This window comes from Nipponia nippon, unplaced genomic scaffold (assembly GCF_047370975.1).
Source record: "Nipponia nippon isolate SJK-2023a ecotype South Korea unplaced genomic scaffold, ASM4737097v1 scaffold_13, whole genome shotgun sequence".
Taxonomy (NCBI): Eukaryota; Metazoa; Chordata; class Aves; order Pelecaniformes; family Threskiornithidae; genus Nipponia; species Nipponia nippon.
Genome location: NW_028262324.1, coordinates 10935300 through 11007388, shown reverse-complemented (window position 1 = coordinate 11007388; position 72089 = coordinate 10935300). Strand labels below are relative to the sequence as shown.

At 41.6% G+C, this 72089-nt stretch overlaps 1 long non-coding RNA gene across 2 annotated transcripts; it reads right to left on the bottom strand.

Moving 5' to 3' along the window:
* Positions 1-42968: 42968 nt before the first annotated feature.
* LOC148056544 (uncharacterized) lies at positions 42969-61721 on the bottom strand. 2 transcript variants are annotated; one of them, XR_015703103.1, is made up of 3 exons: positions 61597-61721; positions 51481-51685; positions 42969-43388 (listed from the first exon to the last, which is right to left on the bottom strand). It is a non-coding gene; the product is annotated as an uncharacterized LOC148056544 (long non-coding RNA). The 2 variants fall into 2 exon arrangements; XR_015703102.1 differs by lacking the exon at positions 61597-61721 and adding an exon at positions 53879-53957.
* Positions 61722-72089: the final 10368 nt, after the last annotated feature.

Sequence of the window (72089 nt, the reverse complement as noted above, 5' to 3'; positions counted from 1 at the left end):
CGGGCTGGTCCATTTTTCTCTCTCTTAGCCCAGCAGTTCCTGGCGCTGGGCTGACATTTGCCAGGGAGGCTGAGGTCGCCCTGAGGACTGCTTTAATTGGCATCTTTGCTTCAGTGGTCATAATGGGCTGTTTCCCAGGCACAAAACTGCCATGTCTTAAGAATGCTTTGGCTGCAAAGCGAGCATGCCTCAGCCTTGGGTCAGTCCCTGCCCTGGATGCTCCTGCGCAGGCAGTGCAGACCTGGTGAACCCTCATGCACTGAGTGGTGCAGAGAGCTCCTCCCAGTTTCCCCAGTCAGGGAAAGAGGGGGGTATTTCCCCTGCCAAGCAATCAATTTGCTGCTGGTTAAATAGGAACTGCATGCAAGATTTTGAGGGTAGATTATTTCCCTGCTGCTTACAATAATGTTACTGTAACATTTTCAACAACCGTGTTAAGGACTCAGCCAAGAGCACTGAAAACAATGGCAAGCATGCCCTTCCTTTCAATGGTTGCTGGAATTCTGCTGCATTTCTCCACAAAGGTCTATTTGTCTTTCCACCCTGGAAATAAAATGTATTGTTGCAGTATTGTTGCAGTATTGTTGCAAAACCTGGCAGCAAATCCTCCTGGGTAAGAATGTGGTTACCCACTATTGCATCAGGCTAACAGAAAGGAGAGATGACATTTTATGGGGTTTTACTCAGAAAACTTTTCATGAGAATATTATTTTCATTTTATAGGGCTCCACAACAGACTTTTCATGGGCAGTATTTTGATCATTTTCTGTTATGTTTTCAGCCTCGCTAATACTCTTTTCAGTCACATTCCGAAGCACAGCATCCACAAATATTCCCAAATATATCCTAAATTGCCCAGGAAGGAAACAATTTTCCTATCTGAAATTAGAACAAAATATGATTCTGAAATGTCAAATTTTAGCAAACCAAAATGCTACAGCAATTGGTTTGGATAAGTGAAAACAGTCCAGTTTGACTTTTAAAAATATTACTATCATTACTTTTCATATCAAGGTGAAAAGTCATATTGAAACTACTGTAATTCTTTCATTATTAAAGAGTGACAACTAACAGTCAAAGGAAACAGAAAAAAGCAGCAAAGTCTTAAGCACCATGCAATGCACCATTATTTTGTTCAATAATACGTAAGGAAGGAACAATTTTTAGTGAGTGAAAGGGTGAACTGAGGCCAGAAAGCGTGGGCTCTGTGCAAATAATATGCAACAACAGCATTGACCCAAAGAATTTCATATCGAAGCTGCCTTGCTTGTGGTACCTCTTTTCACTGCCCACGCAGTGCTCTTGATGGGCACCAAGATGTGCTTCTGTAACACAAACTGCCATGGATGGTTTCTCTGTTTTCTTAAAGATATACTGCCAGTAATTTTTATTTATGAAACCCAGAGCAAGTTGTACATCATACACTGTGCCTATGGTATCTGCAGGTGAAACTGCTTCACTGAGCCTGCTGGCCTGGACCTGCAGATCAGCCTCCCCCTCTATTTATTAAACAGGCGACAAAGTGTGGGGTTGCTTAAATTGGTGCCTCCTGGCATTGCTAGGTTCATAGCAGTGATGCAGGCACTAGACTTACTGTACTGGGCACAGCAGGTACTCAGACCCCAAGGCCTGTAATCCTTGCAGCGAGGCATTCCCCTTCCACATACCCCCTCACAAAACCAGACCCCTCTGAGCTACCGCACTTTCTTGCACCGGTTTCTGTACAACCAGACCCCCCAGAACTTATTCCAAATATTGCAAATCAAATTTTTATGCCTGTAATGCTTCAGCTCCTTTTTACAGTACATACATATTTCAGAGTTACCACTTAATACAATTATAGTTCATTTAGCCAGCAATTACAGTAATAGGAAGACTGGCAACCACTGTCATTCAGACTGTGGAAAATCAATGTTGCACAGAGGTACTTTTATTCATCCTATGGAGTGCCTCCTTTGTTAGATGCACGTACGCTGGAATCACAGGGAAAATTTAAGATCACTCTGTTTTTTAATGTTTTTTTTTTTTTTTTTTACATTCATCCATATACTATTTGGTTTCCAGACAGAAATATAGTGAACGACATCCTGAGGCCCCTACCAAAATGATTTAGTCTATGATTCTGTGAATTATTGGATCTGTTCTTTCAGCAGATCCATTTTCTATTGCATTTCACCTGACAGAGGACCTTTGACAATCCATTTCTTAGAGGCAACTCAAAATATGGTTGTCCGTGGGCAGTGAAATAGAAACTTTTGAGTTTTTCTTAAACCTTTTGTACAAGGTTTGTTTTTAGTCCAGATTTCATAAACTTATGTCCAGGAAGGCATTTAAATAGGTGTTTCAGTTAATCCTTATTTTAACAGAGTTCTGAAGAATCCACGTAAACATATGGCTACGGTTAAGCAAATGTGCAGTAGACAGGAATGAAGTGCTGAATTACAGATGTAGTGCTTCCAAAAGAAAGCTAAGACTATAACCACGTCTCCTGAGTTTTAAATCCTCTTTCTCAGTCACTTAACCATGCTGCAGCAAACCTACTTCGGACTGATGGTTTAACTAGCTGTTATATTTGCATTTCATTATGTGAATGGCCTTAAAAATTAAGACTTGCATAGGGCAAAAAAGATCTGTAATTGTACCTGGAATATTTAGTTCCAAAAAGGGGGTGGCTAGCAAGGGGAGGCTCCCTTTGTTGTTCAAAAAAGAAAAACCTTAAATCACCACCATTACTGCAAGGAGTTGTTTCAGCAAGGAGAATAATGATATTTTTGCAGGTTGCCAAACTTTTGCTGCAGAAGAGCCTCTTGGCAGCAGCTCCACTTGATTCGATGAGCATTACTGAATTTCCTCGTTGATCTGTTTGTCTCTGCATGGTGCCATCTTTTGACGGTGTTACATTATAGCCCCTTGTTCTTATGATAAATTATTTTAATCCATCATCAGAGCACACTCTTGCTCTAATGATGGATTAGTGTTATGCATCATCAAGGCGAGGAGCATCGATAATGTACCATAAGAACCCCCACTGACAGTAGAAAAATCTGCCAAAAGAATTAATTTGCTCTGCACCAAACTGAAACCAGAGATAAAGGTACGGTTACATACAACAGCAAAAATTCCATGCAGAAGAAGCAAGTCCAGCTCCAGTGGCAATCTGGGGGAGGAATAAAGACGGAGATGTGGTCACCTAGGCATTTGGCAGTGCAGGGCCTGTGCCTTTGCACTGGAGAGTTGTGCACCCAGGATCAATGTGCACAAAGGTGTAGGTGTGTTGTGCGGGTTCAGGGCTGCAGCAATGTCCCTTCATGGTATCAGAGCAACTCTGGTGCACAGAGCATGAAGAGGTCTGAATTCATTAGGGGGTTGCATAGGGAGCTTGAAACTATGCTGCTTGGCTCAGAGGTAGGTGCAAAGCTTTGGTGCAGATAGCCCTCGTGCTCCTTTCTTGTAGAGTCAAACTGCAGGTCTCTTCTGGATGCCCCAGCACCAGGGCTGGGTGCACGGGGAGCTAACCCAGGAGGAGCAGCCCTTAGGGATGGCATGTGATAGAGCCCCGCTTCTCAAATCCTGCACTAGGTTTTTCAGGATTTAGCTCTCTTTGAACAAAATCACAATACATATTGTGTACCTTCATTACATCTAGTAACTCCTGCAGTACTATGGGCACAACCAAACAACAAAGTGCACCAAAATGTAGGGTCAGAGCTAAATAACAATAAAAGTCTATGAAATTAGAAATCTACATTTTTTAACTTCTGAATCTTAAGAGCTTTATTTAGGCTCTGTCATGAGTTCCTTCAACTTCAGCTATGGAAATAAAAAAAAAAAAAAAAGTGGTTTCTTATTTACATTATTGTAAAGAAATGTAGCCCTTGGTATATTTTTCTTCAAATTCATGGTTATACCTATTCTACCATACCTTGTGTTACAACTGTGATCATAAGCATCAAGAAAATGTTGAATACCAAAGAAAACACACGGGAAATTGAACAGGCTATCATTCACCTTCAGGTAAATCCATAATAATACAGAACATTAAACAATATTGGCATCATCGGAGGCTGGGCTCAACTCATCCTGTAATTTCAGCGATAAAAGTGAACCAGTCTATTGGCACCTGAGCTCTCCAGGGACTGCTCTGCACTCCATGTCCTAACACGTCTGTAAGTGCCTGCAGATCTTTCTGAAACAGAAAATTTTCCACGCTTTGAGAGACAAGCCACAGAACCCAAATATGGAGCTTGAATTTGTGACCCCTGTATATAAGGCTGGTACTTTCGGATCCAGCCATCTGCCTCTCTGTCGAAACTGTCACACTTGCTCGTAATGCTAGCTCATCTATGTCAGCATTTTGCCTACCCAGTTTTTCCAAGGAAGGTGGAAGAAACTTTATAAACAAGCAATGATGGAGTAATCTGCTATGTTTTGACAGATTTGGGGACAGGGCTAATGTTTAAGAAAGAGTTTTGGCAGGGCAGGGCATGTCATGAAGAACAGGACATGTCCAAGTTAAAAGATAAATGACTAAACAAGTAGTTATGCATTAAAGCTAATGATTTGCTGTAGTTTTGGTGGAAGAAAAGCTTTCTTCCCATTAACCATCTTTGGCACATTGACTAGCCTGCCCACGGAGATTACTAAAGAAGGGAAGAGGTGTGTGTGGCGGGGGGGAAGCAGCTGCTTCCCCTATTGGTGCAAAACATGTCTGTCCCCACGTTGCTTGTCTCAAGCAGATGTTGCAGGATTTGGAGCCACTGATGACATTGAGACTTTTTTCATCAGCTTTGCTGAGCTTTTCATCAACTTATTGAACCAGTGGTGTGTGTTTATCCCATGTCATTTGTGGGTTGTGCAGAGAATGATCCCAGACAGCTATCAGGACTTGCCATTAATTATTCGTATAATGCATTAATGGACAGTTGGTCTAGGAACTAAACTTCCTGAAGTGTGTAATAATTATTATTTTTTTCTAGCGCAACCTCTGAAGAACAAGTCTGAGCACATCTGTCTGGCATTTCATCTGTAGTTACCTTCTCTGTAGCGTGGACCTCAGTGCTGCATTTGACCTGACACCTGGAGACGATCCTGGGTGAGATATGACCACAAAGGGGAGTATGACATGGAGCTACAGGTTCTTCTTGACTTCTGATTGAAACCTCTCTGCCAGCCATCCCAGGAATATACCCCAACAGCTGTGATTTATTGCTGTGTTATCATGCCTGTCTGCCTCATTACAGACTCTGAATTTTATCAGGCAACTTGTCCTCTAGTGTCTGGTAACCAATTACTGTGGTCTGCAAAGAAGCTTGAAGTACTTTGCCAAACACTGCTAATAAACTGGGAAAGAGCCTGAGCACAGCTTCAGGTTGCCTTAAGGAAATTCCAGTGAGCACTTTTCACTTTATTGTCTAGTTCACAGTATGAACTGGGAATTATCTCGAAAAGTCATTCTCTACACAGAGCTAAACTCCCCTTTAAAGATTGTGCCACACTGGATTACTGCACATGGACTTGCCTCCATCCAAAGGCTGCTGAACTCAGTAGGAGTCTTTCAAATGACAACAGTGAGAGCAGAACTCAGCCCACAGTCTGAAACCAGATACTTCAGAAGAAAATGAAAAAAATCCTGCATTCTTTTTTCTTTTACCATAGCTAAAGCTGGTAGGAAAAATCAGAATAGACAAGTGCCTGCACTACAAGGGTGACAGGTACCTGTTGCTCCACATTTGTGAAAAAAAAAATATATCTTAAAGGGTAAAATAATCAATAATGTTTTGTGCAAGCCCTCAGCAGAAAAGTGAATGTCACATGAATCTGTAGTATGTGCTTGGTTATACATTTAATACTTTCTTTTGAGACTGGCTTGCCCTAATGGTCCAAGGAGGAATGAGCTGGGATCTGTACTGCAGAAGTGACCACCTGCCACCTCCCTCAGCCAAAAATTTTCTCTTAATCCTGCCCATTTCTCTAGCACTTAAAAGAGCTTCACCTGTGGCCTTGCTGCTTCAGATGACACGGCTGGTATCAGTGTAAAAGGCAAGCAGATTGGGAGCCCTGCTCTTGGAGACAGCTGCTGGGAGCCTACAGAGCTGCCCTGTTCACATCCCCATGTACACATGCACACACACACTCTCTTGCTCTCTAATTTTTCCCGCAGGGCAGTCTTTTAAAAAGTTTTTTTCCAGGTTGTAAAAGACCAATTCCATAAAGGAACGGCTTAGTGCTACAATGACATGATTTGTGGCTTCCAGGCTCCAAAGCTGTAATTTATTCAGACAATTAGCAGCAGCCCTGTATTCTTGACAAATTCTTCACTTGTGTGCAGCTACTACACAACAAGGTGCTTTTAAGAACTGTGCCTTATGGATTAAAAGACTCCCCCCGGCTTTTCCCTCCTTATTTGACAAGTTCTTTTCACAGTCAATGGAAATTAATACAGCAGGTTAGAGAGGTGATATACAATAATCCAGCCAGCCAAGAAAGCATTGTCTGAAAAGAGCAAGTACAGAGCCTACAGGAATGTTCAATACACAAAAGGGAATGCTTCAGCATTTGCCTTTTGGTGAAGTTATTTCACCCTTCACTTCACATAATCCTCCAGAGTTACTGTACCAGATGTCACTGTGATGCCATTAATAAGTGTAAATGGTATTTAAGTGCAGGTTAGTTGTCCAAAAGCGCACATGTGAATATCTACCCCGGCAGTCAGGTGGCTTTGTCTGGACCGCAAACCAGCTGGAGCATCCACTGGCTGTGCACAATGTGCCTGTGCAGAGCCCCCCCACAATGCAATGCTGAGACTCACAGAGGTACAATATAAATCAGTCCAGATCTTTTTTTCACACACAAGCCTGAAGTTAAACCAGAGTTATAAAATCCAGATCCAGCTCTAAATCCTGCCCTCCTCCAGCACTGCTGAAGTTCAGCCTGGCTAGGTGCACAGGGCTGGGTCAAGGTGCAAATCCTGTTCAAACTGGGACCTTGTCTTTCAAGAGCAACAACCCTGCTGAAACTGTCTCTGCTTCCTGGCACGGTATGAACTATTTTTTTTCTGGGGATCTGTTAAAGCTACCACATTACTAGCATGATGAGCAGCCAGCCTCTGCTCCAGCCCATACTTACAGCAGCCTTTCTCAGCAAAATGAGGACAAAGGCAATCAAATAATTGTGGACTTGGGCAGAAACCACTTCTTTCTCTTCATTGCGGGGGCAAATCCTGAGCTGATGTTTGGACTAATTTTTGGGCTGAGATACTCTGGCTCATCTCACTCCATAAGAGTTTGGACCTGCAGTGAGCACTCTGCAGAGTGCCCTTCAGAGCCTTCCTTGTAGCACTTTGGTGCAGTGGCACAGGTGGGAAATTACATTAATGATCTATACTACCAACTTATGCTTTATAAACACCAACAACTTGGAAAAAAATGGGGTTTTTGGCCAGACTGAAATTTGTTAGCATGAAATTTTATGCAAACCGCAAGAAGATAATAGATTTTTTTTCACTAACTCTGGGCAGAGAAAAGGAGGTTTAACAGACAACATGTTCATAATAAATGATTCACCTGGAGCTCAGACGCTGGTGTGAATGGGTATCTTAGAAATACTTGGAGGGTTACAGAGGTGTCTGTAAAAACTGCAAGACTTGGCCCACTACTGCTTTTGCTCTGAGTCAGTTCAGTCCAGTAACAGCATGGTTTTACCTTGTAGCAAATGAAAATTCAAAGTATTTGGCTTCATGTGGCAAAAACAAAGTGTTTATTCAGTAGAACTAACTTAAGCAAATTCCTCTTAATTAATAAACAGAAGTATTTTCTTTAAACCAAAGCAAGATTGCTATTGAAATATAATGAAGATCTTTTTAAAAATCTTGTCTTGTTTAGGAATGGATTTTTTTTTTCACTATACCAAAAGGCGAAAAGATACAATAGAACAGTGATTGAATCAACACATCTGTTAATTGTAAATAATTTGTAATAGTGAATCAAAACACATTTTAGAAAATAACATTGATTAGTTAAGAGAACAAGTAAGTTAAAAAGAGAGACCTGTGGAAAGAAAAGCATGTTGGTGGAGTAGGGTCTGGTGCTTTCCCTGGCTTTAGCACATCACCCTTGGATGTGTCTGTTTTTCCTGGACCTGGATCTTGTGTAAGTGGATGTAGCTGACTTCAGGGGAGTCGTGCTGATTGATATGACTGGTGATATGACACCTCAGTGTGTAACCCTCAGACGTTAATGAGACTCACAAAGGAAGAACAAGCCATTTGCTTTGCAAAGTTGATTTATAAAGCCACCAGGATACAGGATTTCAAAGTGTTTGTCATTTATTTAGGAGCCTACCTTAGTAGGGTTCCTTTTTCTTTTTTTTCTTAAAGAACAAGTTTCTTCTCCACTCTCTCATTGTCTTCTTTTTCAGCTACCACCTTGTTTTGGGTTAATTTCCCTAAACAGAGACATAAATACCTTATCAGATTTTCTCTTTTTTGGCTGTGAGTCAGGCCTGCTGTGCTGTGAAAGCTTGTTGGAGTCGCAGAACTTGTATCTGCAACAGCAGCTGCACTTTTCATTTGAAAAAGGAGTCAAAAAAGAGCTACCTTTTTTTTTTCAAGCCTTCATTAATCATATAATTTAACCAGAGGGGAAGAAAAAAAAAAAAAAAAAAGGTAAAACAAACTGGAGGGGAAAACCCAAACCAAACCAAAAAGGGAGGGAAAGATGGGATGAGCACTTCTCATTTCTTCTAGCTTTCAACATGTCTTTATTCTCTCAGATGCAAAAGCCACCAAAGAAGACCAGGAATGTATGTACGTGTGAGAGAAAGAGAGAAAAACCTTAAAAGACTGCTGTGAAAAAAGTCTAGAGAAGATCTATTTGTTATCATTCCTGCAGGCAGGTAGCGTGACTACCAAGGAGTGGGACTCTGCCACTGCAAAATGGGGTTTGACTTGCTGGTACGACGTTTTGCTTTGCTGGCATGCATCAGTGCAAGCGGCAGGACCCTCTGGGCAGCTTTTGTCAGGAAATGGGGAAAGAGGATCTTATTCAGGAATATTTTAGGCATGCTTTATTAAAGCAGAGAACATTTCATCTGCCTCTGCTTAACCTTGCTCAGAGCCCCCCAAAAGGCAATAGAGCCCCTACAGTGAGGTCTGTTTATTTTCTGCTCAGTTGGAAAGCAAAGGTCCTATTACCGTTAAAGGAAGTTACAAGTATTCATCAAAGAAAGAAATGACCCATAAAGGCAGTTAAGTTAGTTTTATTCCCGCTGCATGTCAACCTCTTTTCTATATATAAAATGATGGGGTTAGAAAAGGATATTCATCAGGCTGTCCACTGATTTGATTGGCTGCACTTCCCCAAGTACTTCATAATTTGTAGTTATAAATAAATGTTTTTAATAATCAATTGGTATTTAAATAACATACAATAACTGTCTTATTAAATCCCACTTTTTAGAATGAATAAGCAGTTAGACATTAAAGACGCGGGTACCAAACAGCCACAGGATTTCAGACTATTTTCTTTTTTATATACAAGCCATAAATATCACTACGGAATTATTTGGTTAGCCAAGGCCCTGGATGAAGCCAACAGAAGACCCTGCTCTCTGATGTTGCCTTTAAGTGATCATATACTTTGCTGGTATGATGACTTTTTAAACAATAACCACACATTATTTTCTTTGGCCACCCCTTACAGTTCAAAAGGGGCAGCCTCAAACTCCAGAGTTGAAGTAAACTAATGTGTCCTCAAACCAGAGCCCAAAAAGCAAGGAGCATCTAATAGCAGGTTTGAGATTATTGGTCTCAGTCAGCTGGGTCCACACTATTTCCAGCACTTAAGTTCATGCATTGCCTCAGGAGGAGGAAAAAAAAAAAATCCCCAAGAATTAAAAAAAAAGACAGTATTCAGTCCTACATACACAAAGTAATTGGTTTTCTCTTTCTCGGATGGGGGCACATACACATAGACAAACACACTCTTTTCCCTTGATGTTGCTTTTATTTTAGAAAGAACAATTTTGTGCTGATCAGCCTCAAGTCCTGCTCCTCTGTCAAGGGCTTGTCTGAAATGGGAATGCAAAGCAAGGAGCAGGGGAAAGCAAACCTACCCTGAGTGTTGGGAGGGAGAGGGGATGGTTTGGTAATGTGGCACCTGGCTCTGGGTCAGCTGCAGCACCTGAGTCCATCAGTGCTGGTTCACCCTACGACGGGGAAGTCATTCACAGGGCAGGCGAGAAGCCAGCCTTGTCCCTGAAATACTGTGATTTTCCCTGGATCCCTGCTGGAGACAGACATCATCCTGCACAGTGCTGGGCTGCATGGGGCACCCCCTGGGAGGCAGCTCCCAGCATTGTGCTGATGAAGTCATTTCTGGGTTTCGGGCTGTATCTCAGCCTATCCCAGCTACCAAACATTGGCCTCTGGCCCTTCAAATCCCCTCACGTGCCACAGGACCAGGCTGAGGAAGGAAGAGAGGTCTGGGCGCAGGCTCTGCAGGTGCTAACTGGGGGAGAAATGCAGCATGTCTGCAAGGAACCCGTTCATAGCTTGACATCTCCTTGGTTAGAGAAAAGCACAGGGTCATTGGTATGAATTGGAACAGTATCCTCCTCGCATTCCCAAACTTCACCCCCTCTCCCTGCATTCAGTGGAGGATGCTGCTGGTCTCTCAGAGCAGGCTGGTGCCAGTACCTAAACCTCTGTTTCAAGGTGGACCTGAAGCTAGTTGGGAAGAGAGATGATTTTTGGTGGTTGCAAATGGACAGGTGTGGATGCAGTGGCAGGGAGTCCCTGGGGCAGATGTCCACACAGCTCAGGACATTACGTGAGTGCTGGATTTGCTCCTGCCCCTAACCTGCAGCCAGCGGCTCTTATACCTCCTGCCTCCAGCAGCACACCCAGCCCTTGTCCTCCTTTTCTTTTTTTTTTTTTTTTTTTTTTACCTTTTTTTTTTACCTTTTAACCCCCTGGCTGAGCTGAGATTTACTCCTCGGCACAGAGCCCCTCTAGAATTTATTGCCGCTCCACCCCTGCAGTAAATCGAGGTGCCAGGGCCGTGCCGCTGGCAGCCCATGCAGGACCATGTTCTGCTGGCTCCCGCAGTGCCTGCAGCACCGGCAGCCCCGCCACGCAGCCCATCAAACCCGCACAGCTCCCAGCCACCAGCCACCACGCTCTCCTTCCAGAGGACAAGAGCAAGTCACAGATAAAGTTTACCGGCATGCTTCTCCAATAACTTTTCCCATCACACTTTTTTTCCCCAGTTATTATTTTTTCAGCCCCCTCCCTCCCCCCCCCCCCCCTTATTTTATTTTAGGCGCCTCTGAGAGTTCAACTGTCGCCTGAGGCTTCAAACTAATTTTCTCTTCAGAAATGATTGCAGAAAGCCGCATGCATAATAAATCCCGTTATTGCTCTTGTTATTAAAATAGGTTGTTAGGGATGTGGACTTGGAGGCCTTTTTGTCTGATGACAGCAGTTCTTCTTAGCTAGGCGCTTATGGCTTATTGACTGAGGCTGCCAGGTTAAAAAAAAAAAAAAAAAAAAGAATAAGAAAAGAAAATCAAAAAGAGAAAGAGCTGTAGCTGCTGTTTAATAGTGAGAAAGTTGGGATGATTTGAGGCGGTTCTTTTAATCATGTCCATGGGCTGTGTTCGAAAAGACAGTGCATTTCCAGCAGCTCCAAGGATGTACCGAGGGCCCACAGAGACCATCTGTGGCAAGCTTTTTTCTGGAGCAATGATTAATTAATATTTCTTTGACAAGATTTATTTGAATGATTAATTAATATTCTGTGACAGCCGGGACTGCATACCCTTGCCGTACTGGGCACCCAGCAAACCCCAGTGAGAACCAGAGCCTCTGATGAAGGGTCTGAAGTCAGAAGAGATGAACAGGCTGAGGGACTGCAAGGGAAAATGAATAGGACCATTATCCTTGTTTTTACATGGGGAGCTGACACTCGTGGAGGCAAAGTGACTTGCTCAAGGCACCCAAAAACCCAGTGTCAGGGCTGGTCATTGAAGAAACACTTGTAAGTTCCTGCTTGGCATGTTGACCATTGGCTTACGTTTCCTCACCTTGTTCCAAAACCCCACACGCTTCATCCAGCAACCTGAAAGTTTTAGCAAACCAGAGCAGAGCCCCTTTAAAATGAAACGTGGTTAAAGCAACAAATCTCCTGTGAGAATGTATTCTTAAAACAATAAAAGTTTTTCAAGCAGGTTTGATGAAGGAAAGACCACTATCCAATCATTAAATGGAAACATTTTCTGGTTACCACATGAAAATATGCTTCAAAAATCACTGTTGTCCCGTGAAACAAAAATCTAATCATAGATGAGGCCAACTTAGCAAGTTTCTTATGCATGGAAACTATGAAGCAAAGTGTATTCCTACCCAGTGAAACCAAACACGTCACATCTATACAGGAGCCAGTGCCAGAACTGGCAGAAGTCTCATAGGGAAACGTCTTGCTGCAGGCACGTGGGCGAGGGCCATGCACACACCGCCTGCAAGGGACCGTGTTATTTCCAGGGCACTTTCAACACAGACCTGGAAAGCACAGAGCATTGCTCTGAGCCATCATCACTGGCACAAGATGAACTGAGAGATGTTCAACAGACTCCCTGACAATTTGATGTCCGCCTGCCTCTCGCTCCCAAAGCGAGGACACTGTTGTCAGTACTGACTCTGAAATCTCTTCTTTAATATACATGCAGATGATGATATGCAGTGGTTGACAATTAATGATTATTTTAGCATCAAAGAAATATGGGTTGTTTAAAGATTTTTTTTTGCCCAGGGTCAGGATGGATTTTATACTGTAGAATCCCAAAGAGGAACCTCTGGAGATACTGCTATGAAAACTGTAATATCATGGTACTCCAGTCCTTGCTCTCACTTTCAAGTACTGGGAGATATCCACACGATCAGTCAGCTCAACCTCTGCAGCACATAAGCTACCCAGCTAGCAGAGTAAGCAAGGTTGGGCACATGGTAGGTACTAGCTCACGTGTCAGATTTATCCTGGGAACAACTAGATCAGGTCCTTTGGCTCGGAGATGTTGAACCATATTGCAAGCTCAAGGAAATGAGGATGCACCATCTCATTCCTGGCGCCAGTGGGCTGAGGTTTTGCGGTTTTTTTGAGGTTTTTGACTTCAGTGGAGCTGGGACTTGACCTGCTCTGTTCAAGAACCATGTCACTGCCTAGGTTAGGGTAAAAATAGGTGCTATAAACTAATAAGACAACTGAATGTAACAAACAAGAGGAAAAAGAACTAAATCTAGGAAACACTATTACCCAAAGGAGAAATATGATCACTCAAAAGCTGTCAAGATTAGCTAAATGCGAAGATTCCTGTAGAAAATCTAAAAATACAGACCCAGTTGCATATTTAACAGGTTGAGAGCCCCAATTTGCAATTCTTGATCAATTAATTTAAGGTATCCATTTGACTATGGAAGCTGACACTAGAAGCGAGTAAACAAAGTTGGACATTAATACTCAAAGTGCCCAAATTGAAAACAACATGCCTGGCTTCAGTAAGAAGAAATAAATTCAGGCACAGCTTCCTCGCCCATGTTCCATTTCTAGGTGGATTTTAAAGAATGCAATTCATGCCCCAGCAATACAGAAGCAATTACAGAAATGGAAAACGACCAAGTCATTCTCAGGTATTCATAGAAAATTGGCATCTCCTGAATATTGAATTGTACTAGGTCCTCGCTTTCTATAAATACAGAAGATCAATAATTATCAGTGAAATGCTTTGCTAACGTCTGAAAGTTGGCAGGACTGAAATAAGAAATGCCATTTACGTGTTACTGCCTGAAAGAGAGAAATAGTCTTTCCCGTTCTCTTGGTGAATACACTGTGTAGCCTCTTGATGAGGAATAATTATGGGTCGCTCCATTTACACACTCAGGAAAGCAGTGAATGAACAAATGTTGGCTACAACTGACTTACTCTTCTCCATGATGACCACTGCAATGTTCCCAGTTCTTCTATTTTGAGGCTTGCAGAGCTGCTTCTCCATACATCATCTTCATGGGGCGATGGTGTGTTAAGAATAGTTGCTCTTGGGAACCACTTGGAGAGTCACTGAATAACAAAAATATTTATTGCTAACCATCCGAAGACCTTGGGGAGCTTTCCAAAGGAGATAAAATCACCAAACTTATTGTATAGGCACGGATGAGTGAAGGAAATTGCTCAAGCTTTTAGGTGCAGTGTAGGAGAGGAACTGGGTTTGATGCCTCTCGACTCTGAGCATCTGACTCCTGCCTGTTTACTCTCTTTGCTTCTTTCCTGCACCTCTCCATCCTGGGAATAACACAGAGGCAGCTGTGCAGTCCAAGGACTGCAAGTTACCCCTTCCCAAACTTCAGCATCTTAGAGTTTTCTTTATTGCAGCAGACTTCAGAGTTTAGGAGAATAAAGGCAGACAGGAATAAATAAGCTAGAAAACATATCATCATCATTACAAACATAAAAAGCTACAAATCTGTCACACTGCAGAAACTCTCACTTCATTGTTACTGTGATTTATTGGGGAGCTAATTTTAAACAAGTTTTCTTTTCCAAAACCACAACACAAAAACAAACTGAACAAGCAAGCCAGAGGACAGAAGCTAGTTGCTACCGGACAATTTAAGCAATAATCTCATTTGCTTTGTAGTATAAAAAGCAATAAAGGGCTGTTTACTGAGTGAATAAACACTGAATGAATCACAAAAAGCTCTTTATTGCGATTATACTCCAAGGCAGAGGAGATTATTGTTATTACACAAGAAGGCACAATGTGAAAATTTAACTCAATGCGCCAGATTTTCAGACTGTTTCAGTGGTACAATTGTGTTCGGGGAGTACATTGTGTCTAATCTTAGCATGCTGTTTTGACAATTCTGCATGCAAATCAGGTGGTGGGGCACAAATGCATTTAATTAACTATTTAGAGCCAATTTATGCAAGCCTGGTAGCTGGACACGTGTTTTGCACAAGCAATGGCATGCTGAGCTTGTTCAAAAATCAGTTGCCCTGTGTGATACATTTAGACCTGCAGGAGACCCACAGACGTTCTGTAGAGAGGAGCCTCCCAACCACACATTTAGCCGCAAGGTGCATGATGTCTCCTCCTCACAGGGCAAACCTGCACAGTTTCCATGTAAAGTTAACTTCAAGAAGGTGGAGAAGGTGAATGTAAGCAATAAGACCGACATCGATGAGTAGAGCATCTTTCTCTTTTTTGCCTTCACGAGTTTCTCACACACTTTTTTCTTGTCAAGTAGTTTTGTCTTGTCTTGTGGTCCTGATAAAGTGGTTTAGCTGAGAAAAGCAAAGCTAAGCCACAGAGCATTTTTTTCTGTGTGTGTCCTCCTGCTGTCAGATCATTAAAAATGGAGGGAGCTCTGAAAATAGGACCTCTGTAGCATGGGTTTCCTCTCCTGGCTGGTCAGCAGGGATAAATTCTGCTACAGTTCAGGTGTGCAGTGCTTGGTCCTCCAGGAGCCATCAGCCTTTTGAATGTGCATGTGTGCCAGGCGTGCATTCAGACTACAGCACTACCTTGTGCCCAGGGATGTTGGTTAGTCTCTTGATGTGTCCCCATGTCTCCTTGTGCACTAGTGTTTCAAGTGTTACTAGTCTCCTCTCAGCAGACCCAATGGACATCATCTCCCTCAAATAATTATCTACCTCTGGCTGTTGGGATTTGCTAATTCTCCACTGGAGACCTTTGTGTCCTCATCCAATAGAAGCAGTTGGTGAGATGTGGTCTTTCACCATTGCCTTGTCTTTCTGTAAAACCTGCTGTCTTGGTGAAGGCACCAGTGTCTGCACTGAGAAACAGCAGGAGAAGATGCTCCCAGTTACAGAAGATGCTCTCAATTAGAGAAGCTTTTCCTGCTGGGACTGTTACAGATTGAAAACCTGCATAGCTCATGCACAGAGCTGGATTATTAACACACAATCAGCAGCTAGTTGCTGTTGAATGAGAAAACTGGGTTAAGCCCTGAAGATATGATTGCCAAAAGCTTCATTCTCCATTTACCTGTAGTGGGGAAGCTGCTGAGAACCATCTCTAGTGTGGCCTGACTGGCATCTGAACGTGAGAAACAGTTAGACAATATATGAATTGGGCTTTTTTTTTTTTTTTTTTTTTTTCTCTTGGCTTCCACTTTTAAGGTGCTCTAGTCTGGTGTTTATGACTAACTGTAAGCATTCATGGGAATGGAAGAAAACCCAAGTGAGACAAGGGTCTTTCCTTATGTATTCATAAAAAAAAAAAAAAGAGAAAATGCCTATATCAGAAACAATATCGTTTGCTAGACAGGAGATACAGTTAGAAAAGCAGGCTTGAACTCCCTTTAAAAAGTATGCGTAAAAAGGTTATTATGGATTTTTGGTTTGTTTTTAATTGCTTTTGGGTTTTGCTTTTTTCCCCCCATTTGAAATGCTTCAGCCACACAAGGAGGGAATAGAAACAAAATAATGTGATATTGGCAATCAGTCTCATCAGACAATAATAATCAAATCCAACTACTTGGATGCAGCAAAAAATCCTCTTGTTTTTTTCCAGAATTGTAGGTCTGCTCTATATATTTGGTGTGATTTCTGAGCTACCCGGTAAGCAAGCAAGGAGCTAAACTCATACGAGTAATTTGGAGCAAATAGTTCAAATTAGCTCTGGTGTTTGTCCAGTTTTGGGGGCAATTAAGTAGATCCCAGGGATTTGGGTTTTATTTATTTTTTAATGAAACTTAAACAGCCTCCTGACTACGCTCTTTGTGAGGCTCATATCAATTCAGTGCTAACAGCACAGGGAACAGACACTGCCAAAACAGCATTAAGTGCTGATATTTGAAAATACGGCCTTTTGGATCTATTTTAAGCCAAACCTCCCATGTGAAAAAGAGGCATCAATTTGTACCACTCAGGTAAAGTAAGGGGAGGAGTATAGAAGCTTTTGTCATCAGCACTTCCTCACCTCACCTAGTGTGTTACCAACATAAGGAAAAAGCAAGAGCTGTAATTGCCAACAAGAGCAAATAATGGTTGAAGTAAAATAACAAAAGGAAAAAGAAATATGGAATATTATGGGAAGTGTACATGAAAAAAAAACCCACAGACCTTAAAAATATAAATCCCCTGAGCTCAAAGCAATGGATTTATTTTTTAAATTGTTAAATAAACATGAGACAGGAATGGAGGGGGCTGTTGTGGATGAGAATAGAAAGTATTTTGTTGCCGATAGTTCTGAATCTCCTTTGAAGGTTTATTTTGCGAAGGCCGAAGCTTTTAAGATCCTGAATTCAATTCCTTTGGGCTGCTGGCCTCTGTAAACACTTTTCACGGACTACCAGTGGGGAGAGAGGAGCTCTGGCCCTAGAGAACAAAGCCTTCATGTTCAAGACACGATTTCTCAGAGTAAGATGTGGTTTTGGCTGTTCTGTTGAAACCACTTACACCTGGTTTACTTCAGCAGTGCTGGGCAGGATATGGTAAAAGACCTGGAGTGTTAGGACCAAACATACCAGATGTTCCTACACGTACATTCCCTGTCACAGTGAAACTCCTAGCAACAGCCCTGTACCCTTTTTCATTCCCTTGACCACAATTCAACAATCTAAGCAAAACATTATTTTTTAAGTATACTTCTTTTTTTTTCCTTCCAGCTCTGACTCTCATTACCCTTTTGGCCAAGTCCAACTTAGCTTTAATTCTCCTTAGCAGCAAGGCTCTTGTGGTAGCATTTGCTACATTTGATAACTCGCTGGTCTTACAGGTATATTTTTGCATTCAGACAAAGTGTTCTCTTCTGACAAAAGTGAGGAGTTAGCGCTGGTTACCTTGTTTTCCAGTGGTGATGTGTAACGCCTTGCTTGTACGTGCTCTCACCAGGACATATGGGCATGGAGAAAGGCAATAGTGAGCAGGGGATGAAGGCCTTGCATTACTGAATAAAACCTTGTCAGATCAAGTAGAAAAAAGCTAACATTACCAGTGGATCCATCCACGGTTTCATGCTAATGTCTCCTGGGACAAGACTGCAGGAATATAGGGAATGACTTATAAATCCCCCAGCTGTTCAATAAATCTCCTTCAGCAGATAGAAACTGGTCTGGTTTGAAGACACAAGGAGCAGTAAAACCTCCAAACCTGACTTAAGTTTTCTTCTAGATCACGGAAAATTATCATCCATGGAAAACAGTTGCAAAAAAGTTCCACAAAAAAATCAAACATACTCTCAGTGCTGGAGTAGCAACAGCACCTTCAAACTGCCTCTTCCCACCTCTTCCCCAGAGGAGCAGAGAAGCAACTTCGCCTTTCAAGGTGATGTAGCCGAAAGTATTACAGCTACACACAGCCAGCAACAACTCACTGAGGACTGAATACGGCTGATATGATTGAAGAAGTGACCTGGAGGACGATGGTGTTTCTCCTGCAAGAAGCCACCAGTGTGACAGCAGCAGTACTGAGGTGCAGACCTGTCCATGTAGCTTCAGTCTACCAAGGAGCAATGACAACAGCTGACCACTGAACTTGCCCAGGTTTATTCTGGTCTCTACCTACCTACTCAGTAGAAAGCCTGGGTCAATACAAGTGGGTTGTCACTGGACCTGCAGAGTTCAAGGTTTCTTTTTTGTCTTTCTAATTTTTATTTTCTTTTCCCCATGGCACCAATCTCTACATCATCTTAAATTCTGATTAATCTAAGTCAGCTGCAACTTGTTGCAGTTATTTTTAAAGGGAGAAAGAAACTGAACCAAAATAATGCCAACATTTCCTAGTCTTCACTTTTTCTGACTTGTCTACCTAAAGCGATAAGCTCTTCAATGCACACCATGGCCCTCAGGTTAGAAGCATGCAACACCTGTGATTTCCCTGTGGGTCTGTAGATGCTACACTAATACAAGCAATACCTGACAGTGTTTAAATGCTGACATCTGGAGTTCACTTGTTGAGAATTTTATGAGGGGAAAAAAAAAATAAGCTCACTTTATATGTAATTTTACATGTCACAGCTTTGTTTTTCATTCCCAAATGTCATCCCTTTCCCTCAATTAGCCAGCCTTCTGTTGCATGAAATGACTGTCATCTTGTGAATGTTGTAATTGCCTTTTGCAAGATGAAAACCAGGTATAGGACTAAAAAAAACCCCACACTCTACCACCTAATGGGGCAAATGCTGCATATATATACATAGCTTTAACTTCAGAGATGGGAGTGGATAGGCTTAGAAAGAACAGCAAAATGTTATTGTAGAAAAATATTTAGGCCCTGCTTTGTGATTTAAATAGTAAAAACCTTATATCTATACATCTTTATCACAAGTGATTTCAAAGGCCTTCACAGCACAAGCAGAAACTATTCTGCTCAGTCCTGAACTGTGGCCAGCCCTGGGGTGAAGCAGCACGGCTATTTAAAAGTGATTTACAACATGAGGTTAAGAGGAGCATTCGATGCAAATGAACTCACTGGATGATTTCTGATGGCTAACATGCCATTAGCCTTCCTCATACCAAGCCAACATTTCAAGCTTTTGTGAAAACCACCATGATTTTTTTAAATAAAAGAAAATTTTAAAAGCTCAAAGGGCTTAGCCAGGTGGATCTGGTGGGGGGGGGAGGAGGAATTGAATTTTGTTCATGAGGCACTCTCCAGATGAAATTTCACTTACAAAAGAAAGAAGGTTTAGAAAAAAAGAACCTGCCTGGGTGCAACCTGGCAGAAGCGCCTAGACAGGGGACTTTCCCTGCTACCCTGCACTAACTTGTCCCATTAATCCTTTTAATTTCATGTATTCATTTTTACACAGCTTAGCTTGTTCGCTGCATGCCAGTACAAATCATATTTTGCTCCCTCTTCTCTCATCATCCTCCTTTCTCTGACAGGACTTCGCTGCTGCTGCAGTAACTTATGTGGTCTGTCAGCTGGGCCACTGGGATGCAAATCTCTTTTTGTCCCCTTGGGGTGCCATCGATACTTTATTAAGAGTTTGCATCTCTCTTTATCTGGGGAAGTGATGGACTAACTGCATTTTCCTTCCTCTCTGGTGGTCTCAGAGGGCAATAAATAAATAGATAATCTCTAAAAATGTCTAGTAAATAATGGCTGAAGGAGAATTGACTCGTAATTTATCTAGGTTTTCTTAAAACTAGAATTTGTTTTTAAAAAAGTATGTTTCAAGTATCATTTCCCCCTCTTTTTCCTGAAGCCATGTCATAAAATAAGTTAGTGATACGTAACTGAGACTCATTTGCATTGAGTATCAAAAACTCTGCCTAAAAGGCTAGTTCATCCACCCATCAGATTTTGAAAATATATACTATATTCAAGTCAGGACCTGATCTGGATGTGATAAGTCCTCCCTACTGTAGCAGCTTGGAGCTGCCATTTAATTTAAGGGCCAAGTTCTAATAAACAAACATCTGAAGATCACAAAAGCTTCAAAGCTAATTGTTTAAGTTTACCCAAACCCATGTTGATTCCTGTTGTTTGGTGATGCTCAGTTTGTGCTAACCTTAAGTATATGGCAGTGAAGTCCTCAGAGAAGCTTCTCAGTATACATAAAGCTAAACACATACTTTACCATTTTTCTGAAAACTGTCATATTCTGAATACTACTTCCAACAGCAATTTTGGCATGTCAGGAGATGAGAAAGCAGTTCAACTTCTCAGGGTTATATAAAAAAAAAAATTTTTTTGTTCCTCAGAACATAACGGAGCTGTGAGAATTGAATGATCCAGAACTGGTGTGTTTGAACGCACAGCTCTTGCAGTTTTCAACAGAAACCCCTACACCAACTTCTGGAAATCACATTACCGAGGATTTCCAAATGTTGTAAGATCAGGCTCTTTTAGAGTTACATCTCCACATCTAATTAGAGCAAGAAAGGAATATCAGAGAGCAAGCAGGTCCACCACTAGCATTTTTTACATAATGCTATGGAAATAAAATTACTTCCTTTTGAAATTTTTTTCCTGATTAAGGCAAGGTTGTCTCAGCTTTTGCTCTGCTGGTAATCCCTTTGACTAGACATAGGCTGCTCCTGTCTCTAAATTCTTGGTGTCGCAGGTAAAGAGGAGGTGGGTGGCAGAGGAGTGGCCCTGGCTGACCACAGCAGGTTGGGGGAAGCAGCATCCTGAGCTGCTGGTGCACATGTGCTGCAACACAGCCTTCATTAGTTGGTCATACACTGGTTTTCTCCAAAGCCCTCTCAGCTTTTCCAGCATATAGGTCAGATGCTGCTCTCTGAAGGAGCATCTACTCCATATTCTATGTTTCCCGTGCCTAAACACAGGGCCCGATACACTATATACGGCACACCTTTCAAACCCTTCATCAAGTACAGAATTATTCATTTCCTCTTGGATTTTTCAATAGGTTCATCATGACAGCATCCAAGCACTTCTCAAATACCCACGGATGTTTCTTCAGAGCTGTCTGGTGAGGATGGGAAAAGATGAGGTCCTGAGGCATGAAGACTAGGATAAGTCACCGTGAGTCTGGTGTGCCCAAGATGAGATAACAGAGACGCATTGTTTTCAGAGTTGAAGTTACATGGCAGTTCTTAGGTTCAAGGCCCTGCTTCTAATACCTGCAGGCAGGTGAGGGCCCAGAATCCCTGCAACACAGATTACAGCAAACTCATTAGACCTGCAGAAAACTAGGAGGCCACAGTGCCTGATGCAATGGGAAAGCTGTGATCAGCCCAGCTCCAGGGCTCCATGGCAGAGGCCATGCATCCACTACCTCCCCCAGAAGACGTACTTCCCACCTCCTTCAGTTCACAGCTTCATACTTCAACTAAGTGCTTTGCAACCTTAACAAAGCAGAGAAGCGTGGGCTCCCATGGCTTTGTCCTCCCTGCTGCTCTTAGCAATGCTTTTACCTGCAACCCACTCACTGGGCACTGAAGCTTTGGTCCACTCAGAGCATTCCTACTATCTGCTTTCTTTTCTTCTGGTGTATGCCTGATGGAAGGTACCATTTCCCAGACTTGGCACTTGGACTTGCTAGCCCCCACACTGACCCATTCCAGTCTGGCTGCAAATGCTCTCCATGCCCTTGTTTCCCTAAACATATTCCTGGGTCCATATCCCTCAAGAAGGTGCTATCTCTATAAAGAGAGTCACTGTCTTCCTCAAAACAGTTCACCCTGTTTGTCAGTCTCACCTTGCTTCACTCCCCCTTCATCCTTCAAAACAGAAGACTTGTGAATAAGAAAGGTTTGTTTAGCAAGTTAAACTCAAAGATTACTTTAAACAGAAAGTTATGAATAAACAGAAGACAAAGCACAGGCATTCAATATTGCAATTGGATCACTCTCTAATTGCCTTGTCTTTGTCTAGAATCCAGCAGATCTTGCCCTTGCACATCAGAGTACACATGGCAAAGTTTGGGAGATAAATGTGAATACTCAGCTTGAAACCGGGTGTTCCATGATTCCCTGCCACATGCCCATGGGGGTACAGACTGTCCCATTTCCTTACGTCATATTGTAAGCAAATGTTTCCTTCCCATCTGCAATCTTCTGGTTTTGTAGACCTTGCTGTCAGCACCTAACCTCACAGACACCCTGAGTTACACACAGCGTATTTCACAGACCAATTAGACTTACTACTGAATTTCATGAGTACAGCGACCACAGGCTTGTGCTCCACACTATTCAAGGCTTCAGTGCTGTGTCCCAGCTTTTCCAGCTGCTAAGGAGGACAGTTGCCAGTAGGTCAGCATTTCTACCACACCCACAGGCCAAACAAGCTGGGTTTCCAGCACCTTACCCATGGGCTTGTTTCTGGCACTTCAGTGTGTCATGAACTTTGTTCCTTTTCTAGTTGGAGCCTGGAGCATGAATATTTGCAGTGCATCTTTTCCACTTCCTTCAGAACCTCTTTCTGAGATTGCAACTGCACCTCCCCTACACCATCTCTTTTATTTGTACATGAGTACACATCACACACAACATCTTAAGACTCTTGATTAGTCTCTTCCTAATTACCCTTGCCAGAGCTTCCATGCACCAGCAAAGCAGGAGCAACATCCCATGCAAATATACTACACAGGATTCAACTTCTGCCCTTGTAATCCTTATCTCAGTTTCTTCAGGCTGCATTTCCTTTGAAGAGTAAAATTCTCTCTTCTCAGTATCACTTCTGATGCTCTTACTCTAAACAGAGGAATCTCACTTTTATTTTAATTAACAGTAGTTTCCTCATTCACCTTCCCATCTTCATAATAACATGCAGATCTTCAGTTCTGGACAGGTTTATTGCAACCTCCCTAGGATCCAAAAAAGCCATACTTCTTTTGAAAAAATCAGGAGAACTTGAGACATTAAAGAACAGGTTTGACAACTGTTAGATGATTGAGCCAATCCTGCCTTGAGTCAGGGAGAATTAGATGACATCTTAAGGTCTCTTCCACCCCATCCTTTTATAAGTATATTATTTTATACAATTAAAGATCATCAAAAAGCATATTTCCCCATTGGCATTTCCCAGCTTTTAAGCATATGCAATCTTAAGAATGTTCTTTTAAGGGAAGATTTTTGCACATATGGGCATGCTTAATGCAATAAAATAAAGAAAATAAAGTTGTTTGAATACTGTCCTACGATCATTCCTTCTGTGATAGAAGCGTTTGTCCTAGATGCTATCAGCCACTACTTGGAACAAAAGGAGAATCACTAAGTCTCTTGAAGCTGAGTAACCCTGCGGGCCAGCAACCATACCTTGTTATATATACCTTGTACCTCGGCAGCGAAGCAGTTAACAAAACATTTTTATTCATGTGAAAATACAAAGCAGCTGCTTAGTTCTACACTTGGCAGAAGAAGGCAGCCCCCTCTGTGCTCCTTGTCTTCTGCTGCTCTTGGATCATTGCAGAGTTAACCAGCTGTTGCATTCCACATGCCAGTTACACCAGTTCAGAAAAGCAAGAGCAGGCATAGTTTTATGGCTGTACAAAAGGAATGAGAATAATATGCTACTGAACCAGAAAGGACAATATTTATACAATAAACATTTTCAGGAACATAATGATTCCTTTGTCGTCAAAATTTTGGAGTAGTTAATTGCGCACACAAAAAGTGCACCTAATCCACATGCTCAGTAGCAGTTAATACGTTCCCAAAGTGTCTATGCACTGCAGATCTGGCCATCTGCACAGCCCTTCCTGCAAAAGTCCTCACAAAATAGGGTAGTCAAATGCACAAACACTTCTGAAAATATAGTTGCGTGTATGAAATGCCTCATTTCTTATGTCTGTGAAAATGTAACTCAGATGATTTTGTTTCCAAGTTTAAAAATATCAGACTAAACCAAGCATATTGCAAAAAGTTCATACTAGCTCTGTGCATGCTAAGAGGGTATTCGGGTATGAATTACAATTAGGTCTTGAGATATGGTGGACACAGCCGCTAATACCAGCTACAGACTGAGATTCAGAGTCAGAACCTATCTATTGCTTCAGATGTTCTTTTCAGACTAAACTCAAGGTTACTGAGTTCTGTTTCTGACTAAAATCTAGAGCAAAAATCTGCGTGAGTCAAAACAGGTTTAGTGTGAAAACTTTCCTAAAAGCTGAAGTGTGGGTAATTGGTGTGCTTATTCGTGTCTTTTCAGAAGGTCTGTCCTTTGCTTCCTAAACGTCATAAGGAAACTCCCATACTAGTGAACTGATGACCTGGCAACAGATCACAAAGCGTACCTGAAAATGAAACAGAGAAAGAAGAGGCCATTCCTAAAAATGAAACCATTTTTATCTGGGAAAGTTTACAAAAAGAAGCTGAAGGGTTTGCAGAGTTCATACATGATTTTGGCTCAGAAGCGATGCTCCCCATACACAGAAGTCTATGCTAAAATTTAGCCTGCATAAACTGACATCCCATATTTCATTATTTTAAATGAGTTACTAATAAACAGACTTTAGGGGTAAAAAAAAAAAGCATTAAAGCAGGCATTGCTGTTTGATCTCACAGTGGGTTAATCCAGCCTCCCAGTCCCCTTGAAAATACAGCACTGACACAAACTCAAATCAATAAAAGAACCACCCTTCTTATTTCTTTCTTCTCTCTGTCCTAGTGCACTCATCCTTCTAATCCCTACTGGCTGCTGTCTCTGTTACAGTGTCCCTAAATCCCAACATTAATTTTCCATCCCCCTTGACACCAAGTGCCCTGGCCCCCACAGCAGTGACTCATGGATCTCCTCACTCTCTTCCAATTTCTGGACTTCCCTTGAAACTGGGTTTCTAGGAGTAAATTTCCCGTGTTTGATTTCATGGATCTGCAGCTCCTAGCAACATTTGCCAGTAGCACAAGTCCTCAGTGGCCACCACATGGATTTCCAAGCTTTTTTCTTTTTTTTTTAATGCAAACTAAAAGTCTTTACAACAGGAGAAACTCAGCCAAATGTAAAACCAACATTAAATGGCATTCAAGCAAATGGTACTTGAAAGAGAAGGGAAAAGATTTTCCTACATTCAAGACTTCTTGACATTTCTGAATCACTTCTCTCAACAGAATCTTTTTTTTAAAAGGAATTATCTCAAATATTTTTCTTTTGCAATAATAATTGTAAATGGTACATACCATAATGATATCAGTCAATAGAGATATTGAAAAATTCAGAACATTGCTATTTCATAATCTATTTCCTATCTAAAAAAAACCACTAGTCAGATTTCAAATCATAAAGCCACCTTCAAATCAGAAACAAACCTTTCTTTATGAAAATGTTGAAAAGTCACACTTCAGTAATTTTTTCCAGAATTCCTTCAAATCCGAGTATTCATCAAAGTCAGCCTTTTCCAGAGAATTGGGTAGATTTCACTGAAGCAGCAGTCACGTAATAAACCAAAGTCCTTCAGCAGCAGCAAAATTCTTTATAAAAAAAAAAAAAAGTCTTTTTTCATATACAGATCAGGAGGTGAGCTCAGCAAACATAATGAAGTATGTTGCATGGTTGTCTACTCTAGTTAATTTGTTACATCCTATAATGCACAGAGGTTGGAAACCTGACTTGCCTTCCAAACAGCTTTCCTAGCACCTTCCTTCCCCATCCAGCCCAGGACATATTGTGACCCAGAGAATAATATTTCTATAAGATATCTGCAGCTCTGCCGTTCCTGGCAATAGGAGTTACTCCTGGGAGTGCCATATTCAAGCAGGATTAGATAATTGCAATGAGAGCTGGGCACCAAAGTGATGCTCGCCTGCGAGCTATTATTTGTGGGATGTAGGCTAATGGCTTATTAGGTCAGGCATCCCACCTCCAACGGAGCAGTTTTATCTTCATGATGGAGTGAATTGTTATTGTTAGTTAGTGGTGTGTGGGATTTGTGTTAATGTCATTACTAACTGAGTTAGTAATGCAATGATAGTGCCAGGCTGTTAATTAATTGCTTGCAGGATGGTTTTGGTATCCAGGTCTGTGACTGGAGAGCTTCAGGTCTCCCCCTAACAACCACCCTGAGCAGTGCAGTCACTTCAGCAAAAGTATCTCTGAAGGTTATCTCTCCCTGCACAGGTTATTAACATTACCCTTTAAAGGAATGCTCTCGTTTTTGAGAGCCACACAAGTCCTTAAACTTGGTTATGCTTCCTGAGAAATAGGAAATAATCAAGAATCCCTGCTCAGACAGGGAGGATCTCTTCGAAACCCTTGCTTTACAGTTTGCCCGTGTACGGGCTGAGCACAGAATCCTTTACCACTATTTTACAGTGTTGGTTTTTTTATATATGTTATTTGCACTTTCATTGGTGCTGGGACTTGAATACAGCTCTCCTTTACCCAGGGCTAGTGGTTATTCCAGAGTTTGTCCCTCTTTGACACAAGAAACCTTCCCCTTTACTCCAAAAAATTTGTTTCAAAGAACTGGCATTTTCCAACCAAAAGATTTTTAATGACAAAATTCCTGAATAGCTCTAATTATACCCTACGGCTCAGTCTGAGGGAGAATATTGTTACCTTCTGTAAAATAAAGGTCCAGCATCCCATTATGTGTCCCTGATCCTCAGGAACTTGGAGGAGGAGCATTGGTGAGAAGCACAGAAATTTGGGGGGCTGTTAGGTGAGTGCGTGCTGCTTCATTGACCACCCTGGATGAATAAAACCCTCCGTGACTGCTGTGGGATCAAAGCTGGATGGAAAAATGTTACAAAAGCAACCAGTTTCCATGTGCTGCACACAGTGGGAAAACAGACGGACAAAGGACATACCCATCTTAAATGTCCAGCCTCAGCTGAAGGCAGGCGAACGTCAGCCTCGTGCTGCACACAGCAGCGCCCGAGGCGCAGGCTGGCCCCGGTCCGAGCGCTGCCCTGCTGCTCAGCTACCCCGAACACCCAGGGCGATGCAAGAGGTCATGCGTGGGCTGGGATTCTTTGGCACATCATGCAAGCTCTCCCATCAATTTTTAAAGTATGTCGCAGAGCTTTGGAGTTAACTTTCTAATGAGGATAATTATTATTATTACATACACATATATATATAAAAGCCCCAGATCCCTGTGAGGTTTCTTCAGATTGTCCCAGAAAGAAAACATTTTCATTGTGTGGGCTGTGATTGGGAACACATGTACACGCCGCACCCCACTTCGCTGTGCTCACTCTGGTACTAATTACAAGGGGAGCAGAGCCCAGTGCAGAGGTTTCTTTAATTCCTTGGTTTTGGAGACTCAGCAATTGAATTACCTGAAGAGGCTGGAGCTTCTCTGGGGTACAATCAGTCATGCAGCGTTTGGGTTAGGCCAGGGTGGGGAGACACGGATAATATATACATGCTGGCAGCATTATGTAGCCACCCAACTGGGGAAAAAGGAATTTCTCTTAATTAATGGCATGATGTATGACATGTTAACAACACAGACTCTTTAATAAACCCTGATGCCTTCTTTTACAATTCACACAAGATGAAAGCGCACCGGGTTACCTGTAGAAACCGAGTATTCAGAAATGCTGGCAGAGCAGCTTGTGGTGAGAGAGTTTTAATAGCTGCACATGGTGCTTTTGATTCTGGAGTTGATTTAGACAAAGCTGCCTTGAAGCAAAGGAAGCAAGTTTCACTTTCAACCTCACCCAAGACTGCTACCCAGAGATGAAGATATTGGTGATGAAGACTGAAATCTTAATTTAATTAACTATAACTCCCAATAGGACATACTTGGGAGGTTTGGTTTGGAGGATGATTATCTGAACCAATTGAGCTAAAGTATTGGCTTTCCAAGCTCCAGTTCAAGTTTTCATTTGGCACAAGACTGAGACACAGACTAGATGTGAAGCTCAGATTCACTCAAATTTGCCCAAAGTACTCAGATATGGCTTATGTCAAAAAAACATGTTTACAGTTGCAATGAATTTGGCCTTCTCCCACACTAAAAGCTATTTATTTAAACCTCTCATTTTGGTCATGTCTTTTCCATCTTATATTTCTTACTCTGCTAGGTCAAAAAATGAGTAAATAGGTCAAGTGCTTCATAAAAAAATGGAATACAGAGGAGATGTGGCTAGGACTTGGACTCCAGAGCTCTATATTAAGCATATTAGCAAAGACTGTTATGAATTACTACTTATTCTTAGGCACTTTGATCGTCTTTGCCTCCTTGAAGACCAGTTTCTGGTTTAGACCAAGAAAGGAAAGGAAAAGGAAATGCCCCAGCTCTTGGCAGCTGTGGAGATCCCTCAGCTGAGATCCTGGAAGCACTAAAACCTCAGAAAGAGAGAGATGGGGACAATGAAGACAAAATACAAAGAAAGAAGTACAATCGTAATCAGGGCCCACCAAATTCAGCAGAAAAAACGCACATGACTCCCATGGCCTTCAGGACAAGCCCATGACTTGCAGAAGGGACACAGATCGCAGACTGCAGATGTTACAGTAAATTTCAAACTCACCTAATCACAAACACAATAACAAAAACATTTTAGGACTCTCCTGTAATAAATTTATACCATCTTGTGTCCTTACACTTAAAAAAGGAAGACAGATCCCTTTGACCTCAGACCAAGACCAGGGTGCAGCATAACATTGTTCTGTCCAACTCCATATCCTTGAGGTCTGTGCAGGGTGACCTGTAAGGAAAGACTGCAGAGACCAAACACTGAACATAGGACTTTTTCTTTATATTACACACCACAATCACATCGCCTTTCTTCCATGGCTCTCCATAAAGGTGAGAAAGAACAAAAAACTCTCCAGTGAGTAAAAAAATTACATTCCTCAAAAGACAAAGGAGAGGAGTCTTGCTCCAAACATGCTTCTTCATTCTGGTATAAAACTTTTTTTTTTTTTTTGAGAATAATTTAGTGTGGCCAATAAAAGCCCAGCTAATTTTTAAATCAGCATGTAGCCAACTCAGCCACCCAGTAGCTCTGTCCTTGGGCAATATTATTGAAGCACACACAATCTATACTAAAGCGATCAGCTTCCCTCAGGCCTGCCAAGGGGATGTGTTAGGCGAGCCCAAAATATGACAGAAGGAAATTTATGTGCAACTTTTACACATAATATCTCATTATGACTCTCCCCAATCTTTCAATTTTAAAAATAAACGGCCTTTGTAATGATTTTACCAGGAGCACGTTGGAAGGGAGATTGAAAAAGAAAAAGGAAAGTGGCTTTGGCTACAGTTATTTCTTTTGCTCTTCTCCTCCTCTCGGGTTTTTCTTTAATTTTCCTGAAGATGTTTCCACTCAATTTAGGAAGAAATGGAATTTCCCCCTCCCTGCCACCACTTTCTCTGTTTTGCCCATGTTTTCAAAGAATGGAATGGCTGACATAATGAAGCCTCTGTCAATAGCAAAATCATTTTGACTGGTTGGTAAATAATGAAAGTTTCCACTTAACGTGCAAGCCAGCTTACCCAGGGGACGAGCACTTGGTCCCCTTCCAGGCCAGCAAACTGTCATCCTTTGCACTCCACACACACACATCTGAGAGCACTGCCTTGCAGCAAGGAGAAACAAGAGAGCTCAGCTGAGACCAGAGTTAGTGGCTGCTTTGCCATGAAGCACATGCACTTTTGGACACTAGAGAACTGATTGCACAACCATGCCAGCTGGTGCTTGCAGGATCAGGCCCAAAATGGAATCGAGAAAAGAAGGAATAAATAAATATGCACAAATACGAGGGGGGGGAAAAACCCAGTGGTGACTGATCTGCAAATACACAATTGCCAGAGCTGAACTCTAGGACTCGGTTTGATAAAGAAAGGGTAATGCGGTACACTTGCCCTTCTCCACTGACGTGCCAATTGTTGCATGATTTTCTAATGTTTCATTGTGGGTATCAGCAGGAATGACTTCATGTGCTATTCATACTCCACAGACCACAGCTTGAGAACCCACGGGAGGAACATATACCTGGAGTGAGAATCAGTTATAAGCATTTTCGGGAACAACCTCCTCTTAGGGGGGTAAGGAAAACAAACAAAGCTAAACTCTCACAGCTTCTGCTGGTAGCAGAGTGGGTTGTTCTCAGAGCGGAAAGCAGAATCATTGCCAATGTACACTAACTGGTGGAAAGAGCTTTCCCATTGCGGGCTGATGGGCAAACGACCATTATCAGGCAGAGAGAACTGGAGCAAATGTAAAAATATTCCAATCTGTACAAAAAGCGCTTTTGCTGTTACACAGTACTGCACCTCCCAGTTGTACTACACCATATTCCCTTTGGATCCCAAGTTCCCAGACTTCTTCTCAGGAGACAACAGCTTTTATGCCTGTTCCCCTCTAGTTAGTCTCTTACCTCCTCTAAAGTCCACACACTGGGACACTGTGATGCTTTTAACCATATTTGCTTCATTTATTTAAATATTGCTGCTTACTTTTCCATATGACTATACACCATTTGGTTTTCATTTCTGATGTGCTTGTGAAACTAGTACTAAAGTTATTAGCACCAAAAATCTGTAAATACCTTTCAGAGGACTCATTCTCCTCATCAATCCCCACACCTTTCCAGTGAGTCCAGCACTGACAGCCCGTCAATACCTGCCCTTATAGAGTCAGTGGGGTGATCTCTTCCCCCAGGTGGCTTTCAGCTATATCTTTTCTCTGAGGACTGAGCTATGAATTATTTGTGTAATTCTGGGGAAACCACAAGAAATCTTGAAGCTGGATACTGAAGTAAATAGGAAGAATGTATATATATTTAGTAAATGGCCATGATAAAAATAACATCAGAGAACACTGAGAATGGAAGAAAAAATATACATCTTGGCAAGAAGATTGTATATTTTTATTGTATTTATAATGTATTAATTCTACATTTGAAGAGATCACTTGGTTTAGGCAGGACAATTTCACTGCATTTATTGTCTTCAAGAAAAAAAAGATCAAGGCCAATGGGCTGATCCTCAGTAGCTCATTCCACACTACCTAGAACAAAATAACTGGAGGTGCGAACTGAACCAGGATCTCCCCAGGGTGATTTTACAGACTAATGCAGTTCTTTTACCCATCCCACCAAGGCCTGGAAAAAATGGTATTTAATAGAAGGAGTCTTCCAACGCAGGAATGAAACTGAACATGCTGAATTTGGAAATACTTAAAGGAGATTTACCAATTAATGTTGACCAAAAGGGATCGTTTGTTGTAGTAGCTTCACCGTAATCCTTGTTTTGGGAGGGAACAGCTGCACCAGAATTGCTGCCATTAGTACTAGTGACATAAAATATCATCAGAAAAATAGAATTTATGAACGAGTGGCAGAAGATCATCGGCCTGGGGGTTGCTGTGGGTTGAGTGGCATAATGCAACCAATGAATTCTCTGGGCCTCAGTTCTTCCCACTGTAAAATAGGTACAACCCATTAGGTTAATGAGAATTCATTTATTCTTAGACGCTGCTTTGAATTTGGCATCTGCCATGGACATGCAGTCTATGTGAAGAACTTCAGACCAAGCTAATTTTGAATACCCCTGATGTAAGCCATACATGAAACACATGGCAGTAAAACACCTGAACATTTAGCATCCAGGGTGGAATTTTGCAATTCCACTGATTGCAGTAAATACATGTTTGTGTTACACCATAATTGCTCAGCTTTTAAATCAAACAGTACAACAATTAGCGCATGGCTGTTCTTCATACACCTTAACATCCTTCACTTCACTGAATGCTTTATATGAGAAATTTTACCCCTTTGTTTGAATGGATTTAAAGCAAGTCTGCCTCAAATCTTTCCAAGCTTGCCACAGCTGCAGGTATTACCTGGCAATGCTACTGCTCTCACTGAGCAGTCTGAGACTAGAAAACCCTCTTGAAGTCAAGGCACCTTTGTTTCATCACTGATTTCTTTGGAAATACCAAGCACTGGATACATCCTAAACCCATTTTTCCATCTGTAGAATAGAGTCTTTTCTGCTGTTACAATGGGATCCACCACTACAGAAGTTGGGCATATCTTTGAAATATTTTCTAGGTGGGATATGAACACATATTTATTTCCAAACACATTTATTTCAAAAGAAAAGGTTGACTAGAAATCTCAAAATTTAAGAACATTAGAAAGAGCAAGAGGCTGGGAGAGGCTGGGAGAAGACAAGGAGAGGAGAGGAGAGGAGAGGAGAGGAGAGGAGAGGAGAGGAGAGGAGAGGAGAGGAGAGGAGAGGAGAGGAGAGGAGAGGAGAGGAGAGGAGAGGAGAGGAGAGGAGAGGAGAGGAGAGGAGAGGAGAGGAGAGGAGAGGAGAGGAGAGGAGAGGAGAGGAGAGGAGAGGAGAGGAGAGGAGGCGAAGTATGCTGTGGTGGGGCTATTTCAGCCTCATCTGTCTTATCTGCTCTGTTGGAGACCTCCGGTCAGAGGCCAGTGTCACACTTTTGCTCCTGGCAAGCTGAGCACAGAGGAGAGGACCTGGTCTGGCCACTTGGTCACACCACACAGTTACCTAAGGCAGACAGAAAGTTCAGTGACTGCTTGTGGTTTCAAATCCCAGAACCCGTAAAGCACAAATACAGGTTCTAAATGCGAGGCTGTGACCTCTCCACTCACCAATAAAACATGCCCAAAATCATAATAAACAAAACATTACAATTCAGGGTGGCAAGGCATAAACCAGTCACATATATTTTCTTTCTGGCCACTTAAGCAAATCTTAGCCTTTACCAAAAACTACCTCGGTGAACTAAGTTAGCAAAACAATCCTGATTACAACATAGGTTAAAAAAAAAAGTCAAATAAACTTAACCTAGGGTTTCTCATGGGATGTTTTATGTTCTTGTTGTTGCAGAGCAGAATATGGGCCAGGGTAAACATGGAAGGGACACAAGTGTGATAATATAATGATACCTTTTATTAGCTCAAAGAAGGAAAAAGAATAACAGAGCTTTGGATACATCAAAGGTCTTTTTTCTTCACTTTCAGGATGCAGAAAGGAAAAACCACAGCTTGTATATTCCTGACAATACTCATCTTGTCAGGAGCATGAACTCAAGTTGTGGGCTTTTCATTTCTCTGGATAGCCAGCGAAGGAGGGGGAAGGGAAGAAAAAGAGTTGCTTTGTAGGAACTGAAGGAACTGACATCTGGTTATACAACGATACAAATTTCCAGGTCATACTTAACAGCACGAATAATAAACTGAAAAGAGTTGCTGGCTACTTTCATTGTGACACCGTGGTAACCTTGTTAAGCTGTTTTCCATGGGCTACTTATGGAGCTGCAGTGGATCGCAGTCAGGGAAGGAGCAGAGGCAGATTTTTAGGAAATACTTACTTTTGCAGGAGATAAAGATGATAAGATCGGAGTCAAAGATGGGTACTCCTGTATATCTGAATCTTTTCTCACAGGGGACAAGATTCAGAGCTGCTGGAGGGGAAAAAAATAAACAAAAAACCCCAAACAAAACAAACAGTGCATATGAGTAGATAAACCTCTGGATAAAAGTGATGTGCTGGCAGTCCGGTATCTGCTAGCTATTATCAGATGCAGCAGAGTTGGTGCAGTGGATTAATGATTTCTTTTCCATCTTCTCACATCTTTTTCAGCCTCTGCCATCATTTATTATAGTATCCCTACTTTGTTACTCAGACTGACAGAAGGGGAATAAACTTTACCCTGCAGGTGTTTTCAGGAGAAATTATCTTTTCCCCAGGAACTGGATCCTAGATTTGGTGAGTAATAGTTATTTTTCCCAACAGTTCATGACACTGTAGTAGCCGATGCTCTTTCCCTGGGTATTTAAGATATGCCCACCTATGTCCTAAACAGTACCGGTCTTCTGTGAATATACGTTTGTAAATGTAGGAAGTATTTTATAGTGTTAGGCTAGAAAGTATATTAATATCCTATCACATATGTTGATTTTAAAGCATTAAATTTTGACATCTTCAGTGCAGACAGACCAAGAAGCTTAAAATGTATTTATCACACAAGAAACAGATTAAGTCTGTCTTATCCTTTCAAAGTAGATCTCAAACTTCCTCAAGCAATAATAGCACATTTTTCAGTTCACTAAAATAAAAAAGGGATTAATAGGGTTTAGGGTGACTGGAAAGATGGAACCACCTCTAAAGGCAATTTCAGAACACAGGCAAAGGGAGATGGAAAGAGAGGCCTTTCCCAACATTTTGCTTTCTTGTTAATACCCTCCTACCTTCATTTAGCGCAAAACATGGGCATCACTGATGCCCAATTGCTTGTTTCCCTCAATGTTAGTATAAGTATATATGTGTATATGTATATATGTGTATATACATATGTTATACTGCAGCACAGATGCAACAAGGGAAAGCATGAGGAGCCTAATGCAGGCACGTGTTTAGGAGGCGGCCAGCAAAATGCTGAAGGAACAAGAGAGAAATCATCAGCTAATCAGCTCTATCAAAAGGCAAGAATGGAGGCGGCAAACATTTGAGAGAGGGATGGGGACAGTGAGGGAGGGAGACCGGCACAACGCAGTGATTGCAGTGGCTAATGGACAAGCCACAAACCTTGCAAACATACAGTTCAGGCTGCAGCACTGACTTTTGACCCCACATCTCTATTAAGCAGCATTTGATAAAATAAGATGATGCATTTTCATTTTTTTTTCCTGCTTACAACAGCATTACTTTGAAACATAGAGGCACAGTGAGGGAAGAAGGATAGAAATATGTATTTATACTAGGAGCAGTTTCTATGCTTTCTACAGAACAAGGCACTTCTGGACAAATTTGAAGGACTGGGAATATCCCCGCAGAGTGGCCTCAGGAGCGTGCACAGGCGCTTTGTACCACTGCGCTGCAATCCAGCAGCCAGTCGGCTAAGGCTCACTCACCCTGCCAAGCTCCAGCGCTCCGGGAAAAACCTTGATGATTTTTAAAAATGGCTGGAGAGAAAACGTTAAATCTCCATGGCATTGCCTGGAAGCCTGGACTGTAGCACAGGAGGAGTTTACCCTATTTCAAAGGACCGTAGGAAGGATAATTTTGCTGATGCTATGCGTGCCCTAGCTGATTCAGAGAGATACTCCGACATTACCAGGGTGAGTGCCCATAGATGGAGAGACAGCGTTTAAAGTGTGCCTTCTACCTGAAAGTACTGGGGAGAGAAAGAGAGTGTCAGGCACTGGCTGAATCACACCCAATTGCCCCACCAATCACCCCCTCCAATAGGAGATGGGACCAACTAGCAAAAGAGCATGCCTTATATCCTTTGCCTTCTTCAAAATTACTTTTCTGTGTTTCTTCTGGTCTCCTTCCAACCATTGAGTAAGCTATTGTTTGTAGCAGTAGTAGGCTAAATAAAAATTAAGCCTCTTTAGGGTTATTTTAATGGATTATACAGCTTTTATTTAACAATTACTGTGCCACTAAGGCTAACATGAAAAAGATGGTCACTTTTGTGCAAGGTTCAGCCCTGGCACATGGACACACCAAGGATGCCAGGTTGCAAAGTGCCTGTTTGATATCCAGTTAACATACAGGCAATTTCATGGAACACAGTCCATAGACTTTTTTTTTTTTTTTATTTCTTTGCCACAGAAAACTTTGGAGGATGAATGTTTCTGAAGGCAAGGATGTTGCTTGGCCTACTCCGGCAATATCAGCTTTACCTAAGTGCACTGGACCTTTACCCAGGCCTAAGTTGAAATATTACTCTTTGCAATAAATATAATGAAAAATAAGGGAAAACCATTTCGTTGCCAGTTTTGCAGGGGCTTGTGGTTTTTTTTTTCCTATCATAACAGAGACCAAATGGGTGAATCTAGTTTACCTGTCCACACATCGCTGCATTTGTGGAAGGCATACACAGCTTAGACGACAGCTGAAATTGGCCTTGATAAAGGAAATACAAAAGAAAGCAAAACACATGAGTGATCTATAGCGCTATTTATTGTGGCAGCTTTGGGTCATTCCACAGGTCACATATTTGCTTTATTGGATTAGCAGTGAACACATGTGTGCATCACACACACAGAGCAAATTTTTGTCTCTTTTGGTCTGGCTTTTTAGCTAGGTGGCAAGAAAATGCTGTTTCTCCTTTATCATAGCGGAGCTCTGACAGAAAGCTTTGCCCCAGCACCTGCTAGCCTTACCCCAAATTCCTGCCCAGCTTTCCTTGCAGGCTCTGCCCTTCAGCTATGTCTAGGCATCCCCTTTGCGTCCCACAATGGTCCCATTAACCTGAACCATTGCTTCAACCTCCCCTCCAACCCATTCACTTTTCCTCGAGCAATGCAGAGGGGCAACTTGCTACCAGTCACAACTCTGGTTGTATGGAAATCAAAGACAAATCTCCCATTTCTGGCAGGAGTATCTGCCCTAAATCTCTGTCACTAGTGCAAGTCTTTAAGAGCACAGTAATTCTCCACCAAATTGAATCTTCTCTGACAATTGGCAGCACATCAGAGACAATTCACAGGCATATTTTTTCCCCTTTCCTAACAGGAAATAGGGCTTGTGTTACATTTACAGTGACCTGGAGCTCCAGGGGCAGACTAATATCTCACCTAAACAAACAGACAGTATTTCTTCCCTGATAAAGGCGGACGGGCTGAAAGGGAAAGCCGACTTGGCTGTGGTCTTCCCAGCTCCCAGCAGCAGTATGGGAGGTGTCAACAATGTGCAAATCTGCGAACACCAACACACGGATCCCTGATGCAGCCCAGGATGGTGGTTCAGAAGGTTTGGAGCTGCAGGTTTGCACTCAGTCTTTGTCGACTCCAGTGGGGTTCCCTCTCACAGTGCAAATTGGGGGTTTCACTGCTCAACCCATGGTAGGGCAGAGGTGACCCAAACACCCCCTTCTTCTAAACCTCCCCATCTCCTTGGAGTCTGCAGCATTTTCCCAGGAGGTTCCCGCTTGCCTCTGTAGGGACAGGGAGATAATTCTGGGCTTTATTTGTGGTGGATGAAAAAAGCAAACTCCAAACTGTGTGAAACGACTCTGGGGGACAATAACTTGCAACAGATGTCATGATTGTTCAATGTCCAATTGACAAGAGAGCTTTCAGAAATAATAAACGCCTACATGTACTTGTTTGTAAGACAAATAACATTCAGATACTATTTTTCTTGGATTTCCCCCCCCTCAATATACTACTGTTTGTTTTGCCCAGAAGTGATATCCCATTCATCCCTTGTAAAAATGAGAGAAACAAACCAAACCTGATGGGGAAATCTACTGATTGCAAAACTCCACACCATACATGCATCACACTGAACATGCACATGAAAAGCAGGAGTGAAAAATCTGGTTTCACACCTATTAACTCCAAATGCCAAAGGCACCAGAAAAGCCTGCATATTTCAACAGTTTGTCTGTCCCAGCAGCAGGATTCACCTGTCTGCTACCCAAAACCCCACTCAGCTCAGTGGCAACCATTTTCCTGATATAAACAGGCTTTGCATCAAACCCTCAGCCTCCCCCAGTATGCACAGGTTCGGAGCTCCTGACAACTTCATGCCCTTCAAGATACCCACAGAGAGCACAGTTTAGAGCTGAAGGCAACATGTCTTCCGACCTCAGAAATTTCTGACTTTCCAAAATACCATGAAGAAACAAAAACTCTGCAGCTTCTCCCCTGCAAGAATTTGCCCCTATTGCAACAAGGGAGACAAAGCAAAGTCAAGGGATGCCCCGATGGCTCAGGGTGAGCACCTGTACCAGGGAGTATCTCTGTGCAACACCTCCCTGAGCCTGAAGCCATCCTACAGGATTCACATCTGCATCTAAGATAGGGAAAAGTATGCTTCAGGCTCCTGAGAGTCAGAAAAAGTCTGCCTTTATAGAAAAAAAAACAGTATAGTGTCAGGAGGAGCAAAATCCAAAGTGGGATATATGTCTGTAGCAGAAGATATTCTCTTAGGGAGCAGCAGAGAGACAGTGACAGACAAGGGAGCGATACTGCTGGAATGACTCGCTTTAAGCTGTTGTTTTGGCTTTGTCAACACAACCACAAGTCTGTTCATGTTAGGCAGAGACTTCTCTCTCTCCCTGGTTATTTCCAGGAATCGGCCATCAACAGCTGGCAATCAGAAGAAGAGTGCGAGTGCTGCGGCTGGCCGGTCTCAGTAGGTCTGAGGCTCTTGGTTCATTTTTTTGCAAGAGAAACAACTATTGACCTTCGGCTTTTCTGCGTCACTCATTGTCATGGCATTGAATAGAGGTACTTGAGGATGACCATATCTGTTTACACCAACAATTACAACATATCCCCTACAAATCTCACTGTTAGGTGGAAAAGCGATGTGCCAGCCAGTCGTCACTCCTACTCGTGTGCATGCTCTCTAATCATCCCCTCAATACTTCTGCTAGTCCATGGTTGAATTTGGGAAAGCAACTGAATTTTAACTCCCTGAATCTGTTTTGGGGGCCCCCAGACCTCCTGCTGAAGCTCAGAGTGAAACCCTATGCCAGCCTCAAAGAAGTGAGAATTTTCTGTGACTGAGTCCTGTGGTTTCAGCTGATTTTGCAATTAAGTTTGTGTCCTAGTTTCATTCTGAATTTCAGCTGATGCCATGCTCAGCTCAGATAAATCAGAACCTTAAAACAAAACTCAACCCCATATGAGTCTCTCCTCTGAACTAACTGTTGCCACCTTCTTTTTCTTTTTTTGTTATTCTCTTCCCCACCTCATTTCCAGTCAAGTCAAACTCTCCTCTAGTTGCTGCTGTTTCCTTCACAGCACAAGTGAAAGAAGCCTCCCAGAGCATTTGGAGGTGGCTGCTAGGCCTTTCCCTCCAAATGCATGTTAATCAGTAGCTTTGCTTTTAGTCCTCATGCATTTCTGAAAATATAAAAGCAAGGAGCTCTGTTCTCCACGGATGAGCATGCGCTGCCGGGCTCTTTGCAGCCTCTGAATACTGGGCTCAGTATCCACCAAAAAGCCTACTCGTGTGCACACACAGCTGACCGCTGTCTGTGCATTAGAAGGACACTTATCTGATATGATGGTGTTTTTGTAGCCTGAGAAGCACTTTCTTGCTTTGTTAATAGTCCAGAACATGAAAAAGCAGGAAAGATAAACAAACATTAAAATGAAGAAGAGTGGTCAAGTGGGTACTCAAGGGCTTCACATCTTTCCAGGAGCCTGAAGTCAAGAAGCTAAAATTTAGTCTAAAGCTGAGAAACCAGAGGTCGCAGAAAAGAGACGGCACGTATGTGTTGAAGTTTTGTAGATGCAGTTATGTACTTTTGTTTTTGCAGTCAAACGTGTTGCCTCCATCTGTGTAAACATGAAGCAGAGAAAGTTAACATTACAGGAAAAATACAGCAGAGGGAAAGAGAGTCGAGCAGGTTTTGGCTACACAGTAAAGAAACTTGATGGGATTAGGGCTTCAACTCAGTTGTGTCCTCATTTTCCAATCCAGATGAAGAAAAAGAACGAATGCCCCACAAAAGTGGGAAAGGGGAAAGACTTTAGAGGACTGCACCAGCTAGGCCAGCAACATGACCTGTGAGAACTCAGTTTTATTTTAATGCAGTGAGAAGTGTGCCCAGAACTCTAAATAATGCTCTGTGTTGTATGTAATGTTACACAGAGCCCCAGTTAGCTGAGATCCTGAGTTGGCACAACTGGAGGGAAAACTCAGCAGGAGTCCCATGCTAAGCAGTAAATAAATAAATAAATAGATAGATAGATAAATAGATAAATAAACTTCAGTGCCATTCAGATATTTATAGGCGTTTTGTTAGTATTGTTTAGGTACATTAAAAAAAAAACCAACTAACATCAGCCAGTAAGATCCTTAGCTATATTTCCTTTGTGCAGCTAGTGATTTTTATGTATTACCTCCAAATACATATATTTCTCATCGGTCTTGTCCTGTCCTGCCTTGCTTTGCCCTGCCCAATATTCTCCAGCACTTCCTTCTTTCCCCCGTAACCTTTACAGAGGCTCTTTCCTATGCAGTTTCAGGTGCATCTCATCTGCCAGATAAGACACGGAATTTCTTTATTTTGTTAAAAAGGCCCAGGCTAACCCAGCATTTCCTTAAAGCATGTAATATATTAATAAAAAATTTTGCTTACATGGTGTTACAATCACAAGTGTCGCACAAACAGTTCATGTGATTTTTGAATAAATTATTAAAAAATCAGATTATCTAATTCTGGGAAATCTGAGAGGATCTCTGGATCTACCTAGACTGCAGGGAAGGAGTGCTCCTCTGCAAGTCTTGCATGCTGGGCACCCCAATCAGGATACCTGTTGGATGTCACTGCAGATCTTTTCTGGCCTGTATTTCCCTTAACTGGAAACTGGGTTTGAGGGAGATGTCAGCATCTCCTCCCACCCAGCAGCCCAGAGGGCTGGGGCATGCACTTCACCCAGGGCCACTGGAAGTGCTCTGGTCTCCCATGATGGAGTTTGTCCAACAGGATTAAATGGAAAATATCACCTGTCAACAATTTTTTTAACCATATAAAGGAAATATTAACAATGGACAAATAGAAAATGTATGTAGCAAGTGGAATAGAATGATTAAAAAAAACTTAGAAGCTCTTACAAATGGTTGGCATTGGTTCAATCTGTGTACTCAGTCTAGATACTAGAAACCTTCACACAAAAAATGAAAGCTCTGGAAAACCTGGTGAAATTTCCTTTTCTTAGCTGTGAGTGTGGGGCCGTATATGGTTTTAATTTTTGTAAAGCTACCAGATAATAACAGATGCACAAAGCTTTCCCTGTGACCCTGTCCCTCACACATACAGACATACACCACCCAAATCAGATCCAAACCGGATAGGGTGGGCAGAACAATGGGAAACAGATAGCATCTGATTCTTAAAAAAAAAAAAAAATAAATAAAATCACGCGCAAAGTGGTTAAGTAACTGTCTCCTTCCCTCCTCCACCTTTTTTTGGTAACTTGATTGAAATCCAAACCACAAAGCAGATCTTTGGGGTGGGGAGCCAGGGGAGGAGAGGAAGGCAGAGAGGAGGAAGGAGATAACCTGTCCTATCAGCCCCATGTCCTTCCCCTGTGAAGGCAAACGGTGGGGAAGCAAAGCCGCACAATGCAGTGAGCCAGGCAGTGTCCTGCTGGCACCATGCAGCCCATCTCAGCTCATCACCTCTGTCACGTCATGTAGTGAAACTCAAGGCTGACTGATGTGTTTGGTGACACTTGCTAAGACCAGGTCTCCTGCCTTTTCACACAGAAAGTTTGGTGAGAGGAACTGGGCAGCAACTTCTCTGTGCAGGCCTGAACTCCCTAAAATCAAGGGGGAACACCAGATGCCATCAATGGACTTTGATTCTACACTTAAGTGAGGTTTTTTACTATTCAATATTAAGAGCATTTATTACTTTGCAACTTCAAAAGTGTCAGGCAATGAGTCACAGAGTGAAAAAATTGCTATGTGATTTATGTGACCTATCTTGTACAAGCAGTAATTTAAAAGGTGTAAACAATATATTATTGCTGTCATTCCTGTTGGCGTATTATTAAGAGCAATCAAGAATCCACTAGATTCCTCTATCACATCCCAGTACAATATCTTTGTCTGTAGAAAACACATAAATTGTAAAAGTAATTGAAACAAGTGCACCCAGGGAAGGCTCATGGATTACATGCTACCGGGATCTAAAATCACCTTCAGGTCTACAATTTTTCTCTTATCTTTTTTTCCCATGTATCAAAAAAAAAAAAAAAGTGGTTTCAGTTAAAAATCAAAGGCCACTTTCAAAAACCTGGAAGTCAAAACAAGATGAAATGTTTCACACCACACAAATACACACAATTTGCACTGCCAGCATAAGTACGTAAGGAACCAGACATGTGCTCTACCCTTTTTATACCTCTTAGCTGTGTAAACTACTCAAAACTGGAGGGCACACGTCACTTACACTGACATGCAAATCATTACTGCTTTGTCTGCCAGGAAATTTGTGTAAACCAATGCTGAGTTCAGGTTCATTATATTGACATTTTCACCAACAAGTAAATTGAAAGGTTACATTGTTGACATACCAGATGTTATGCAAACTGCTTTTCAAACCATGGTTTCCATACATCTCTATAAATAAATTAGACGCTTACAAATGGTGTGCGAATCAATACATGGTAAATCACCCATTTATATACACACAGCGAAAACTACTGTGTGCAAACCCCATATTTCACACAATGTCAAAACCTCCTTTTTCACCCAGTACTTTTCATTTTCCTGAAAATAGCTGTCATCTATGTAAATGTTTTCCCTGAAGACCAACTGTTCTTCATAGTAAGAACATTACATGGAAACTTGGGTGCTGGAATTAGCACATGGTGTTATCAATGGGAGTTAAGCACCCAAGTGAGAGTTAGGCTATGACACATCTTTAAGGATTTGAGTTTATGTATCTAAAAGAGTAGGTTTTCTTGTGCTAACTTTAGATACACTCAAGTTTTTAATATGGGTTGGCTCCAGTTTAGATTTAGCCTCAGGATATTTTGACCCCCTCCTGCATTCCCCCCCCCCCCCCCCCAATTTATCTTTAATAACAAAAATAAGCAAAACACTATTTGTCCAATGAGATACATATTCGGGACTTGTTCTCCTTTCATGGTGATGCAAATCAGGACTGACCTTGTAATTACAGTCTTTATGAAGTACACGTGGTCCAGCATGAAATCACAAGGGTTAATAACGTGATTTTAAAATGGCATTGCACTCCCTCAGTCTCAGGACTAAAACAAAGTTGGGCTAACTCTAGCTTAGCTTACAAAGGCCTTCAGGTACCTCAGGCTCCATTACTGCAGGAGAGAAAATCATGTTTGGTCCTTCTTCATCAAGGTCTCCCGCTGTGATCATTATTAGTGCCACTGATTTCTTGCCATGCCCAGTTTCCAATGTATGAATTTATTCTGGTGTAAATCAGGGCAAATCAGATTAATTTCCTAAGTCTCCAGTTGCAGAGAAAGGAGATTTCTTGGAATGACGGTGATGCCTTCTGCCAGTTGCCTCATCTCCTAATCAAAGAAATGTCATAACAAATCAGCTTTTCTGTAGTACCTTATACACATTCAACACACAGATGCAGAATGGTTTCAATACACTCCAAAAGGCTCCTCCAAGCTAGAAGAAGCCTTGATCAATTCAGACCCTTCTCAACCAGCTGTGACACAGGACTGTGTCTTTCCCACTTTATAATTCTTTGCTGAGTGCTCACACTGAAATTGTTTCATAACCACATGAATTTGGAGTTTTCATTTCACCCTTGGAAGAAATGTAGAGTCTGGCACGGTGACAAGTATAACAGTGTGTAAAAGCACAATTAACTTATGCTCCCACCCCATTTTTTTACATTTCTAAGGAAGCTCTGAGATTTCAGAGTGATTGTTTTCACTTCAGAGCCAGCAGCACACGATCCCTTCACTTCATCAGCGATGCCGTACAAAGCCGGCGTGCTCAGTCACTGGCGTGAGCCCCTGTCCTACTACCAGAGGAGAGAGGTCACAGCACACAGCATGCTCTGCGTCTTCCCCCAGCAACAGGCTTCCTAACCAAGAGAAGCAGTAATTAAAAAGGCCAAGTGGAGTTACGTATGTCACTAACAGAATTAGGCACCATAATCCCTAGTTTTTTCCTAGTACAACCAACTTTTCATTTCAAAATGTGCATTCATTTATACATAAACACATAACACCTTAGAGACTAAAGATCAAAGTTTTTCAATGTGATTAAGTTAGAATCTGCCAAAAGATGCTGAAGTTACCCGTTTGCCAAGCATTTTGAGATTTTGAATTCTCAACTCATCTTGGTAAAAGAAAGATGGCTAAAAAAAAAATGTTTTCAGACACTCCATGCTAAGATCCCAACACTGCAAACATTTAGGAACTTTAGTATCTACCTGCTTTCCAAAGACAGCTTGGGTGAGCAAAGTTAATCACAAATTTTCAGAATGTTGCCCCTTCTGCCTGACTACGATTTGCCATGTGGCTGAGACAGTGGTGTGTGAAAGTGGTGGTTATTGAGTCAAGAAACTTTTTTATTAGTTTGAGGATGCTGAATGAGCAAAGCTGAGGTTCTCTGTGCTGAACATGGATGCTGTATCAAACCATTGCTTTGAACTTGGTTCCCTGATGACTTCAGTTTACTGCCACTTGTTTCCCTGAGCTCTCCGAGTGACACCATGTAGAGTATCTCACTTGCATTTCATCTTCTCCCTGATGAGAACAGACTCACAAAACCCTGTGTTGATCTTCCAATATATCTAAGCAACTGTCTATTTTCCTTTTTGTCACCCTTTTATTGACCTTTCTTTGGCAGCTACATGTAGATATCTCACCAGCAACTGGTGCTAGCACAGATCAGAGGTGCTTTCAGATTTAACGACCACATGCCCTAATAATCTTGAGTCAAAAAAACCCCCCAGAGTTCATCTGTCTTAAATTCTCTTAAAGTTTGTTTTAGATATCCATCAGGCTTGCCACTTCTAAGGGAAAATAGTTTAAAACCAATATCAAGCAGACTGTCACTTCAGAACCACCATCACTTGGATCATAGATGGCACGAGTCACCAGCCAGGTATCATATTTCCAGCAGCATTCAACATCATTACATATGCTTTTCCTTTACCACGAACACCATAAAGACTTTCTGCCAGACACAATCATCTGCATCTAGCATGGCAATTTATAAGCTATCCTAAGCACATGGTCTGAAGAGCCTGGCTGTTAAAAAGAGGAACAGCCAGCTGCACCAATGGATAAAATTGCATCTAAAAGCAGAACAAAACAACACCACGCCGAGCCTTTGCTAGTTCTCTTTCACAAGTCTGTGCCCAGATTTGTGCAGGGTTTTAAAACTCTGTTTAAATAAATAGATAAATAAATAGAAGTATTCTGCCACTCCTAATAGTTGCAAGAGTCGCAAATTAAAAGCAACACATGCTCATATTCACAGGAAAGGCAAAGGAGACTGGGTAGGTTTTATATTGTGAGGCTTTGCTCTGTGGATTCTGATTATTTTTTTTTAAATCTTGATTGTTCATTTTTAATGGAGTTCTAATGAAACACCCTCAAGCTCTGCAGTGGTTTGCATCTATGGTTAGCAAGCCAAATACCAGTGTGTTTTGTTTTGCAAGTAGCATTAGAGATAAGAGAGGGTAAGATCATGCCCTGGTTTTACAAGGCTGTAAGAGGCACTTAGGGGCCATACGGTCCCCTGCTTGGCTGCCTAAAGCCTACTCTGGTCATTAAATAATGTGAAAGGCTTATAATAACAGCTGGTGACTAATATATTCCCTTTGTAGAAATGTTTTACATTTGTCACTATACCACTGCAGAGAGACAGCTCTGCTCTCCTAAAGGCTGAATCTTGCCCAGAATTTTTTTTATATACTCAAAACTGCACCATTACAAGTCACCATATGCCAAATACTATCATGTCATGACGAGAGTTTACATCCTATGGTAAGTATAAGTAAAAAGATCATAGTCACAGTATCTTTAGGATACCAAGGTCAGATAAAACATCTTAAGCAGGAAAAAGGGGTGGGAAAGGTGTTAAAGAAGCTCTTTCCTTAAACTACTTGGAACCATACTTTCCAAGAGAAGATTTCCTCAGTCTGGAAAAAGAAAATAACCCCACAGTTTTGTGTGAAGTGGCAAAAAAAGTAGCGCATTGAGTGCTGAGATGCACCACAGATGAACCACAACTACTTAAGTTCTCTCATGTGAAAGTCACAACTGAGGTCTGTCTGCTTTCCAGACACACAGGTCCATTTTTACTCTATTTCATGGTTTCAAAAGATAGCATATGAATTGCACAGGAGAATCACATGCACCAAACATCTCGCTGTTGATTCAGTGCCACTGCCTTCTTATTAAAGAAATAATTTTGCTTTCTTGGATGTCCTGGTACATCTGTGGGTGATCCTAGGCAAATGGCAAATTATTTCACTGAATCACTTCTCCAGATAAGTTTGTGACTTACACAGTGAAGTACAACCTGGCAGTAAGCGTGAACCTGGACTTGACCCTGAGATCCTGAAGAGTTACCAGCAGCCTCCTTATTCTAAAGAAATTTTAATTGATCATCTTCCACTCTTTGCGGTCATTTGTTTCTTTTTTACTGGCCTATTTCCAAGTAAAGGTCCAAGCATTAACCTTGCTTCCACCGCTTTAACTGCCTTTCTCCATTTGCAAGGACGATCAACAGATGAATATATGTTCTGCAAGTGGGAGGGACTTTTATTTCTTTCTTTGGGAATGAATGGGCAGACACCTTTTTTTTATTGTATGCAAACCTTGCTGCAGAGAGCACCTGAGACTGTATAAACCCACAGCTCAGCAATTTCGCCAATGCTGCCTGAGACAAAACGGTCCTATGCAGAAATATGAAGCACACTGTCCTATGTCATTTGTAGCGTACAGACTCCCTTTTCAATTACATCTGTGTTTTCCTCAGACTGTCTGCCTTTCTGGCAGTAGTATGGACAGTTTTACGTTATAAACCCTTAGAAAGTCAAAAATTCCAAGCAACAGAGATGAAGACACCTTTTTCTCTACTTGTACGGGTCACGTTAAGACCAAACAATATTACAGCCGTTGCCTTGAGTCAAGCCATGTGCTGTCTTTGGTCTTTTTGTCTCGCTCACACAGTGAGGGAGAAAAGGCAAGATTGATGCCCAGAGCTGGCCAAAGTATTATAGCAAAGATTTTGCCAAAATCTCATTTCTGATCAACCAAAATATTCCCCAGCTCTGAGCTAGTTTCTGCAAAATCTAGTGGTTTAATATAACCATCTCGAACAATAAAAACAGTTCAAAAACATTTAAATGTTTAGTTTTCAAATTTTCAAAAGGAAATATCTGCATTTTTCATTAATAATTTTAAACTTACTTCAAATTTTGTGGAGTTTTTAGTTAAAGCTTAAAGAAAACTAAATTAACAAAAACATTTAAATGAACAAAAATGAAGTGAAACTTCTCATTCAACCCAAGAAGGAAGGCTGACAGCTTTTCAGTTCACACACTTTTTAAAGAGAGATTGTTTTAAATACACTCAAAAGTTCTGTACAAATATTTTTGCTGCATGTTTTCAGAATTGTCAAAAAACAAAAATAGTCCATTATTCACATAGTTTTGCCAGTAAGCTCCATGACTGCGAAGGACACAGAGTCATGTGGTCTCCAACAGCTGTATTCCATCTAATTCTCCTAGTTCAGCTCTGGTTTCCTATTGGTTTGGCAACCCTGAAGGTCCAGAATATCTTGTGGATAACATTAGGCATGAGAACATAGGTAGAATTTAGGCCGCCTGAAAACAGCCCTGAATTCATGGACATTTTCCATCTCCTGCTGGTCTTCCAGGAATGGTGCCACTCTAACCCAACTCTTTCTCCCCTTCATCTAGGACTGTGTTCAAATGGCACACTTAGGCTCTGCAAATGGCATTTAAATGCATACATGTATCACAATGGTGTCAAGGAATAAGGCAGGACTGGCATCAGGTGAAGGGAAAGAGAAGCTCATCAAGGAAAAAGAAACCTTGGAGTGATGAGTCAACTAAATTCTCAGAAAGCAAGTGATGAGATGGGATGCTCTAGTGACAAAAGGAGATATGATTCATAGGAAAGTTGCATGAAATATAAACATGTGACCCAATGTTCTTTGCCATGTCCAGGAAAGGCTAAGTACTCACAGGGGTATCAGCAGGAGGAAACTCTACTAGATGCATGTGGTCACTTCTTCCCTAGACTACATCAGGCTGTCATATATCAAAGATTGAAAGAGGAACTAAACACGACTCTGCAAAATTTGTTCTTTCTCATAAACCTTTCATAATGTTGCATTTTTAAATTCAAGCTCAGCTGTGGAGCTGTCTTTTGTGACTTACATTCAATATCTATTATCATCATCGTTCGGTCCCAAATTGTGAGCTCCTTTGGAATAATGACTGTTGTAACAATGAATGCCAAATCACGCTCTGCCCAAGGAGCCTAACATCTAAATGTAGGACAAGAGAGAGACAGAGACAAACAAACAAGAAAAAAAAGAGATCTATGCGACAACTATGATAAGCAATAGTCTCAGCATATGTTCCCTGGAATTGCCAGCTCCTTTTGTAGGCATTGTGGCAGAGGAAAACTTTATTCTCTTGTTCCAAAAATAACCTATATTTTGAATGTTTTGCTATAAATTTAGTTTGATCAGTCACATGATCTCTGGAATGAGAATAAATATAGGCTATCTTAACATACAAATAACTCATTGGATATTTATCTTCTAGGTGTTTTTCCCAAACAGTTTTATAATCTACACACACATGTATTTAACTGTATGCTTTAAATGAACTGACATTTATGCTGTGCCTTAGCCCCATGATGAGAACACGTTTTCTGGATAGATGAGACATTTTTATAAAACAAGGGTTTACTACTTGTTGTGGACATGACCTTGTAACTGTTTCTGGCTTGTGAGGTTACAGGGATCAGGTCTGTGCTGTACCTACTGCATTAGGAAGCAAAGATCTTTCTTCTATGAAAATAGGTTGAATTAAAGAAATCAAGAAAGAACCATAAATGACACCGTCAAAAAATGATTTCTAAGAAGATCATCCAGCTCAAACTAAACTTGGTGGAAATACTCCAAATAACATCAGTAGTGGCAAGTCCTAAGTATAGCACGGATGGTTTGTAAGATGGATGTGCTGGCATATTTTATTTACACAGCAGAACTGTAATTTTTGAATTCTTTGAGATATTCATATGCAAGGTCCAGTTAAAGTGAAGGCTCTGTCTCTATCTGAATTACTACTGGAACTCGATGTGACTTGGTCTATGTTCCCATACACAGGAAGCACTGATAGGCTGGCCACAGAGGAAGGAGTAAGTTTAATCTATTCACCGCCTTTTCTTCCAAGTAAAGAGTGGAATTATAGGGGAGGAAATGAGGCGAGCCTCAGCTCAGCTTGCTGGCAAGAGCATCTTAGGCTGTGTGGGGTAGGAGACAGGAAGGGAAAAAGGCCTCCTGAGGTTAAACGGCCACCAGCAAATTACTGGCCTCCTTCAAACTGGATGAAGCAGGGAGGAGCGCGATTCCAAGGGATACCGAAATTCCTGCTCAAATTAGCCAAAGGATGATGCAGTTTAGGTGCTACCTACTGCACTGGGTGATACCTGTGGGCATAACCTAGTGCAGAGAAATGCAAAGACATCTGAAATTTTAAAACTTTGGTCTGCAGACAGATATAGATCTGAAAACCTCCATTTTTCACTACAGTATGTAGGGGGCTATCTTTAAAAAGGCCAAGACAGTGGCTCACACCCATAATGGAGCCTCTCTAGCACCATCCCCATTATGTTGGGGAAATTTTTGTTTAATTCTTCATGACCTGTAGTGCGGGACACTAAGCCATTTTCCTCTAGGTGACTTGTTCAAATCAGGCTCTGACTAACGGTGAATTAAACCATTTACCATCTAACAACAAGAGTTTGGTGGCTCAAATAAGCTGCCTGTTGCATTGAATCAGACCTCATTTAGGCAGACTTTAATAACCTATGTAGCTGCCTGTGCTAAGAGACCTACCAGCACAGCGACCTAAGTGCAGTGTGAGCAGTGCTATACCACCAGCATTGCCCAAAGCAGGCTACAAAAGGATTGTCTGACCGCTGCTTCCTTGGGGACCTTCAGGGAAATGAGATGTATCTCATGAGCTTCTCAATCAGCAGAAATTGGAACAAAAACAAATAAAACAGTTGGTGGTCTCAACTGTGTTTCTTGTGGGCAGTCACCCATGTTGCAAAAGCTCTCCTTGTGATGGGCACTAATTGCTCTCCCTTGCTAGAGGTCTTAGTCAAGAAGTCAGAAGTGAAATTACAGCAGAGAGGAAAGGTCAGGATGACAAAAGCATTTAGGTGCCTTGCCCCAAATAAGGAGCCTGAACTTCCACCAAAACCAATGGGAATGTTGGTCCCTATGTAGCAATCATGACCTGGGCCCACCTGACCCGCATTTAGTCAGTACAGCAGCAGTCAAAATTCTGCTGTGTCAGTTTTTTCTACAAAGAAAGAAGAAAGACACCTCCAGAAGTCAGATCGGAGCTCCCCTGAAGGTGCCCATCTCGTGCATCAACCAGAAAGAAAGGTCAGCATGACTGCCAATGCTAAAACCTCAGAAAACTGCCCAATCTGAGATGTCCTGAATCTTGGCCTGTGTATCTAAGCCACTCTGTGGACCATCCCTGATCATAGGATCGCTCTCACTTCATCCTAGTCACTAAAACACAAGCATCTAGTTTAAGCTGGTCTTCCTCATGCTCCTCTGGGGATGCACCTCTCTGTTGATCTAGATGGACCCTTCACTTAAATTTGAGGCTTTGAACTTCTTCAAACTGAGCTTGCTCTTTTCTCTCCTCTGCATGGTCTGTGCAGAATGAATGATCCTTGTAGCTGTTGCCAGGTCAGAGACAGAGATCTTGAATTTTGAATTTGAAATCTTGATTTTTGAATCAAGCGTTAGTGAGTTATCATGGGTATTAGTAGGTAGAAGGCTGAAAGGGGTACACGATCTGCCACAAAATTCATGAAGAAGTGTCTAAAGCAATGTGAAAAAGCAGTTCTGAAACTGCACATTTTGAAGGAAACGATGAAAAAGATAGGCAGTGATTCTCAAACACAAATGTTAGTTCTCTAATCAGAAAGCAGATCGCTGAGTGCTTCCCACACACAATATATTTGTGGTTATGAAAACCTTATAGGCACAGTTTCTAATACAAATTAAGTATTTTCATTGCATTGTTCAGTGCAAATATGTGTCTTTTCAGTAAAAATTATTGGTTTTAATTGCAGTTCTAATCTTATTTTCATTAATTAACATATAGCTTTGTTTATAGAATCGGGATTATTAAAAAAACAATTGTAGAAAATAAACTTTCTCTGTGTTTAGATTTATACTCTGAGGCCCACGTCTATCTAGGAATAGATCTTAGATATTAATCTCATTACAGAGATACCCTCAAAACCTTAATTTTAAGGAGTTCCCAGTAACCAGAAACTTGCTCCCTCATGGGGAGCTGGCAGAAGGTTCTCATGAAAGACGTTATGAAGTGGTACGTACCTGGTGGGAAGAAAGTGGTATTTGGTGTGTGATGGATCAGCCCTTTCAGCTAGTCATTGCTGCAGCTTTCCCCACCATAGGCATCATCCTAGGTCTCATTCTTCTGTTTGTTTTCTGCAGGAATAACCTAAGTGGCAAATCTTCAGGTATGCAAACTTACAAACGGGCTATGTCATGCAGAATGTCAGAGGACATATTCTGGAGGCTACAAAAAACCAGAAAACAGAATCAAATGAAACATAAACAGTCTGATTATACAAGACAAAACTGGTAATATGAAGTTGTATTGAAATCAAATTAATATTTCTAAGAAAGTATCCGGTTTTAGTGGTAATTATTTTCTTATGTGATATTTCAACACTCAGAAATGTCAAATGTTTAAAAAGTCACCATTTCAAAACAAATGGTGGTGTTTCAGTGGAAAATGTTGACATTTTTTCACTTGAACATCACTGATTCTTGGGGAATATTTCATTCTACAAAAGCTTTCAAAGTCTTATCCAACTCTACCTACTACTCTCAAAAGGAGAGTAGAAGGGGAAGGGGAACATTCTCAGCAGAGCACATGGGGTTTAGGATGACAGGAGCAACTTGATACTGAGTGGGAAGGTGAGTTTGTGTAGTAACCGCTCTGATCTGAAAGGCAATGTCCAACCCCGTCTCCTTCTTAACTTCAGCTTAGAGCGAGTGTCAGATCCCAATGTAAACTTTCCCATCTGTGTTATTCTATTAACTAAAAGGGAAAGGGATTAGCATGTGTACTTGTCACATCTTTTGACCTGTTGCATACTGAGACTGAAGGTAATGTTAAAGCAAACAGCATTCTTCTACCTCTGCCAGGATAAGCAGGGCACGGGGGTGGCGTTTTGTTAAAAGAAAAGAAAGCCAGACCACGTAAAACAAAGTATGTACCCTGTGCAAAAATAAATCTTGGAAGCTGAAGATTTCCAAAGGGTATACCTTAAAGAGGGAGAGAGAGAGAAAACATTTGAGAGGAAAGTTCCCCTCCCTGCCAAGCACCAGATGGAGGGCCTTCCCACGGAAATAGCTGCAGAAGACAGATCGTTCACAGAAACCACTGCCAAGTGAAGGAGGTCCCACTCATTGTGCTAGTAAAAGCTTCGTGGACAAGAACATAACACACTGATTAAAACACGTGCTCCAGAGAAAGGGGTTGGAGTGTAGCACAATGCTTTTTAATGCATCGGAGCATGGCTTGTACCCCCAAAAGGAGTGCACGTTTCAGAAGGTTGATGTGGCTTGGGGCTTCATTCCTTCTTTTCATATAGTTTCTTTCTTTTCTCCCTCACTGTAAGTTTATAGAGCACATGTGCACACACACAGACATGCATAATGGCAACAATAGTCTGCTTTTCCTCTCCCTTCCCCTGCATTTTATTTCCACAAGGCCTTTGCTGTGACTGGGACAAGATGAAGTGTTGGATGCTGACACTGATAGAGAATACATTTGGGTATAGAGGGTTTAATGAAGCCAAGCACCAAAAATCTCTTTTTCAAATGTTTCAGTTAACTTGGCACTAAATTATTCATAGAAAAAGAAATTGAGGGCTTTCCACTCCTTCTGCTTTTTCCTAGATGTTTCTGGTTCCTTTGTAAAAATCCATACGAGTGTATGCACTTTGTCAAAGAAGAAAACAAATTCAGCACCTCCAGGATGATCCAGTCAATTCCTCAATGGGAAAAAAAGGCAATTAACTGCATTGCTATCACAGAGAGCCAAGCGAATGGGACAGGATGACCTGGGTACAGCGTGTTCAGGAAACAGGCTCTTCCAAGAAGGCTGAGTAGGTATGCCCTCATGACCCCAACATCTGAATGAGAGCCATTATATTACAGTTATGGCCAAGGCTTGAGCATCCAATGTCAATGGCATAGACAGTTAATACAAAATATTAATGACAACTAAAACCCAGTTCCACTTTTAGACCATTTTCCCTCCTCACAGTGAAAGAAGGATATCAACAAATTAGATAGAGTCCAGCAGTGGACTATCAAGATAGCCGAACACATGAGGACAGGCTGAGGGAGGGGAATTTGTTCAGCCTGGAGAAGAGAAAGATTAAAGAAGGGGATCTAATTGGTGCCTTCTATTAACTGATAGATGGCTACAAAGAAGATAGAGTCCAACTTCTCTCAGATACACACAGTGAAAGGATGAGAGGCAATGATCTACAAATGCCAGTTCCAATCTTAACTAGTCCATGACTCTGAGAATACCAATTATATTTTTTCCAGTGATATAGACAATCACTTTCAGAAATCCCCATCTCCTACCTCAACCCTAATGTCCTCCTCTAAATGAAAACCTTTTCTTTTACTCCTACAAACCAGAATACAGAATAAAGCATTGTTGAAAAACACAGTCTGTACCACCTACCATTTGTGCCTTCATGGCAGGTCTTTTGATTCTCTGTGAGCATCATGATCACCACCACCTATGACAAACAGGCCACGGCTCTCCCATTGTGTAGGAAGAAGGCAGTGTTGTGCTAGGAGCTACAGAAACACTCGGCACCATTTATGGGTGACCAGGACCAGTTCTGCACTGTCCCATGCTCTGTCATCTCAGGAAGTGAATAAATCTCACTCCTTTGCTCGCTGTCACTAAGCCAGGGCCATGGATGTGTTCTGTGGACAAGAAGTAGCTTTATTAGCTTAGTTCATGTCTTCAGAAAACAGTGTAACAATATCGACAAAAGAAATTCCCTTAAAACACGATATATCTGTTGTCACTGACAGAGTCATAATGGTAGAGAGTCTGTAGAGAGGACAACTGACGATGACACACAACTTGCTCACAGTGACAGAGGTATCAAAATGAATTTACCAGGCTGCAGCAAAGACGAATATCATGATTTCCCTTTGACCTCGATCTTTTTGATGGGAAATTTTGCAAAGTATTAGGCAAACCTGGGTTGAAGTTGTAGGGAAACCCAAGGGAGAAAGAGCATGGAGTGCTGTGGGCAACATGGAGCTTCTCTGTTGTGTGGCACGAAATAAGATCACAGAGACTGCTGCTGGGATTCCTCAGCACTGACAATGGTGTTCCCAGAGCACATATTAACCCCTCTCAGAACAGAATATTGAACCAAACTTTATGGCAGGCTGTTATAATAAATGCAACCATTTCAATGCAGTGATTGGGAATGTTTACAGGGTGTAATTCTTGGCTAAACAAAGAAGGCATTTTTGGGAGGCCATGTGGCATGGGTCATTGCTTTGCTGAAAGGTGGAATGAGATAAGAGCCCTCACACTTCACCAGACTTACTCTTTTCCCTTTACATGACTGGAAGGGTCCAGGCTGACAGTACAAGGCAGCATTATTGCAGATTCCCCCATACAATGCCATTGCCGCCTCATTTTCTTCTCAGCTCCTGAATGATCTTTACTGACATCGTATTACAGCAGCATATAACTGCTCCATCCACAGGCCAAGGCTGCCGTGTGCTGTGCAAGCACCGAATGAAACCCTGACACCAGGTCCATGGTGCCTTACAGACTGTCATTTCAGCAGAGATGTATATATTGGTATTTGTATGCATTGATATCCTGATATCACCCATTTGCTTGCCTTTTAGAGAGACTCTAAAATTACATTTTCCAAGCCAAATATCTGAGTGCATTGTACATATGTTGACTGACAGAATATTTCCAAATATGGAATCTTGACAATATCAATGCAGAAGTTCCTGGATTTCTCTGTCTCTGAGCTTAGATATTAGGAAGTCTTATTACCCGAAGTCAGAAGTGTTTGATATCCACACAAACAGACTGTCCTTTTTAATCAAGTAATTAATATATGCTTTTGTATAGGAGTGTATAATAATGCATGTGTAAGTATGCATGTAAATAAATACAGAGACATACACACATATATATATGTAATTCATACTACCAGATAAAGAGAAGAGGAGAAATCACATCACGGCACTGTTTCACATCACAACTTTGCAGTCTTCTGAAACGGACAGAAAATATATGCTTTCTCCAGGATTATTCAGTCTGTGTACCAAGTCAGTGGCTTTAAAAAGACTACCAGTTTGCTCCACAGAACTTACTAGTACTGCTTGGCAGCTTTGCACTCTAGTTCTGTACTAGCCAAATAATCTGCCTAATGCACTTTAAGTCTTAATTAGATTTTTCTTACATTTTTATTAATTCTGTCTGAAGAGAATATTACTTCAAGGACCAAGTATTTATAGTCCACTTGGTGGTGTTCTGACACCGAAATGCCAATATTCCCATTACCAGGCACTGCCAAGGCTTAAGGATGCACACATATATCTGCATACACAAACAGGCACACCCCACCCCACCCCACCCCCAATATCCTTGAATGCTCTGTAATGCCAAAAGAGAGAGACCTCATGATTTGTCCTTATTTTAGCAGTAGCAAAGTGAAAGGAAAACATGGCATGGGACATTTTAATATCTTTAACATTCCTATTTACTTGGTTAATTAGTGATGTAGTTTTTCCAATTAGGATCTATTAATATTTTTCCAATTTTTGTTGTCTATTTAATTTAACTACAATATATGTCTTCAAATTCTATATTTGAATATGCCTGATTTCCACCTTTTCTCACTAACTATTCTTATTATCTGTTTTTAATATTTAGTTGATGGGGTCTGAAATCTGTATGGGATGGTGACATTTCTGATAAGAATATCTGCAATTTTTTCTGCTGTAAAACAGGTAAACAAAAGGACCACCAAAGCATCGCTCAAACTTTTTGCAAAGTTGTAGACCTTCCATTACATGGAGTAATTCGGATCAAGTCTCTCTCTAATACAATAAGTAATAGTGAATGGCACTTCAAGGATCTCATAGGTGAAAAACGTTGATTTTTTTACCTAAGTTTCGAAGGACAGGAAACCACAAATCATCCATGGCTTCAGTGGAGTTGGGGTTTTACACTGCATTTTCTGAAGAGCAATATATCCTCTGATTAGCTAAGTGATAGCAGTATAGGTCTTGTTTGCACTTGATTTTCCCTAATTTCATTCATTACCTGCCAGCCATTGGGATACCTCTAAACTCCGTGTAGACGATGTCCTCTCAGCTAATCACCATCCTCACTGCTATCAGTGCTATTCACACAGCCAATATGAATTGTGATTCATATTATGTAGCTTACCTCTACTTTAAATAAAGAGAAATTGCACCAGCATTAAATAATTTCAGATTTGTCTGTTTATGGTAAGCTGACGTTGGTGTGAACAAGCATATCAGGATCTGGTCCTAGCAAAACAAAAATAAGGTTCATTCAGCATCAATTTGAGTTTTGAACTGTGGTTCATCAGAGTCTGGGTACGAACTGATTGCTATCACTTTGCTTATTACTTCACACTAATAAAGTCCCACTACACTAACACAAAGTCTTCAGAGTAGTCTTTAAAAGGAAAAAAAAAATCAAGCTAAATCAACTCTCAAATTCCCATGTAAACTGGGTTTAAGAGTGGAAAATTTCTTTTACCTATTCTTTGGGTGGTACAAAAATCTAAAATTCCTATAGCCCTGCTTCCCTGGGCCAAGTCAAACAAGGATATTGTCCTTTTAATGTCTTAAAGGCTCTGTTTTCTTGTAATGCCAAATGCAATATTTTTTTGAAAACACTACACCAGAAGTTTCCCAGCTGAGAAAACAGGCTGGTGAAAAATGGTTTCAGAAAACGAAATAAACCATGCAAAAGCTGTTCAGGGTGTGTGTATGAAATGAACATCTGGATTTGGCTTGTTAAACTGCCTCCTTTTTTCTCTCTCCCCCCCCTTTTTCTTTTTCTCACAGCTGTTCGAAAGAGTCCTAAGGGCAAAGAGACAGGTCAATGGACTGGGTTACACCTTTTTTTCTTTTTCTTTTTTTCAAACCTCTTTGCACCTACACAAGGAATCCAGGCCACATGTGTGTTTAATAAGTAGGCACAAACACAAGAGAGAAAAAAAAATATCTCAATTCCTGTTGGTTCTTAGGAGAGACACTGAAGGAAAAATAAACTCCGGATTTCAAATTTTCTCTCTCTCAAAAAAAAAAGAAACCTTATGGTTCCAATAAAATATTTCTTTAAAAACCCAATGGATTATTTAAAAAAAAAAAATAATCAGGGTCTTTGCAGAGTATATCTTTTTCTCTGTTCCTTTAGAGGGGAATAACAATGGGTTAATCCCTTACTTGCTGGAGCAAGAGCAAATTATAAAATGCCAATGGCCTGGGTTCACTGAACTGAGTCTTCCTATACCAGAAGATAGATACATACATTTATATTGAATAGGTTCCTATTTAATTTCAGGCTGCAGTTTCCCCAGCTTGAGCAGTCCAGAAACGAAATAGAGAACAAAAGGAACTAAGAAATTATCTGGAGACAGTATTTTCTGAGAAACAGATGATTCGTCTTTTTCTACTGACACGACCTCCCCTGGCATTGCTAAAGCGATGGCCAACAGCAGAGCATCTTTCAGCTGTGACAGGCTTCAGCAACCTGTTCCCGGCAGAACTGTAGGAAGTTGTCTCACATGGCTCTTCCAGACAAGGTGTGAGGGCTGTGTTAGGTCTGACCCTAGTCTTGGATCATGGGTCAAGTGACCATACTACATATTTGAGCCAGCAATCAAGGCTGCTAAGATAGCCCTAGTCCATTAGCTGGATGAAAATACTCTGTTCCCTTTGAATTACAGCCATGTGGCCCTGTACCCTCATATACACAGATGGAGACAACCAAGAAGCAAGGCCACCAAACCTGAGCAGACACTGACAGTTACTATAAGCAAAAACACCCTCTTTATTTAAAGCTCTGTTTTATGCCCAACTCTTAGCAATTTCTGTGCTCTCTGTGCACATCTACACGTGATACACAGATTTTCAGCTTAGACAGAAGTATTGCACTTGTGGGTAGAGCTATACAAATACACACTTGCTGCTTAGAGGTTTTCCACACATGGGCAGAAGAGTTTGTGACCCTTGTAGTAGCAAACCTGAACCATGACTATTTACTCCACCTCCTTTTACTGTTGCTCCTCTGAGTTCTGCTTGGGGTGGGCAGCAATATTGTAGTCCAAGAAGTAAAAATGTAAGTAAGTCCCCAGAGCCTTGAGTTTATTTGGGGAGCCTTACTTTGGCTAGAAAATTGATGCTTAAAATCAAATGCTTGAGTAAAAGCCCTTTGCAAAACACAAGCCCTAGTACCAGGGAAGAAGCTGTAGTCCTTAACATTAATGCTATAACTCAGGCAATGCAGTGATATTTTCTGGAAAAAGCCTTTGCACAGTAGCCTCTGTCAAAAAGCCAGCATTTGTCAATAGGTGCTGCATGTACAGACCAGATTAAACACACAGTGACAGTGTTGAGATTTGGGAAGGTCTTTCCAGAGAGAAGGCAGCGCTGTTTGTTGATGTGGTGACCCTGGACTTGACCTACCTGATACTACCAAAAAAAAGTTAACAACAAACAAAGGGTATGTAAAAAAAAAAAAAAATATCCCACTCCAATGCTAGCACTTGCTTGCCTGTTCATCCTAGGTCTGTATGGGATCCATCACAAGAAGACAAATCTAAATCTGAAATAGAAACTTGCCTTAAGTCGGTCTACCGATGGTTTTAAGGAACACCATTTGGTCAGCGAGGAAATAATTTGCCTGTATTTTCCAAGCTCATATCTGCTTCAGTAGGACTGAAAGACAGAATTACCTCAAAATCCAGCTGAAAGCAAAGTGAATTCTTCTTCTCTTCTCCCTCTCTTTTTATAAAAGACCATGAGAAGAGCACGGCAGTGAATATTATTTATGGAGCACCTAATAAAAATGCTATGGGGAAATAATTACTGGAAACATCTGACTGTGTGACTGTAAATGCCTAGGCCCCAGTGCGCTGATTTAATGGACCACTGCTTTAGTCTGTTATGTCTTGTGCTACTGACTTCAAGCCCTCCTGCCCTCCTATTAAACTGCTCGCATCGCTGTTAGATCAGGACTTTATTCTACAAGGTTTGTGGCAACTTTCCAGAGAGGGATAATGTCGGCAGGGGTGACTCCGTGTTCACAGGGAGGCCTGGAGCCAGCCTGGGGAGAGAAAAAGGGCTTTGTGAAGAAATCACAGTGAAAACCTGAAGGTTTTGTGGTTCCAGGGCTGAATAATGTTTCATAATCCAGATGCCAGGTGCTTTAAGTATTTCTGAATGACATTGGTTGGATGTGAACTCTTCCCTCTTTTTTTCTACCCATTTATCATTCACAAACCACCAAACTGTTTTTTGTTTTGGGGTGTTTTGTTGTTTTTTTTTAAAATACCCCTTTATGACCTCCTGAACCCAGTGGTACAAACCCATGCAGCCTCCCTGCACAAAGGACACTTCTCACCAAGAATTACTCGTGCCCTCTGCCTTTTCACAGACAGATGCAAAAATGTTAAAATTCACGAAACACCTTGTAAGTGATATGAAAAACACAAGGATTTGAAGTTTCTGCTTTCATTTGCAAAAACAGTCCTGAAGAAAGACCGGAGGGCTATCATTTAACTACTGCTGCTGACTTGCTAAATGAAGAGGAGAAAATAAAAGGCAGCTCACTGCTACACTGACAGCAAGAACAAAATCGTATCCACTCTTTCTGAACCCAGCAGTTAGCATGCTTTTTCTTTTTTTTTTTTTTTTTTTTATTGCTGGTTTTAATGTAATATTTAAGTTGGAACTAAAACAGACCATGGAACATTAAATCACTTCCAAATGCAAATTTACCTATATATCTGAACTAAATTTTCTCCTACATTTACAAAGCAAAATTCTACCATTTGAACTGTGAGCTCCTATTGCATTTAATGGGACGCAGCAAACTCCAGACATTACTTGGAATATACATGCACTTATCTTGTTGTTACAGGTCTCCCTCGCAGAACTAAAAGAGAGCTTTAGTACCAGACGGTATCTCTCTGGGGTCATACCCAATGAATAGTGTTTTTTGAAAGGATTATTTCAAAGGAACTCTGAAAAAGAATCTAATGACTTGCAAGCTACAGGATTGCAGCATGGGAGGAAGTAGATAATGGAATATGACAGCAATGCATTTTTCATAAACCCAGCGATTTCTATCATAACGAGAAACCCATCTATAATTCGGAGAACTCCCCCCCAGAAGGAAACCTATGCTGTTGCAGAAAGTGCACTGAAGTACGAAATGAAACAATAATGATGATGATGTTACTGATGAGTCCCATAGCTCTGTCTTCCCTTCTGTCTCACTGAGATTTCAGGCGCGATTCAAGAGGAGCAGTTCCAATCCCTCTCTGCCTCGGCATCACTAACCAGGGAAGCTCATAGGCATACATCAGAGACCTCATGATAGATGCAAAACCCTAAAGAAGAGGCTGTTCTTTATCTGCTGAAAGTTAAGGCCTACATCTGCTCTCAATTAGCAGGCAATTAGGGGAGTTGAAAACAAACCTGTTTACATTGGCTATGAAGTCTAAAATAATTTGTGAGATGTCAGGACAGGATATTAAGATGTTAATGATCTTGTTTCTTTACTTTTTTGCATACGGTGTAGTGTTGCATCTTCCCTTCACAGCTTCATATACAATAACAAATTGATTGACTTCTGGGAGGGTAAGAAACCACTGGAGGCTGGTTTGGATGGGAGGAGAAGTTGTGTCTTACAAATAGTATGTACGGAATACCTGATGATGAGGACTTCTTTGCAAAAAAAGAAGGTCGTTGTTCATTTTTAACTGTGAAATAATGTCATGTCATGGATTACAGCATCCAGAGGTTTCAACCACAATTCCCATAGTAAAGGCCCAGTCTGCAACCTCCTGCAAAAGTCAGAAATGGCGACTGAACAATCCAAAAAAGACTGTTTGCAAACCTTTGCTGGACTTGCACTGGTGGAATGGTTCTCCCTCCACAAGAGCCAACACGGGCAAGTGACGATAGTGGCAGGAGGCCATTTGCTCCCTGAGAAAGCACCCTGCATGAGACGTCTAAGGAAGACTGTGATTTCTGAAGTTCAAATTAACATCTGGGATAGGATCCTGCTTATTTCTATGGTGCTTCCTTCCAAATATCTATTTACAGCACTAACTCTTTCAGAAGAAAATTTTCAACACTGACCTCTCAATTCAGCAGTGTCCACCAGGGTGAGGTTGCTTAAGGTTCAGCTATCACTTCTTGTTTTCACTTGGATCATTTCTGATCAGTCACATAAAGAAGGCTTTGCAGAAACAAACATCCTCCTTGAACAGAAAATGAAAAGCAGCATTAGTATCCTTTGCTTCTGAAATCACAGAACTAGTTTCCACTCGCACAATACGGTACAAGAATAGTGGAATAGATGAGGAAAGCTGCAGAAAGCACCTGCCTGGAATGTGCTTTTTGTACCTTATTTAATACAACAGGTACCTTTCCTACTGATTGCCCAGGTTAATTCTATCAAACTTATAGTGGGGCTTATTGCCATATTAACCTTATACGATACAGTCATCACACCTTACCTTTGACCCTCATAACTAACCAAAAAATAATTCTAGTAAACAATCTGCTCCAAGTTGACAAAATCATGTTTTTACTGTTCCAACTAATCAACCACGTAACTGTAATTATTTATGTCATGCAAACAGAGGCCTACACTCACCCTGCCCTCAACATTTCAAAAAGCCAGCAAACAAGAAGTCCACCACAGGTGCCACTGTGCCCTCTTGTGTTCTCCTTTGGGCCATCTCCTCTCTTGTCCTTTTTTTTTTTCACCACATGCTATGGATCCAGCTCTAATAAGAGCCAGGTGTTCAAGCCCCCAGGCTACAAAATAGCCTTAATTATAATATTAATAGCATTCTGCTAAATCAGAAAAAAACCAAATAGGTCAGTATTTGTGGTTACATTTTTCAATGTCCTGGTGTTTGTTTTCTTTCCAATTTTATGTTTCTTACTGGCATTTATAATGCCTAAGAGACATTCCAGAGGCCAAAATACAGGCGATCTGATCTTTGCATGATACTCCTAACTTTCCACAAAAAGAAATACCAGGAGGAGATCAGATCTACATTATACCAGCCCCTGAGGTATACCCTTGAGTCTTGACCTCCTTTGATGAAAAGCAGAAGAGCTCAGCATTATTAGTATTTATTGTTATTATCTTAATTGCTACTATTATTAAGCAGCCCATGAAAAATATTAATATAAATAACATAAACATTGACATTTGAAACACAAATTCAAGCACAAAGAAAAGACACCTCCTATTTACCAAATATTAAATGAAATTTATTTAATACTTTCCATTAATAACTCTTGCAGATGCATGCTGTATGAGTCAGTATATAGTAAATGTTAGGATGAATGCATACAGTGTGGGAATGCCAGCCAGTCTCCTTGGTGGGTACTTATTATTTAAAAGATTAAGAAAAACGGGGCTCTATTAAAAGAAAAGCATTATATTAATTTAGTTTCTGCCAGTAACATTCAGATCAAGTCAGTTCAGTTCAAAAGTTGAAAAAATTAAGCTTTTGCAAGTTCACTTGCTAGTGGAAGGAGCCTGTCCTGCGGCAGGGGGAGAGAGAGCCACAGGACGTCAATTCTGTTTCACAGCATCAAGGCTTCAAAACACATTTCTGTTCTGCATTGTGCTGAAAGCAAAACTTTTCAAATACTTTTGCAGAAGCAGAATCGGTTCATTCCCATGGGCATCACGCAGCTCTCCTGACTGAGCTCTCCCCAGCGCAGCCCTCTCCCCGTAGGGTGCCAGGCAGGAATCCCCACTCACTGGCATCCTCATCCCACATGAACAAACCATTCCCTTTCACTTAAACGACACTTGGCTCAACATCTGCTTGCCAAATAATGCCCCTTCTACTGCTTACATCCTTCTCACCATCAGCAAACCCTGGGTACACACCGAGCCTGGTCATTTGGTTAGTAAAACTTGATGCAGTGAGCTCAACTCATTCATTCCCAACTCTATTGACTCCTCACAGCCGAGAGTAGTAAAACATGTTTTTGTCAGTAAACTACACTACTGTGACTCAGACGTTGACACACAGGGTGCAGTTACCGTGTGTACAGTAACACAGTGCCATATTTAGAGTTTCTAACCATAACCACACTTGCAAAAACTGCATTAGATCAGCAGCCAGTTTCCCGGACTCCCACTCCTTGTTTCTTACTTCAGGAATTCAGATTATTTGTCTTGTACCAAATAAAGTTGCTTAGGAGATAAAACAGTAAGAAGGAAAAACAGAGGGGCCTAACAATTAGCTTTAATCTGTTTTGGCTTGAATAGATAATGCTTCTAGTGGAAAAGAGCAGATAGTAAAAAAAAAAAAAAAAAAAAAAAAGGCAGGAAATTGAAACCTAACATGAAAATAAATCTTTTTCCTTGTTTTTTATTTTTTAAACTTTTAATGTTATCCTTAGCAGCACATATGTAATTTGCAGAAGTGCTGGCCAGTCTTCATTAACTACATTTGTCCTCGTTAAGGCTGCCTGTGAATATCGGCACAGACCACGAAAGAAGACCCACAGAGGAAGGCGTTTGCGTTCAGTACTGTGTGACTACTGCTGCTTACTGCAGTTAGGCATCAGGAAGGAACATTTCAGCTGTCTTAGTTTAAGATTTTTTTCCATAAAGAGCAGGATTGGTGCAGTGTAAAGGCTTGCACACCTTTTTTTTTTTTTTTTCCCTTTTTTTAAAAAAAAAAATAACAAGCCAGGTATTGCTAGTAAGATGAAGAAACTTGAGAGACTTGCACAATCATACGGGATGTTTTGGGATTAGAGAGGATCAGAAGCTCATGCTTTCATTGCAAGAGAGACTGTTTAACAGTGAGGCCAGCCGAGATCAAAGATACCTGTCCTGGGAAAGGAAAGGCAGATAAACATCATGAGTTAGAGAAGGTGACAAGTGCAGGAAGAGGGGATCCGGGACGTATCAGATAACTCTGACCTAGGTCCCAAAACATCTACTGCCTGGTAAGGAAAAGGAGTCCTATACAGGTGTATTTATTATTTTGTCTACACTTGTTTCTTTCTCATGCTATTTCAGAGAGAATAATTTTAGTACCGTAGGCAAAACCTGCAGAGACACTGCTCCTGAGGAATTACACAGGGGATGCCTGTGGGGTTGGGAGTCTAAGAAAAAAGTGTGGACTTCAGGTCCAAAAGGTCACGGCTGGTCCTGTGGTTTTAGGGCAGCTGCACCACAGAGCTTTGCTGCCTCGAGTACGTCACCAGACACCACAGGACAAAGAAGATGAGACTTGGCACAGCAACTGGGGGGACATCCATTGTCTGGGAGAGCTGCCCTGGAGAGTGGGAACTGAAGCCTTTCTAGTACCCACTTAGTCGTCCATCTTCGTGGCCAGCTGGTACAGTACTAGCACATCTCAGACAGTGCGATACTAGGTGACTTCTGCATAGCAGAAATTAATTTAATTCACTCTGAAAGCAAAATTGGGTTAGAAAACTGTTCAGCATATTTTATACTTTATTTTCTAGTCATTCTTTTAGTGAATATACACTGTTTTGGTGGTGGTGTTTTTTTGATTTTTTTTTCTTTTAATAAAAGCACAGAAAGAAAACAGAGGACATCAGTGAAAATGATAAAAAAGGAAATCAGCTATTGCCCTGTTCAGATTAGTTTAAGTGTCGAGCTCTGAAGAGTCCTCTTCTATCAATAGCTCAAATATATGCTAGCGACCTGGTTCCTTTTGATCCGTTATCAGGGCAGGGAAACAATTGTATCCTGGATAACTGGATACAATACAGTAAAAAAAGAAATCAGAACTGTGAAAATTAAGGCACTTAGTGACATTGCTATTTTACAGTGGACCCTGGGAAGTCCCTTGGGTGGGATCCCTCTCCTTAGCACCCTCTTCTCCATTGCAAAAGGCTCAGAATTGCTCTGGGTCCATCTGTTGCCTCTCTGGAGGCTGGCAGCTCCAGGAGAGAGGGGCTGGCTGGCTCAGCTCTCGCTGTTTATTTTCTGGGAAGTCAGGCTTGGTCAAGTGGAATGAGTCTTGTGTTCATTTTAAGAAAGTTTATATTTGACTCTGGTAGGGCTGGGGAGGAGGTGAATGATAGGAAGAGGAGGGAAGGATCAGAGATCTTGTGGGGCTGCCCCCACAACACCACCGGCAGCCCCATTACCAAGGCAGCAAGGAGATGAAGCAAAGCACCAAAATCAAACATGCCTGTTGTTTTTTTTTTTTCTTCAGAGATGACTAAATCTAAATCCAGCCCTTACTCCATAACTGACCTTGTAGCCCATGAAAAAATGTAAACTAAATCCCCTACTTTTAAAACTCATCTTCTAAATTTCAGAAAAACGCTTCCTAACTTTGCAGTACAATTTGACTCAGACTGCAGCAATGATCTCTACTTACTGTCCACATCTTGGGGGTCGCAAAGTCTCATCAGCCACAGCTGCCCTTCAAGAGATAGTAAGGGGATGCTTTTTTCGTGCAGTTATTGGAGCCATTCTGCTGGCATGAGGCACAGAAGTGGAAGTGGAAAAAGGAGCTGAACCAGCCTGGAGTCTTAAACCAGCTTTGCACAGTTACATGAAGCACTTCTAATCTTTTTGGGCCATATCTTACCAGCAGGATAACAGAAACAGTTGATGCAAAAGAGTGGCTTTGCATCTTTTGCAGGGCAGGCACGACATTATTCCCTCCCTAGTAACTCTGTAGAGGGAGCATAAGCAATCCTGCCTTGGCTGCATGCAGAGGAAGCAGTAAATGGAGATGCTCTGTGCAGACTTTGCGTTCCCCCATGCGGTGTAAACCAAAACCAGTTCCTGCAATTCTGTGCAATAATATAGAAAGCTTGCTGGCTACTTCTCCCATCTGTCTCCTGTGGGTATAGACTCCTGGCCTCTGAGGCAACCAAGAATGCCATCCTTCTAGATTTATAATCACAGGGATTTATAAAATACAGTGTTGTTGTTAGGTGCCTTGAAGTGAAAGGGGAAAATAAATAAATAAACTACATGGGCGTTGTCACTGGAAAAAATAAAAAAATATGATCTCAATCAGCCAACCACATTTACTACTCTGCATCCATGGCCAGACTTACTACATAAACCACCACTATCATCCCTTCATTCTTTTCAATACTTCTTAGGGGCATCCATCTTCCTTAACACAGCATCCCTGATTTCAAAAGCCAGACACAAATTAATTCCGGGAATCCTATGGTGGGGAGACATTAAAACCCATTTAGAGGTTTCTGTGGAAGCCTCTCTCCATGCTTATTTCAGTCAGCTCAGACTCACAGTGGAGCATGCTGGAGCCAGCTTGAAGGAGCGGGAGGTTATAGGTCTGCAGCAGAGTGCAGGGACACGCTGGGTTGGGCTTATGCAATAACCGAGGGGTTTGTTTTCTATGGTAGGGTGTCGATGGTGCATACGTGGGAGGAGGGAACTAGGCAGAGCTCTGTTTTAGAGGACTAAATTAAATATTTCTTTTATTTTCTTTTTAACTCCTTCATTCTTAGTTAAGGCATTGAATCTCATAGGTTTCATTTCCAGAGACCAGCTGCCTTCAAGATTTCCTCTACATCTCCCCAAGGCTAGCAAAAATAAGGGTGGAAAAAAAGGAGGGGGAGTTGAGCCACGGCATTCAAAAGAAATGTCTAACACATCTCCCGGGCTCGGAAGAAAGGAGGCGGCTTCCTACAGGTTTGGGGGTTTAAATTACCCCTCTGGGTTAGGTGTTAAGTAGTATCTCTCCTTCCAACATGTAAACATTTATATTGCTAAGTGTCTCACTTGTTCTGTTTTCTAATGGCTGTTTTAAGACGTACAAAGAGCTGAGAGGATGGGGACCAGGAACTGCCTCCTGACTCACCTGGCCCGCAGACGGCAGGGTCCGCAGGTCACACATCAGCTGCACTGCGGTCGCCCGGTTGCACTCATAGCTGCTGGCATAGAGCATTGCAGCACATTTTCTTTTCTCTAGCTCATAAAAATCATGCATTTTGTCAATAACCCCTCCTATTTTTATATTAATTTTGTGGGATTTTTTTTTTTCCGGGTATTGTCGAACCTTGCTTCAGACAATCCATGGGTAAAATAAACATTTCCTGAAGATACATTTCCTTCCTTTGTGCTTCAGAAGAGGAAGAACACCTTGTCCTAAGCGGATATGCTGAAAGGTTTCGGTTGTTTCAGAGAACTGACCATCATTTGGAGCTAAGATCACACCTTAGTTTGTGACCTATCTGCTATTTTTAGGAGCAGAGAAGAGCACTCAATACCGTATTCCTGCTGTGAGGACTGGAATGGTCCATACCCAATATCTGCCTCCAGCTCCCTGCACGTGCAGCCTGCTCTGCCTGGATCCACACCCACATCTACAACTGAAGTTAGTGAACATCTCCCACCTTCAGTCGAGGCCAAACCAAAACCTCAGTCCTGCTTACTCCCCTGGTCATTGGGATATGTTTGATCTAGCCACTAATACTATGATTATAGTGGTTTCTTTCGCTTTGAGAACTGCGAGCTGAAGCCAAAGTGGTCAACTGGCATTCAGCGAAAATAACTGGTGATAAGAAGATAAGAATGTGAGTTGCTGTATTGCAGCCGACACCCTCCTCGTACCGATAGCCAGGATTTTGGATGAAGGTGGCAAAACTCTCCAAGTATTGAGGCACTGGGAGAAACAAGGAACAGAGCCCCTTGTCATCTGGGGCAAACAGCCCAGCCACAGAGACACCGAGGAAAAATTTGAAAAGGACCAATTACATTCTGGGGGGCTTGCTCTTACCAGCACTTCCACACCCCATCGTTTATACGAGTTCTGCATTGTGTGAGTTTGCAAAGTGAGACTGCAAAGCCAGTGCAACATGCTGATATTTTCAGTACAGACAATAAGAGAATAGCCATTTTTCATGGGTGGAGATGGACAAAAGAGAATTATTCAGAACTCCTTGGGTGCTGGGATTCAGACAGTTCATTTAGTAAGTTTTAAAGCTCTATTAAAGTTTTTCTTTCTGTTGCTCAAAGGACAAGACGTGTTCTTGCCTATGGTATGGACCTACGGCTTGCCTTTGACAAGTCCACTTCAGCAGGCTACGCCTCAGTTTCCAAACTATACCATGAGAACAAAGAGAGGTATCTATCTTGTTACACACTCAGGGCTAAATGCTTTTTGTCCATAACAGACATGAGCTACTATCAGAAAACTGCCTTACAGACAATGTCTATAAATGCTTGAGAAGACAGGCTCAAAAGCAGCATTTCAGGGAACAGAAACTAAATGCAAAGGAACAGAAACTAAATTCTTTGAAAGATCTATAAGAAAAAAATACAACAGACACATTAATTATTTAGCAAAACTCAGATGTCCATTAATGGCTCCTTAGACAGCATTTTGGCAGGATATCCTATCTACTGTATCACTACTGTATCCCTGGAACCGCACATTTTGCTTCAGTATGTTCATGAGCCATTTCTCTTGCTCCTGTCAATGAGGGTGAGGCTCTGCAGTTCCCCGGCTCATTACGAGCGGTCTTTATTACCATACCCGCTCCTAAGCCAGCACCCAAAAAGCCTTCCATGCACTACTGAACAGTAAAATGAAGTCATCAACCCTAGGGAGAAAGAAGCTGTGACAGAGACTTTTTATTTTTTCAGCTGTAAATCAGTGAAGCTTCATTTTACTAAAACGTGGGATCAGATCCTCATCTCCATCAGACAGCAAAGCTTCGTAATGCAACTGAGATCAGAATCTGGCCAATAAAAATAGAAAGCTTGGAGAAGTCATATTCAGTGCTCTTGGGTGCCGCCTGCAGGTTTTGAAACAGCAGCTTACTAATAACTATTCCAAACCAATATTGAACATAGTGATTTGTGGAATTAAAAGGGGACCTATTACACTAAAATTCCTAGAGAAATCAAGGAGTGAAAATATGAGCTTTTTTTGATTTGGTTTTGAGCAAACAGAAGCCAAGACGTGCATTTTTTTCTCACAATGAGTTTTCGTGACGATTTCAATCCAAAAGGTAAAATTTAATAATAATTTTATAATAAACAAGCCAGAGGGCCATAAACTCATGCAGATCAACCTGGGAGGAAACACGCACAGGAATTTTTCCAGATGTTACTCTCTCTAACACAACATTGTACTTTGACGAGGCCTCACAGACGTTTAGCCACATAAATGCCTTTGAGGATCTTCATTCCAGCCCCAAAAAGTAGACCACATATGGAGATTTACAAAGTTGCTGCAATTTTCAAGGTCTTTTTTCCTTTTTTTCACTCATTTTGTTAATGCTTCATGCTTCTGGACTGTAAAAGTCCAGAGGCTCTGGCCTTGGTGTCCAGGGACAACCTCATCAAAGGTGTGATAACAGAGCAAGACAGCAATGTGCGACCTGGAAGCATGGGCAAACCCCTGTTGGAGCTACCTGCCTATGGTGAATGGCTCTCCTGGAGGTCTGACATTATTTGTGCCTTAACCTCTTTGTTCTCTGACTTCTTCATGAGGCCTCAAAACAGTTTCCCAAAAGGCTGTGCATTTTTTCTGGCAGCCATCCATATGTTGCTTCCTTGCAGTCCTCTGGGTCTGAGGCTGCCGCTGTCTCCCCTTCTGCTCCTGGTCCCACCACTTCCTCCCCACGTCCCGTGCTCGAAGTACAACTCAACTCATAATGACCCAGTTAAAAAAACACAGGTTATTTGTTTATGGAGCACATTACACACTCGAAGACACAGTCAAAAACAGCTTAAAGGGGATGTGGGGGCCTCTCCTAGGTTAAGTAAAAGTCATTTCTGATGCACAGCTCACTTGGACAGCCTGAGCCTTGCTGCAGACACGGGATTTGCCCTGTGCATGTCCATGGAGGGAATGGCAGCACCTCCTGCACCCCAGCTGTGCCCCAGCAGAGGGGGACCCACTGGGATAGAGGAAGGTGGTGAGGAGAGTGACTGAATCCTCTCAGAGGTGTATGGTTCATTTTCAGTTCTGAAGGAGGTGGTAAATGGAAGGTAAAACAGAAGGGGGAAGGAGTTAAAACAGTTTCAACATGGAAAAATTAACTTACCTTTTCTGACAGTCTCAGACCCAGCGTTTGATCCCGGCTGTATTGACCTGTGACATCGATGGCCATTAAAATTTAGCTTTTAAAATCCTTTGTATTTTGTTCGCTGAGAAAGAATAAGGTTGCTTCTCCCCACCCTGGGAAATGCATACTCACTTCTATAAAGAATAGTAGATATTTTTTCAAAATATTTCCAAAATGTTTTGCATGTTTTTGCCAACTTGATTCAAATTGAAAACACTGATTTGGTTTTACAATTAATAGAATCAAAAAGTCTAAAAGTTGCTGGTTCGCTGGGGTTTTTTTAATTATTTCTTGTACAGATACAGAAGAAAAAGAAAAAGGACAAAAGGAGGGAACGAGAGGAAAAATCAACCAGAAATACAGACCTGATAAGTCTGTAAAAAGACTGTATTCATTTACAATCTGTTTTTCCCCCCCAAAAAAGTGAAGCCTTTTACCACTGTAAGAATTTTTCATGGAAATTGCTGTATCGTCCACAAGACTATATTCAACTTAAAAAAAATAGTACTTCAAGAATACATTTTAACCATCACTCATAAAATATAGTCTTTTCTCCTTTTCAATGCTTTCTCTCATATGTCAAGTCTCTACCAGAAGTTCAAGGCCCTTCTCATTGAAAGAGAAAGCTGGGAACGAGACAGAAGCGAGAGCAAGCGTCGGAGGGGGGATGCAAAAAGAAGACAGGAACAGCCCTGACACAGCAGAACTGGTAACAGTTCAGTGTCCTGTTGAAAATCTCCAGTGAGAGCCACAGAAATCCATCAGCGTCCTGAATGACTGGTCACTTGAGGTTTATATAGCACCACATGAAACATCAATTAGAAAGCGAGCCAGCTGGCAGGATGGCTAATATTGCAGAGCTGCAGAGCCCAGCACCGCAAATGTGCATGAAGCAAACACAGCACCATGCACTTCATGTGTCCGAGGCTTGTAAGGGGATGGCTGCATATATAGATTGCTGTGGTGGTGGGGAAAGGGGTAAGAGATGTCCATCTGGCTACTGTCAATTAGCTTTTAAATTTTAATAGACTGAAGTCTCTCTCTCTGAGGCTGGCTGCTTCTTCCCCTAGAAAGCAAAACACCAGCCAAACCTTCTTAAAATATTATCACTCTTCTTATTAGGAAATTTTTCTTCTGAAGGAGGAAGAACTAGATCTAAAAAGGATGTAGGGAAAGCATTGTGATTGCTTTTTTCTTCTTATAGATAACCTGAAACCTGAGTGTTAACATCCGTGTGAGAATGTGTGGGAGCAAAGAACAAGGATTAAATGTCTATCTTTATGGAGTGGTTTTTCATCCAGAGGATCCCAGTGTCCTTGTCCTCTACGCCACCAGTAACACTAATCTCACTGGAGACCTATGAGCACGTAGTGAGTAAAGAATAGCCAAGACACCAAGGAAACAAGGTCCAAGGGACCCAGCAATGTCAAGAACTTCACTGACTTCACCAGTGAAGCTCACAAAAAACTACACAAGAAATTAGGAAATAAAACCTCCCATGCTGCTGCTACCCTGAACAATATAACAATAGCCAACAGAAATTAAGA